Here is a 69303-nt window from a genome sequence, read left to right on the forward strand (position 1 = left end):
TGGCGTCGGCGACACTCTCCGTCAGAGCGCGGCTGGAGTCCCAGCTGAGGACCTGGTGCTCTGTGACCTCATCCACCTCCCATTTACTGAGCCCACAGGAGGTCAGAGTATACAGGCAGCCCATCTCGCCCACCCACAGAACACTGTGGAGCTACAGAGGGAGGAGAGGGTCTGTGAGCTGATATCACCATATTACCAATTAATGACTATAATTTGGGGATTCATAGGACTCCACTAGAAGAAACGTGCATTGTTGTTGGTGAGCGGGGCACGCATGCCAAACAGGCTGGAGACGCGGCGTCCGATGCCGGAAAGCACCCCCTGGCCCTGCTGTAGCGCCCTCTGCAGCAGCTTCCCGGAGGGGTCTGCCCCGAGGCGCATCATCTGGCCCTTGTAGGATGACACGATGAAACTACCCCCCTGAGGGAAGAGAGGGATGGTGGGATGAGAGGAAGTGGGATGAAATCAACAGCACATAATGTTTAATCAGATAAATATGTTCAAAATGTATGTGTGCTACCGTTTTACACACAATTTGTTGGCAATTCTCAATCCACTAATAATGAGAACCTGCTCTATACATCTTTATCTGTGATTGAGGAGCAGTATTCAAAACAAGAACAACGCATCCACAACATAACAACTTACCCTAACAGCCACAACAAAGTTGCAGAGGTTTTCGCCCATGTCGACCACAGTCTCAGTGTAATTCCCCTCGTGGGCCAAACTGGGCCAGAACCGGGCTGTTCCCTCTGGAGCCACCGCCATGACAGAGATAGACTGAGCATTCAAGAAAAAGTCCCACAACAGTAAACAACCACGACTGATGGTGAGTCGATTGGAATTTCAGTTCCATGCCTTGTCAGAGACAACAACAAGTAGACTAAAGCAGAAAGACACTGACACTCAGGCTAGCTGCTCAACAGCTACTGTAACAGCAAAGTCATTAGGCAGACAGGTGGGAAATTTTTTGCATTTTCGGAGGTTGAATAGGTTAGTTTCCTGATAGTCATTGATTACCTGAACACTGGCAGTCTCCAGAGGGCTGGGAGATGATATGGAGACGAGATCAGCATAGTAGGCAAACTCACTAGTGGGCAGCTGGAGGCCCTTACATACTGACAACTAGGAGAGACAACAGAGAAGGTTCACTCATTGGCAATGCATGTTTTTCTTTTAATTATAGGACACACTGTATCAATGTGTTGCATATCTCATAATTATCGACCAGGGTTGTGTATCCAGTGTTGAAACGGAGTGACACAAAGAGGTAGGGTTCTACCTGGACTTGCCCAATAAGGAGCGCTCATTTTGTGTTCCATTTCAAAGCGTTTCGCTACGGTGTGACCTAATGGACTGTACCTTTGCAACAGCAGTCTGGCAGATCTTCCAGATGATCAGTCTCTCTCCACACACCATCCAGGCCCAGCCACTCTCATCCACCTTCACAGAGATCTGGTCATCGGCTGAGGGACACAAAACACAGAAACCGTGGGAGAGAACATCAGCCAGACTGCATTGATCCGGATGACCTGTACAATGCATTCTGCAGTATGTATAACTCGCAGAAAGATAATGACAGGAAAGAGTCAATGACCCACCATCAGCCATTGTCAAAGCCTCCATGACTTTGACAGGTAGAGAAGAGCCAAACGTCTGGACATCGAAGTGGAGTGCGTCTGAAGTTGAGTAGCTCTGGACACGCGTGGGAGTTGATCTGGAAATGAGAGGGCGAGCAGTTTTTTAAAAAACACTCCACGAGTGACTGTGCCTCAAGAGACATTGTTGACAATGATGGCGCATGGACACTCACCTCGCTGCTAACGACGTCCTACGTGGGGAAAAGAGAAGCCCTGTAGGTGTACCGGCGAGACTCTTTCTACCGGTGACCCTTAAGGACTGCCTTCGGCCTGAACTAGGGGTAGAACGAGGGCTAAACATCGTAGCTGTGCCCCAAAATGCTCAATATTCATTCAACTCCAGACAGCTCTTCTTATTTTGCGCGCACAATATGAAACTTCCGGCGCATGAAATATACGTCATGAAATACAAACTCAGATTCGCAGTACATAGTTGGTCCACTAGATCGTGCCATTGAAAACATTTGTTTGAACACTAATACATTTTTTACGAATAGCATTGTCATTTATTAATAATCCCTTCAATTAAAATGACACTATTACTGATTGTAAATTGATTGCCTTTTGCAAGGAGCTAGTTGTTGTGTTTTGGTTGGCAGTAAACAGAACACGATATAGATTTCCTGCCATCACATTCAGGCAAGATGAGTCGATCAATCGATGACTCCAAGATGAGAGCGAGCTGCTATTTGATGGAAGGGGTGGACATACATGATGATGGGGTTGCTACGAAAGGCAGCGGGATATTTGTGATAAGAACAAATCACATTGCTTAAATATAATTTCCTTAATAGCTGTAACTGACAAGGAAGAATATCAGCACGATATGCAGTGAGTGGCCATGATGTTGTTGTTGAGATGTTTTTCGCTAAACCCGCTTAAAGTTCGAAGGGCCTAGTTTAGCTAACTTTAGCTGCTGGCTAACGTTATTTTGCTAATGACAGGACTGCAATAAATACTCTTTGCTTAAGCTGTTTGGTGCGTACTTTTACCAGTGCATTTGTTGCTCACTTGTACGGACATTCTCCCAAGTTTCCATGGCGACCCTTGCTAACACTGGCTAGCAGTTTTGTTGAATGGTTGCGTTGGCAAGTGTTAGCTCGTCATATAGCCCATTTTTCTCTTCTCCAACAGCACTGAAGTGAATTACTCGTGGGTCAATGTAATCCCAGGAAGCTATAAATATAGCTATCTAGTTTCTAGCAGTGTTTGTAATGAGTTAACTAAAATGTTAATGCAATGCAGTAGGTTACATCAGCTAAACAACGTCTTAATGCACAGATAAAGCCTTTTACTTTTGTCCAGGCTGCTATACTGTTTTGTATTTTCCCAGGTTATGAAGCGGGTACGCACGGAGCAGATCCAGTACACTGTAGCTCAGTACCTGAAGCGGAGGCAGTATGTGGATACTGAAAGTTCCCTGAAGGGGGCTAAACTGTCCCAGTCCGCAGAGGAGATGGCTGCCAACCTCACAGGTGAGGCTTTGAATTGGCAGCTGGCCGGTATCAAATGCAAAGATCAGTGACCAAATCAAGTGAAACTAGTATCACAGATTGAATGGGTGAATGATGCCAACTATTTTTGCTCAAGCATCATCTTTCAGTTTAGGATGAGTATTAACAGGTTATTATTCGTATACCTAATCTTATTAATTGTCTCTCTTTCTTTGAGTAGTGCAGGCAGAGTCGGGGTGTGCAAACATTGTCTCTGCTGCCCCTTGTCAAGCTGACCCTCAACAGTACGAGACCCAATTTTCCAGACTATGCAATTTTCTCTCAGGTACTTCACAATTGTGTAGAGACTGATGATATGTATGCTGCTTTGCAACATTATACTAGCTTACCACTTAGTATGAAGCAATATATTGTAAATGCTATTCTAGTTACTGTGGGCATAAGATCGTGGCCTTACTCTTTGTTTATTTTCTCCTGTCCAGAAGCGGCGTTGCCATGGGGCCAGGAGGTGAGCTGCGTCCTGTACCCGCTCTTCGTTTATCTCCACCTGGACATGGTGCGCTGCAGCTTGAAGGGGGCGGTGGATGGCTTCTACAGCCGCTTCCACAGCCTCTTCCTGGGGGACACCGAGCAGCGCTCCACCGTGGAGCAGCTTCGCCACGTCCTCACCCAGCAGGATGTCAACGCCAACCCTAAGCTCCTGGCCTTCCTCGACCACAAGTACGTGGTGAACCTGACGGAGCCGGCCTACAGTTACTTGTTACGCTATCTGCAGAGTGAAGACAACAGTACCCTCTGTAGGGCCCTCAGCACCCACGTCCAGGTAGAGGTCACCTCCTCACCACGCACCGACTACCAGCTGTACGGGACGACGGGAGCAGGAGCCGCCGGGGCTGCCACCATGGCCCCCAACTCTACCTCCTCGTGGTCGGGAGTGGATGGCCCTGAGCGAGGGGAGGCGGCGGGGGTGGAAGTCCCCACAGGGATCCCGCAGAGCGAGGTGGCCCTGGAGGCACTGCAGGACTGCATTAAGAAAGTGCGTGAGGGGCCGCCATCACTCACCACCGTGTGCTTCTACGCCTTCCAGCACACGGAGCAGCTGCTGAACGCGGCAGAGGTGTCGGCCGACAGCAAGCTGCTGGCCGCCGGGTTCGACAGTTCGGCCGTCAAGCTATGGAGCCTTAGGGCCAGGAAACTGAAGGCCAGGCCACACCGGGCCGACGTGTCACACATCCGCTTAGCATGCGACGTGCTGGAAGAGGAGGTGAGAGGATTTTCTTTGGTTAGGAATTTTACAGAAATAGTCCGTTTTAAGATGTTGGTATCCCTGCTGACAATTATGGGAAATTTTCACATATCTAGGCAGTACAATGGTGTACAATGTCAATGCGCTTTTCCCCCCTGTATTCAGGCAGATGAAGAGGACGGCTCGGGCAGCGAGATCAAGACCCTGCGTGGCCACAGCGGTCCGGTGTTCCGCACGGCTTTCCTGACAGACAGCTCGGGCCTGCTGTCCTGCTCGGAGGACACGTCCATTCGCTACTGGGACCTAGGCAGCTTCACCAACACGGCCCTCTACCAGGGCCACGCCTACCCCGTCTGGGACGTGGACGTCAGCCCCTGCAGCCTCTACTTTTCCAGCGGCTCCCACGACCGCACTGCCCGCCTCTGGACCTTCTCCAGGACATACCCCCTGAGGCTCTACGCCGGCCACCTAGCAGACGTGGACTGTGTCAAGTTCCACCCCAACTCAAACTACCTAGCCACAGGCTCCACGGATAAAACTGTCCGCCTCTGGAGTACCCAGCAGGGGGCGTCAGTGCGCCTGTTCACAGGCCACCGCGGCCCTGTGTTGTCTGTAGCTTTCGCGCCCAATGGGAAGTACCTGGCGTCGGCGGGCGAGGACCAGCGGGTGAAGCTGTGGGACCTGGCCTCAGGCGCTCTGGTCAAGGACCTGAGGGGCCACACGGACAGTGTCACCAGCCTGTCGTTCAGCCCCGACAGCAGCCTGGTGGCCTCCTCTTCCATGGATAACTCAGTCAGGGTGTGGGACATCCGAAACTCCCATGGGACCACCCACGCGGATAGCTCGTCCAGCGAGCTGGTGGGGCTCTACACGGGAAACACCAGCAACGTGCTCAACGTCCAGTTCATGGCCTGTAACTTGCTCCTGGTGACGGGAACGGCGCAAGAAAAACATGGACAGTAGACATTTTGTTTTGTCTGGCCTGTCTGTTTAGTTTTGTTTTAAAATACTGTTGTGTCTGGAGGGTCTCATCTCAGACATGGTCACCATGGAGACATACATGTTATCTTCCCTAAGCCAATTACAGAGAGGTATAATTTCAGGTCAAAAGGTCACTTGCTAAAATTGCCCACTCAAGAGGTTGTTTTTGACAAGATCTCTGAGTAGAAAAGAGATATTAATCTGAACATACTAAAAAATGACTTGGTTTTATTTTGATGCTTATATCCACAATGCCAAAATGAGAAGTTACAGTTGAAGTCAGAAGTTTTACATACACCTTAGCCAAATACATTTAGACTCAGTTTTTCACCATTTCTGACATTTAAAAGTAAAAATTCCCTGTCTTAGGTCATTTAGGATCACCACTTTATTTGAAGAATGTGAAATGTCAGAATAATAGAGTGATTTATTTAAGCTTTTGTTTTTTTAATCACATTCCCAGTGGGTCAGAAGTTTACATACTCTCAATTAGTATTTGGTAGCATTGCCTTTAAATTGTTTAACTTGGGTCAAACATTTCAGGTAGCCTTCCACAAGCTTCCCACAATAAATTGGGTGAATTTTGTCCCATTCCACATGACAGAGCTGGTGCAACTGAGTCAGGTTTCTAGGCCTCCTTGCTCGCACATGCTTTTTCAGTTCTGCCCACACACAACTTTTCTATAGGATTGAGGTCAGGGCTTTGTGATAGCCACTCCAATACCTTGACTTCGTTGCCCTTAAGCCATTTTGCCACAATTTTGGAAGTTTTCTTGGGGTCATTGTCCATTTGGAAGACCCATTTGCGACCAAGCTTTAAGTTCCTGACTGATGTCTTGAGATGTTGCTTCAATATCTATTTTGTGAAGTGCACCAGTCCCTCCTGCAGCAAAGCACCCCCACAACATGATGCTGCCACCCCCGTGCTTCAAGGTTGGGATGGTGTTCTTTGGCTTGCAAGCCTCCCCCTTTTTCCTCCAAACATAATGATGGTCATTATGGCCAAACAGTTCTATTTTTTAAATTTTTCATCAGACCAGAGGACATTTCTCCAAAAAGTATGATCTTTGTCCCCATGTGCAGTTGCAAACCGTAGACTGTCTTTTTTATGGCAGTTTTGGAGCAGTGGCTTCTTCCTTGCTGAGCAGCCTTTCAGGTTATGTTGATATAGGACTCGTTTTTACTGTGGATATAGATACTTTTGTACCCGTTTCCTCCAGCGTCTTCACAAGGTCCTTTGCTGCTGTTCTGGGATTGATTTGCACTTTTCGCACGTTCATCTCTAGGAGACAGAACGCGTCTCCTTCCTGAGCGGTATGACAGCTGCGCGGTCCCATGGTGTTTATACTTGCGTACTATTGTTTGTACAGATGAACGTGGCATCTTCAGGCATTTGGAAATTGCTCCCAAGGATGAACCAGACTTGTGGAGGTCTACAATGTTTTTCTGAGGTCTTGGCTGATTTATTTTGATTTTCCCATGATATCAAGCAAAGAGGCACTGAGTGTGAAGGTAGTCCTTGAAATAATCCACAGGTACCTCCAATTGACGTCAATTAGCCTATTAGAAGCTTCTAAAGCCATGACATTTTCTGAAATTTTCCAAGCTGTTTAAAGGCACAGTCAACTTAGTGTACGTAAACTTCTGACCCCCTGGAATAATGATACAGTGTGATAAGTGAAATCGTCTGTCTGTAAACAATTGTTGGAAAATTACTTATGTCATGCACAAAGTAGATGTCCTAACCGACTTGTCAAAATTATAGTTTGTCAACAAGACATTTGTGGAGTGGTTGAAAAACGAGTTTTAATGACTCCAACCTAAAGTGTATGTAAACTTCAGACTTCAACTGTACATGTAAAAGGGTAGATTCATTGGAAATAACTTTTTGATTTATGGCATTTTCACCAAGAACTACCTGATGAGTTCTACTAGTGAGACCTCATAACTTTTCAGGTTTCCCAAATATTTCCAATAAATTCACATCTAAGTAGAGTTTCCAGGTAGAACGTTAGCTTGGCATGGTTCCGGATGAGGATTGCATTTTGGGTCTAGTGCCTTTTTTATTCGGTCACGCACAAAATTCACATTGATCTGAAAAAAATGGGTCTCTGGCTATTCGATTACTTGAGTTGTTTAAAAATCAGCATCTCCCCAGGATTTGTCCTCATACAGTTGTTAAACGTCATCACCACTAACTGAGAATGTTGGCATGCTATGAAATGCTGAACTGCGACCAATATGAGAGTAGTCACAGGGAAAGAATGACAACTGTACTTTGTTTCTTTACCATTCTGTCAGTGGCATTATTTGTAATATGCTAAGAAGTGTAAATATATTTTTGTAATCTCTTGACTGGCTGTACCTGGTTTTTATTTTTCAAGAGAGATGGCACCCTGTTGCATGTTTGCGGGTGAAGATGAATTGATAAAGTTAAGAGAAAGATCAGGACTTTGGAGTGTTTTATATGGCTTCATATCTATAATGGTAAAGATAAAACAAATGGATACTCGTTAGTTGACAGACATTTTCTGTTCATATCAGCCTTCTATTTGTAATTGAGAGTTTTTATTTTTAAATGGCTTTATTTTTAAATAACTATTTCTCCACAAAATGATCCTGATCTTTAAGATCTTGAACTTGTGCTGTTCCACTTCAAATATGCATAACATGTTAGCAGTGATGACAAATCTGTCACTACCTAAAAACCTGACATTCTTGAACACATTCTATAGTGAACTCCTATATCAGAGAGTGAGGAGTAACAGTCAGTTGGGCAGGGAAAGTGGGTGAGGTAAGGTGTGTTGCCGTGGGAATGAACAAACCAGTTTGTCAGGAGGGTGTGTACCTATCTACCCACCTGCTTGACAGGCTTGTCACTCCGTCCAAACCACATACACATCAAAGAAACAGGATTTGCAAAACACCCAACACCGCTCTCTCTCCCAGTCTCTGTCACTGCTCACAAACAAGGGACATCTCTCCCCCACACACACACACTGTCCTTCTCCATCTCTCCCAAGTTTCCCCTTTAGTCTGAGCCCTCAAGATGCCCGCCAAGTCCATCAGCACCCAAGCGGATGGGAAGACGTTTGAGCAGCTGAGGCAGGAGTGTCTACAGAAGAAGAAATTGTTTGAGGACCCAGACTTCCCTGCTTGCGACTCATCCCTCTACTACAGCCAGAGCGTGCCCATCAACTTTGAATGGAAGAGACCTGGGGTATGTAAGCTACAGTACAAAGCGTCTACTCTGAGGGAGCTAATGTGACTGAAAGAATACAGTAATTACAGTGTAATTAGAACATTTGCAGTTGATCGTTGAGAGTGAATGGCCTGGATGGGGTCTCTGTTTAGGTAGATTGTGCTAATTTGTTCTGAAGGCAAGACACTTTGCAATGTTAAAGTATAGAATCCTTATATTTACCTTATTCACATTATAGGGGCGGCAGGTAGTCTAGTGGTTAGAGCGTTGGACTAGTAACCGAAAGGTTGCAAGATCGAATCCCCGAGCTGACAAGGTAACAATCTGTCGTTCTGCCCCTGAACAAGGCAGTTATAACCCACTGTTCCTAGGCTGTCATTAAATAAGAATTTGTTCTTAACTGACTTGCCTAGTTAAATAAAGGTAAAAAATATATATATATATCAAACACTCAAGACCAAGCCAGTTCTGTCTGTTGAGGACAAGCTTTTATCCAACCATCCCTTTAAAACCAGTTCTGCAAGAAAGGAATGTATTAGCCGATACTTTTATCTGGCTAATATCTAATTCCCTTTCTGCAGTGTTTGTCTTGAAACTTTAAAATGTCCTATGTACACATTTGAAGCTGGAGATACTGTACGTGCCTGTCTCACGTGTAGGGCACAGTCTTCTGGAATGTAGCCTTGAAGCCTGCGCTGAATGGTTTCTCTCTGACGTTGCTGGGAGTGGTGGTTGACAGGTTATGTGCTCAGAGAAGTTAGCTAATCTTAAGAGCTTACGCTAATCAGTTTTTACTCATTATATGTCCACAGAAACATTTACACTGTGCATTTCAATACATACCGCTGACCACACAACGCCATTGAGATTAAGTGCCTTGCCAAGGTTGATACTGCAATGTGTAACTATTAAGATCTGTGATCAACTATTAAAACTAGCATACCTCAAACCTCTTAACCATCTCTCCCTGTAACATTAGTGACTAAAATGGGAAATATCCAACTAAGATCCTTTTTTGTGATCCTTAAGCATTTCTCTCTTGGTTGATCCTTGTGAATGAATAGCTGTACCGTCTCTCTGTGTTTCCGCGTCCCAGTGACTGGGGACTGATTTAAGACGCCAGGAATGTGAACACACCTTCCCGAAACGGCAGAGTCACTCCAAACCCCATCTCCTTTTAAAACCTGTTTCTCCACTGTCAATAAGCCACTTATACCTGCTCCTATTCTTTTACAGGAACTTTGTGAGAATCCCGAATTCATAGTTGGTGGGGCTGATAGGACAGACATATGTCAAGGAGCACTAGGTTTGTATACATGGTACTTCTTATATGATACGAATCGTATATCATACATCGATATCCAAACACTAGAAATAACAATGAGATATTTGTCTGGGGACCACAAGAAAGCAGATTGTGGGCCTGATGTGGCCCCCGGGCCTTGAGTTGAAGACTTAGACTCTATAGCATTACATACGACAGCTAAGGTGGGAGGTTATGTCCATGGCTTTCAGTGTGTAGGTCCTGACTCATCACATGTTTTTCACCCAGGGGACTGCTGGCTCCTGGCGGCCATTGCCTCTCTGACCCTCCATAAGGAGACCCTGACCAGAGTGGTGCCCAACGACCAGGGCTTTGACCGCAGCTACGCCGGCATCTTCCACTTCCAGGTAGACTCGCCCACTACACAGCTATCAACTGCCCCTTCACATGTATTGACAGAACATTGCATTTTATCTATATGACAATATTACATTATTCACAGAAAGTTTCAGTCTTACATGTTACATCGTACTTACTCTATTGACATCAGTGTTTACACAATTCTTTAGTTGATCCGTAAGTATAGTCTGACATGTCTCTCCCCTCAGTTCTGGCAGCACAACAGATGGCTGGACGTGGTGGTGGATGACCGACTGCCTGCTGTGAGGAACCGCCTGGTGCTGGTCCACTCTGCCTCCAACAACGAGTTTTGGAGCGCACTGCTGGAGAAGGCCTATGCCAAGTATGCGTAACTTGTAAACTTTGAAAAGTACAGGTATAACATTTATGCAAACTAAAATAGGTGTTTTGTACAACTATTGTCAAGTTTGCTTGATAGTGTGTAGTTCATGTATAACATGAGCATTGGATGATTGCAACCAATTTTTCACCAAATGCATGCAGTACACTAGCTGCAAAGCTTGGGTTAATTTTCAAATGCCTGCTATTTGATGCCCGTTGTATCCCCAGTTAACCCATTCCATTCCTTGTCTTGTCAGGTTGAACGGGAGCTATGAGTCCCTGAAGGGAGGCTCTACCCTAGAGGCCATGGAGGACTTCACCGGCGGCGTTGGGGAGACGTACGAGACCAAAAGTGCTCCAACCGACCTCTTCAACATCATGAAGAAGGCCTATGACAGAGGCTCAATGATGGGCTGCTCTATAGACGTAAGGGCCTCCTAAACCAGTTTCACTGGAAGACCATTATACATGGGGTCCTTAGACACCAGGTCCTGTATTTCCAAAGCGTCTCAGAATAGGAGTGCCGGTCAGATATAGGATCAGTTTTCGTCTTTTAGATCACAACGAATAAGATAATATAGACAGGATGGACCTGATCCTAGATCTGCACTCCTACTACTACGAGACACTTTGTGAATACGGGTCCAGGTCTGAGAGACAGTCCTGGTCTTTGGTGACGGATACAGATTGTGATTTTTCCTCTCTCCAGATCACCAGCTCTGCTGAGTCAGAGGCACAGACAGCTTCAGGACTGGTGAAGGGACACGCCTACTCCATCACAGGCCTTGAGGAGGTTAACTACAGAGGGAAAAAGGTCAAGCTGATCCGGATCAGGAACCCTTGGGGACAGGTGGAATGGAACGGTGCCTGGAGTGACGAGTGAGTGCAGTTCATTTCCATCAGGCGTTGCTGAGATGAGTAGGAACAAAAACTAGCATACACTACGCATTATGGGAACATGGTTATTCTGTTATCTGTTTTCTCTCTTACAGGTCTAGGGAGTGGAATGTAATCGACAGTTCTGAGAAAAAACGCATTCTTCAGAACTCCATGGATGATGGTGAATTCTGGTTAGTAACAACAGCAATTTTAATAGTTTTAGTTTTACATCTGGCACTGCATCCCGCATGTTCAACAGCAATAGGTTTTCCAGTGGCCCTGAACAGTTACCGGACAAGGTCTGGGTCCAATCCTGTATACAGTGAAGCCTTTTCTGAATCAAAATGGTTGCTTGTTTCAGGATGGAGTTTGAGGACTTCAAGGCCAACTACGACAAGATAGAGATCTGCAACCTGACGCCGGACTCTCTGACGGACGACACCAAGCGGAAGTGGGAGGTGAACATGTTCGAAGGCAACTGGATCCGGGGCTCCACCGCAGGCGGCTGCAGAAACTTCATAGGTGAGAGGACAAGGTTGCAGACAGAAATGTAATGAATAGACTTGACTTGATTCCCTATTATACATGATTAACCTATATATTCTACACAGTACATTTCTATCTGAAAGTCTGAGCCTCGTAATGTGACAGTCAGCTTGGTTCATACAAAGTTTGATGACCCAGATAAAAGGAATGCCAATTGTATCTTTGATGAATCCACTGTGCCAGAAGTGGCCAACCCTGATTCTGGAATGCCAGATAGTGTATATAGGCTTTTTGTTCCAGCCCAGCAGTAATACAACCATTTAAACCTGTTTTCCCCCAGATACATTTTGGACCAACCCTCAGTTCAAGCTGACCCTGCTGCATGCTGACGATAATAATGATAAGTGCAGCGTGGTCATCGCTCTGATGCAGAAGAACCGCCGTGCGCTGAGGAAAGAGGGACTGGACCTGCAAACCATCGGCTTTGCTCTTTACGAGGTTAGAGACACTACATGCAAGAGACCATATGCACAAACAATAGGAATACATTGGTTTTCAATTTCCTAGTACATGCTACCTATAGTAACAGTTATTTTGTTAATCACAAAGTTACTCATTCGTTATTTGAAGGGTCTTTTAAAAACATGTCCCTCCCTCTCTCTTCTCCCTCAGGCCCCTGCAGATGAGGACCACCTGGGGAAAGACTTCTTCCGCTACAATGGGTCCAAGGCTCGCAGTAAGACCTACATCAACGTGAGGGAGATCTCCGAGCGCTTCACCTTGCCCCCAGGGAACTACCTGCTGGTGCCCACCACCTTCCAGCCCCACGACGAGGCCGACTTCATCATACGCATCTTCTCGGAGAAGGCAGCCGGAACCATGTATGATATTTACGGTTGGGAGTATTGCCTGTGAATCAGTATTAGTTTCCAGCAGATAGTTGGTTAAGGGAAAGGTTGAATGAAAGCACTTGATGGCTGTAGCCGATCTACGCTAAGATGTATTTGAGTTTTTAATATGGCATGTAGCCTAAATTGTCGTTCAATGTAAGATGTGCTGGACAAGTTAATGTTTGTGACTTGAGAAAGCTAATCACGGGATGTTGTCATCAACAGGGAGATGGGTAACACAGTAGATGCTGATTTGCCAGATGTAAGTACTCTGCTGTTGAATATCACAAACCTGCAACGCTGAGACGCTCTGTACTTCCTGTTGATGATGTATTGTGATGTATCTCTCAGCCTCCAATGCCCAGTCTACCAGAGGAGGAGACGGATGAGGAGAAGGGACTGAGGAGAATGTTTGAAAAGATTGCTGGTTCGGTAAGAAAATGAAAATCTTCTAAGAAATGAGGAGAGCTGTCTCTGCTGAACTGGCAATGTCACTGATTCCGATACTATAAGCATGTCGAAAGGAATACAGTAATGTTGCATCCCCTGGCCATAAGACTGTTAAATGGCTAACAACTACAGCTCTCCCTCTTATAATATCCCACTCCCACAGACGATCCACACACTCTACCCACTCTGACACACACACCTTCACTGTCACTCTTTCTCACACACACACTCGCATATACAGCCTCACCCACACACTCAACACTCATTATTGATGCCACACACTTACACACCCTCACACCTACCTATTATTGATTTGATTTATTACTACCATTTACGCTGCGCTTAATTGATTATTGATTACCATTAGTATCTATCTATTTCTGCTACTGGTCACTGTTACTCCTGTTTACATGTATATATTATCATCAGTACTGTATATTACCATACGTATTTATATATTCCTGCTACCAGTCACTTTTCAGCCCTGTTTACATGTATATCCTACAACCAGTCACTTTTTATGTATAAACCCACCTCAACCACTCCAGTACCCCTACACATTGAATAAGGTACTGGCACTGACCTGAAAGAGCTCTCAATGTACAACATTTCACTGTACTGTTTTGCACCTGTTGTGTCCTGTGGCGAATGAACTTTGAAACGTGTGCGCCACTCATTGGTCATAGCCAGAATATCATATTTTGTCTATTGTGTCTTCTCCTTAGGACCAGGCCATCTCTGCCAGGGAGCTTCAGCAGGTGTTGAATGGAGTACTTAGCAGGAGTAAGCAGCCCTCTTAAAAGTTCCATCCATTGTGTGTTATTACAACTCAGACGTTAGCATAAAGAGCAATTCAACGAATGCGACTTGAATACACATCCACACGCACATTGTTTGACTCTTGACTCTTTAAAGCTAAATTACTTGCACACTCTGGGTCTGTGAGGTTATACTTTCATGAATTACAGATCCTATAATATTGTCATGACTATTTCAGGAATGTGATATGATGTTCCTCTCTCTTCCTTCAGGGAGAGAGATCAAGTTTGACGGTCTGAGTCTCAACACCTGCCACAGCATCATCAACCTGATGGATGTATCCTTCACCTCTCCTAAACGCCTATAATGAGGCTTTGGAAAAATGCATTACTGGATTCATGCTTTTACAATGTACACTATATATACAAAAGTATGTGGACACTCCTTCAAATTAGGGGATTTAGCTATTTCAGCCACACTGTTGCGGACAGGTGCATAAAATAAAGCACACAGTCATGCAATCTCAATAGACAAACATTGGAAGTAGAATGGCTTTACTGAAGAGCTCAGTGACTCAACAAGTCAGTTCGTCAAATCTCTGCCCTGCTAGAGTTGCCTTGGTCAACTGTAAGTGCTGTTATTGTGAAGTGGAAACGTCTAGGAGCAACAACGGCTCAGCCGGGAAGTGGTAGGCCACACAAGCTCACAGAATGGGACCCGCCGAGTGCTGAAGCGTGTAAAAAATTGTCTGTCCTCTGTTGCAACACTCACTACCGAGTTCCAAACTGCCTCTGGAAGCAACGTCAGCACAAAAACTGTTCGTCTGGAGTTTCATGAAATTAATTTCCATGGCCGAGCAGCTGAACACAAGCCAAAGATCACCATGCGCAATGCCAAGCTTCAGCTGAAGTGATGTAAGCTCACCACCATTGGACTCTGGAGCAGTGGAAACGTGTTTTCTAGAGTAATGAATCACGCTTCACCATCTGGCAGTCTGATGGATGAATCTGGGTTTGGCAGGTGCCAGGAGAACTCTACCACATGTAATGCATAGTGCCAACTGTAAAGTTTGGTGGAAGAGGAATAATGGTCTGGGGCTGTTTTTCATGGTTCGGGCTAGGCCTCTTAGTTCCAGTGAAGGCAAATCTTAACACTACAACCTACAATGACATTTTAGACATTCTGTGTTTCCAACATTGTGGCAACAGTTTGGGGAAGGACCTTTCCTGTTTCAGCATGACAAGGCCCCTGTGCACAAAGCGAGGTCCATACAGAAATGTTTTGTCAATCGTGTGGAAGAACTTGACTGGTCTGCACAGAACCCTGACTTCAACCCCATCGAACACCTTTGGGATGAATTGGAACGCCGACTGCGAGCCAGGACTAATCGGCCAACATCAGTGCCCGACCTCATTAATGCTCTTGTAGATGAATGGAAGCAAGTTCCTGCAGTAATGTTCCAACATCTAGTGGAAAGCCTTCCCAGAAGAGTGGAGGCTGTTAGAGCAGCAAATTGGGGACCAACTCAATATTAATACCCATGATTTTGGAATGAGATGTTTGACGAGCATGTGTCCACATACTTTTGGTCATGTACGTTATTTGCCTTGACAGATCAATCCAGGTTGACAATTCAGGGCAGCTTGAGTTTCAGGAGTTCAAGGTCTTCTGGGAAAAGATGAAGAAATGGATTGTAAGTACAGCATGACAACATGTTGCTGTCAGTTACAGTATATGACGTCAATTTAATATTGAACATGTGTGTGGAGTTGAGGTGATAACGATGTCTATGGTGTTGGTTGCAGATGCTCTTCATTTCTTATGACACGGACCGGTCAGGGAAGATGTCCTCCTATGAGCTCCGCATAGCTCTGAAAGCAGCAGGTGAGAGATTACAGCGTGGTACATGGGGTTAGCACAGAATGCCTGCATAGAAGGTCATATCTCAATGGTAGAATGCTAGTGTTGAATCCCGTCTTTTGATCTTGAAGGTCTCTTTCTCTGTGAGTACTCCCACACTTTCTCAAGAAGACATTTCAGGGGGGGCAGAAAGACAAAAGTGTGACTTTAGGTGTGAATCAGAGCCTAACTAGTAACATTCTGTCTCCACCATCCAAGGCATGCATCTGAACACTAAGCTCCTCCAGCTACTTGGCTTGAGGTTCGCTGACGAGAACTACGACATCGACTTTGATGACTACCTCACCTGCATCGTCCGCCTGGAAAATATGTTCAGTGAGTACCAAGGGACTGTACCACCTTATGGGATATATCTGCTCAAATAACTTGCATTTTCATGGAACAAGGAAACACTCAGATGTTTAGTGTTTTGGAGTTGTTGGACATACCCAATGTTATATTGGTTGTTGACAAAAATATATATATTTGTCCTCCCCCAGGGGTTTTCCAAGCATTGGACCAAAGCAAGACAGGTCAGGTCAACATGAACATACTGCAGGTATAATAAACATTGTATAATATGAACATTACATTTTGTATAATATGTTTCCACTGTAAAATTCCATCTGGTGTGATGTGCCCACCAAGACATGATTTGCTTTTGATTATGAAATAACTTTTGTCTTTTCAGTTCCTCCTTCTTTCCATGAACGTCTGAAGAGGATCCAGTGGAAGAACAAAGTAAAATAACGGGCTTGGGGTGCAATATGTGTTGCTTTGCAAATACACTAATATCGAGTCGTTCCCGTTGGGAACGCGGTTAGCGGATACACTAGTTATAATTCATGCATAAAACATTTGCTATATAGTTATAGCTATGTTTTAACGTTGTATGCCTTTGTCTCTCTTGAATTCACTCAATAGAGACATTTTGTTTTAAAACTAAACCAACATACTTGTGCCACAGTTTGGAATTTATGCCTCTTGTATTTGACAATCAGGGGGATTTGTGTTCAATTCTGTTTACAGAGATGCTCCAATAATAAATAGTGCACTGATCAAGTTTTTAAAGTTTCATCATGTTGACACACCGTTTCAGTTGATTTCTCAGTTTGGGATTAAACCAAATAAAAATTATATTATGAAAATGTAATATCTGCTGTCTGTGTCTGAGATTTAGATTTGTCCATAAATATTCAAATGTAGAATACATTCTCAGCATGCTAAGAAGAAATTAAACAAATTGCCCTACTTAAATAAGCAAATATTTATGGTGGATCTCCAATGAGTCGATATTTATTTTGGGCTCTGATAACACACGCTGCAAGATTCTTCACTTGGTGTTGAGGATTGTCGATACCACGCTGTCTCAAGAAAACAATTGTGTTATTTAATGTAGCTGCAAGGAGCAGTGTCTCAAAGCAGCCTGAAATATTTTCAGTCAGACATTCACGCTTGCCAGAGTTGAAATACCTAGCCAACATTTAGAATGTAATAACATTGCTTGTGAACTTCAGAGCTGTAGCGATTTGACAATGTGGCTTTGATTAATTAAAGGCAAGTGCAAAAGTATACTAGCGGTAGTAATCGCTCCTTCTCTATTGTCTACGCATTATGGATGATGCAAAATAAAGTAATCTCACTGGCTTCTTCTCTGGCGAGCTCTCATTGGCTATTGCTCACCTCACATTCCAAAAGCTTTGTAGATTTCGTGCCAATAAAATAAAACAGACTGTATCACAAACGGCCGTGATTGGGAGCCCCATAGGGCGGCGCACAATTGGCCCAGCGACTTCCGGGTTCGGCCGGTGTAGGCCGTCATTGTAAATAGTCATTTGTTCTTATCTGATTTACTTTCTTAAATAAAGGTCACACAAAATATCGGGAAGTCTTGAGCTGGATGATGCTGTGATCGATTCCTGTTGTTCATTATCGATTAGTTTGGTCGTCTGGGTTATACCAACTGAAGGGGAATGGGGATACCTCGTCAATGTACAACTGAATGCATTCCACTGAAATGTGTCTTCCGCATTTAACCCAACCCCTCTGAATCAGAGAGGTTCGGCGGGTTGCCTTAATCAACATCCACGTCATCGGCGCCCGGGGAACAGTTGTTTAACTGCCTTGCTCAGGTGTTGCTTTATTATTCAGGAGTGTCAAGACCTTACCCTCAGAACCTACTTGTTAACTAAATTAAGTACGTTTCCTTTAAAATTATTCATAAATATTATCCTGACAACCACTATATGAAGAAGTTTAAGAAAAACATAAACTCAAATTGTACCTTTTGCAATGACCACCCAGAAACGTGTTGCATCTTTTTTGGCATTGTATTCATGCAAGACATAAGTAGATTTATAATTTAACGCATTTATGGAGATTTTGCACTATTGTGTAGAAATGTACTGCTTGGATTCTTTACCTAAGATAGAAATAAGTTGAAACAATTTTATGTAATTAATTTGATTATTCGTTGTGCCAAATTTCATATTCACAAATGTAAATTACAAACAAAACACATTTTCTAACCTTACAAAAAGAAATTGAACTATATTTTAAGACAATTAAATATTCTAACAAAAAAACTGTTAGAAGTATAAGTATGTCTGTCCCTTAAGGTCCTTGTGTAATGTGATATTGTACCCCCTAGCCCCATTTTCCTTTGTATATTATTCATATATATACTTGTGTTCCTCCATGTACTTTCTGCATTGATGTGTTAATTAAAAAAATAACTGCCTTGTTCAGGGGCAGAACGACAGATTTGTACCTTGTCAGCTGTGGATTCGATCCAGCAACCTTTCGGTTACTGGCCCAACGCTCCTACCCGCCAGGCTACTTACATTCCAGTTAATTGGTTTTCAATTAACAATTATTTCATAGAGAATACATACTTTGAAAACATAATATATTAATACAAATACAATAATGTATAGCCATCTGATATAATGTATGAAGTGAACAAAGTACACCCCTTTTGTCCTGTGAAATGGTTTGTTCCAAAAATGGTAGAAGCAGCGTGTGAGGAAGGAGTCCGCGTGGATAAACAACATTGACATTTATTTTTTTAATCCCCGTAAATGACACTATTTTAGCGCGAGATAACTGTCAGAAACTTTTTTGTAAAAATACTTTAAAAGTGTGTTCACAGCGATCCAATTGAACTATGGTAAGCACACTTTCAGCTGCCAACGTTGTTTTAGCTTTGCATTCATTCTTTGCATTCATACCCCCTGTGGATGTCGACAGACAGGCAGCTAACTTACTAACGTTACATAAATAATGTCAACTGTTGTGCTTGTCAATGTCTACTAAACCAAACATGTTAGCTAGCTAATATGTTGTTTCAAGTGTGGGTGAGTTTGATCGTTTTAGCAATAGCCAACAAACTAGATTGTGTGTTGGTTGTTAGCAAGTTAAACTAAGTTAGCTAACTAGCTAGTGCATGAACATCAATTTACATTTCAGAACAGTTCTTCCTTTCTTACTGCCTAACCCTCATGTACAAAGGGCTTGTGATGAACAGTGACCACTCAACACAGGTCACTGACATATTGCTGCATCTGAGCCTGATGCAGTTGACCCAAAGACTATGTAACAAATTGCATTATCTACATGTCTTTCTTTTCTAGCCTAATAAAAGGAAGAAGGCATTCATTGACAAGAAGAAAGCGGTGACCTTTCACCTGGTCCACAGAAGTCAGAGGGACCCCCTCGCTGCTGACGAGAAAGCACCGCAGCATGTCCTCCTACCGGCACAAAAGGTAAGAACGTGTTATTACAGTGGTTCCCAACCGGTTACTGAGTATGGTTAATAATGAGATTACTGTGGATAGTCAGATTAATATAATAGTTTGATTAAAACGTATATGCATGTTTTGCAAGAAGAACAATTCCCCTAATAATCCTGTTTACATGGACACATCTGGACACATCTGAAAAGGTTACCTGTTGATGCTCTGATAAATGCCTGAAATCCCCAATCAAAATAAACTTTCTACCACACATGAACATGTTATTTTTGGGAAGCATATTTGATTCTGAGTTCGGACATGTAAAGTTTGTATGTGGAAAAACGACTTCTAAAACGCATACGTTTAGTTGTACCGAACTCATTTCACTCGTGCTGGTGCTAACACATGCGCAGATCAGAGACACCGCTGGACCGCCGATGAAGTTGTTTACATGTCCTATTAATTCGAAAGATTGCTCAGAAAAGCAAATGTTTTAATCGGCGATTTAATGTGACCGTACGCCGATTTAAGATTGACACAGTAGGGTGTTTACATGAGTATTGCATAAGAAAACGTACTCACTGTACCGTCAACTGAATTTTGCTCTGCCTGGAGTACTGCTGAAGTACCCACTCGTGTGCATGAGTCTTGAGAGTCCGTGCTGCTCCATCTGCATTGCTTGCTGTTTTGGGATTTTAGGCTGGGTTTCTGTATAAGCACTTTGTGACATCTGCTGATGTAGAAAGGGCTTTATAAGAACATTTGATTGAGATTTGTGTCAAGTACCCCCTGTGGATAGACCAAGTACCCCCAGGGGTTCTAGTACCTACTGTGTTAGTACATTTACCAAACTTTACTCAGGTATTTAGTTTTGCAATGGAAGAAATGGTCACAGTTTTCATCAAAAGACATCCATTGGTTACAATATTTAGGCTATTTGTCCTAGTAGAAGAGTTGCACTTCAAGTCAAAAACATATTTGTTGTAGATATTCACTGGCCAAGGACAACCAAGATATTTGGTGCATTAAAATCCTGCTTTATGTGCACAATTGTATTTCTTTGTCTCATGGTCCGTAACCACTTACTCTACTGTCTGTGTTCAGGTGGAGGTGGAGAAGCGGCGAGAGGAGCAGAGGGAGTTTGGGGTGTTTTTTGACGACGACTACAACTACCTGCAGCACCTGAGAGAAACGGCTCGGCCCGTAGAGTGGGCTTCATCCGGCAAATCACAGAGAGGCAAACGTACCCATGACCTCCAGGATGGGGATGATGACGACGACGACGACGATGAGGAGGAGGAAAAGGCTACTCCTGTAAGTTTAGCAGGAGGTCCAGTGGTTGTTGCTGAGTGGAACGGTTGTGTGAATGTTTGGGCTATATATTGGACCAAACCGCCGATGGTGCAAATACAAGTTGAAATGATCTTGTCCTTTGCTAACAATGTAGCTAGCTGGAGTAGTTTTTAAGAGGCTTGCATTTGTGAGATCAAATTTCCCCACTTTCCCCAATACTTAGTGTATTTTAGGTTGTGGTAGGAGTGACTGTAGGATGGGGTATGGGGCCAACATTAGCTATCATGACTACATTTCTCTTAATAACCACTACACATTTTATAGCAACAGCGAGTACGGTAGCCAGTATTTTTGAGGTAATTGTGATAAACGGAAGTATTAAACCTATTATGCTTTTGTAACTTCAGCAGACCGTCTCCTTCAACTTGCCCTCCTCTGTGTTTGCGTCAGAGTTTGAGGAGGAGGTGGGAATGTTGAACAAAGCTGCCCCCATCTCAGGTAAGAGGCCTCCGTCAGTAACAAAACCAAACGCCAGGTCATGATTCTAAATCGGTGAATTCTTCCAAGTTTTTAAAACTCCTTTTCTCTCCCCCTCGTGTTTTGTCTCAAAGGACCCAGGCTGGACATGGACCCAGACATCGTAGCTGCTCTCGACGAGGACTTTGACTTTGACGACCCAGACAACATGCTGGATGACGACTTCATTTTGAAGGCCAACGATGTCAAAGGAGCTGTTGGCGTGGGGTAAGAATGTATACTTTATATCCGTTTTATTTATTTTTAGTGAGCCTTAGTCCCATTCATTTGGGCTATACCAATCAAGTTACAATTGTTGAGAGAGAGAGGATTGCTTTTTGTGTTTTTAGTTTCTTACTAAGAGCTGGTTAACATCTGCTAATTGAAGTCCTGTCACAATAAAGCCGTGCTCTCCTAAGTCCCTTTGCGCTGTTGGAAACCTCCTCTCTCGCTCTCTCACTCACTCTCTCACTCACTCACTCACTCACTCATATTGCAGTGATGGTGATGAAGAGTGGGAGGATACAGACGAAGAGGAGAGCGACTCTGAGGGAGACTTTAACTCCGAGGGCGGTGTCTCTGGTGATGAGGACGGCGAGGGGCGCCCCCGGGAGTTCATGTTCATGGACGAGGAGACGAAAACTCGCTTCACAGAATACTCCATGACCTCGTCAGTCATGAGGAGGAACGAACAGCTCACACTGCTGGACGACCGCTTTGAGAAGGTCAGTGAGCCCCGGACATACTTTTGGGGTTTGGACCTGGGTTGCATTGTGTGACCTTTGGTAAAAGATAAACTGTGGTTGACTGGCTCATCGAACAGCATAAACACTCAGGGCTGTGGCGGTCACAAAATGTAGTCAGACGGTGATTGTCAAGCAAATAACTGTCGGTCTCTCGGTGATTGACTGTTAATTAACACTCCTGGCTTCCACATTTTAAGAAGTCTAATACACGTTGGGCTGTATGTTTTGATTTTTAATACATTGTACGGCTGCATGATGAGACTAATGATGATTTGAAATAAGTTGCTTGAAAATGCATGAGCTCTGCTTTGTTTTTTTCCGCAAGCTGTACACACTCCAATAGTCTCATTGACAATTCGACAAGCACTTGATAATGCCTCGAATTTCACGGCGGCATCCCCTTTGTGGCTGTAATACACCCTAAAAAAAATCCATACCTTTTGTGGGCCGGTGTGCTGCGTTGTGCCCTTCTCCCTGAGTGCACTGCGCAAGCTGAAGCACGGCTCTCCGTGGGTCTTGTTCGCAGGCTACAAGTTAAGGCAGATGCAACTGCGGGCGTCCTTATCCAATTCTGAGGTGCATATTGAAGATATTGGAAGAACTGGCCACATTTACTTTTTGTCAGCCAAGAAGAGGAGTAGGCCTAACGAACAGCAAAAGCACTAGCCTATGTCAATCAACTATCCCCCATAGTACAAAAGTCTACTTATTCTGTACGAGAAATAAGTATTCCAAACATAGTCTGGGACAGTTGTGGGATGCAATGGATCCCAAATTAATACAACCACAAGCATCAAAAAAATGTATTGTGCAATGTGGTGGAAGCAAAGGATCTGAACATTTAGCTTAAAATGTTGATAAACTATGCAGCTTTTTCTTCACATTATAAGCGCGAATGTTCCATTAGCGGGAAAACATTCTCAAAAGTGACCTAAAATGCGATTATGCATGTAATGTTTTCACGATAGAGGTGCATTTCTATGCTGAAAATGATCTTCCCCAAACGTGAAACTCTTGCGCTGCTTATGTATGCACGTTAGACTCTACACCCCTTGTAAAGTGGATATATGTGCTTAATTTTAAGAAGTTATTTGGCCACTTTAATTACGATACAAACCTTATTAAAACATATACGCCGATGGGCTAGGCTACATGAGGTGTGTGACTATGATTCGAACAAGTCGCAAAAGTTATTTTTTTTTCTTATGCTGGGCATCATTCACAAGTGATAGGCTAATATTGTCACCCATCAGACTATTCTTAATTTAATCTTGTCTTTGCATATACTATTTAATATATGTGTAACATTTTTACTTATTTAGATTTTACCATTATCATTCACCTGCATCGAAACACGGGCAGTGGGAAAAAATCCATGTCATCTATGCACTTAAATAGTGATGGAGGTTTTTCCCCACGGTTTATTTTCATGCCAGCCAGATAGTCTATACTCCTGTTGTAAAGAGAAAGTAATGTGCTTAATATTAGGAAAGTTGAGAAATAAATATAGTAGGCCGAGCCTATAGAAAGCTGATGGGATCCTCCTCTTTTTATTAGCGGCCATCACTCTGCTTTCTCCTGCAATAGCATAGCCTATAGAAATGTGCCGCAACATGAGCTCATTGGCTCTCATGAAGTGTTTGATTAGATTTTCCTTTACATTTGCGTTGATGCCAGAGTGATTAGAGGGACAATCGAGTGCTGAGTACCAGGCAGTTTGGTAAGCTACTGATCACCAGCAGCAGCATCAGCTTGGAGAAGCCTAATTACCGTGACTAAACGCTCATGTGAAATTTGACTGCCTTCATGACTCGTGACCACCGGTGTGGCGGTAATACGGTCACCGCAACAGCCCTACACTCAGGTGCTGATTTCAACTTATGATATTCCTTTAATTCGTACAATGATTTCAATGAATGTCATTGTATCGTTTTTAGAACTTGTTTCTTTCTGTCGCCCATAGTTTTTCGAGCAGTTTGATGAGGATGAGATTGGGGCCCTGGACAACGCTGAGCTGGAAGGGCATATCGAGCCAGACAGTGCTCGCCTGGAGGAGGTCATCAAAGACTACTTCAAACAGAAGGAGTTAGAGTGAGTGTGTGTGTGTGTAACTATTTTGCCATAGCAATACTCTTAGATAAAGACAGAGGTGGAAGTCCTCATTGGACACAATGGATTACCATAATCATTTCTTTGTGTGTATGTGTGTTTAACTATAGATAATGACAGTAACTGAATCAACTATGTTCTTTCAGCTACCGGAGGCCTGATGCCCTGGGTCCTAAAGAGCTGCCAGTGGTGAGGGAGGAGGAGGAGGATGAAGAGGAACAGGAGATGGAGACCATTGTCCTGACGGCACCGGCAGAGAAGTGGGACTGTGAAACCATTATCAGTAAGTTAGTCTCCTAAACATGTTGCTATTGTCTGTTCAGTAACTAACACTTTAAGATTACCATTGTAGTACATGCCTGATGACAATTCTGTTCTGATGACATACCTATTGGCTAGATCTTTATTACCATAATTACTACATTTTCCTTTTTTGTTAATGAATATTGAAATCCTTTCTTTACTATCCAAGGTACCTATTCAAATTTGTATAACCATCCAAAAATCATCAAAGATCCACCAAAGGTAAGACATGTTTTCCTCTGTTGGTTGTTTGAGCGAAGTAAGTAAGTTGCATGTCTAACGTTAAACATTTTGTGAGGCTTTTAGCTCGTCTTCCTACCCAACGTTAGCTACTAAGTTGTGAATTCAAGGCATCAGCTCCGGGCCATTGTTGCTGTTGATATGACCGTTTAGTGTATTTCTGTGTTCTCTTCTCAGGCAAAGCCCATCCGAGTGTCTACCAGGACAGGCATTCCTCTGGACGTCCTTCCCGGGAGGGGCCCGACAGCCAAGCAGGCGGAGCGCATGGAGCGTATCAACGACTCAGACCTGCCCCGAGTTGCCACACAGCCCCGACCTCGAGAGGAGAGCAAGGAGGAGCGGAAAGCCAGGAAACAGGCTATCAGAGAAGAGCGCAAGGTGGGTTACTATACTCAGGGCTAATAGCTCTGTCTTGTCCTCCCTACCGGGTGTTCATGTTGAGAATTAATTTATTGTTGGCTTGGCAACAAAATGGCTGAAAAAGCTCCTGGAACAATTGTCATAGGTTGGAATACTGTGCTCCATTTTTTTATATAGAGTTGAAGTCAGAAGTTTACATACACTTAGGTTGGAGTTATTAAACTCGTTTTTCAACCACTCCACAAATTTCTTGTTAACAAACTACAGATTGGCAAGTCGGTTAGGACATCTACTTTGTGCATGACACAAGTCATTTTTCCAACAATTGTTTACAGACAAGATTATTCCACTTATAATTCACTGTATCACAATTCCAGTGGGTCAGAAGTTCAAATCAAAAGAAATCAGCCAAGACCTCAGAAAAATAATTGTAGACGTTTGATCGAAGTTGAACAATTTAAAGGCAAGTATGTAAACTTCTGACCCACTGGGAATGTGATGAAATAAATAAAAGCTGAAATAAATCATTCTCAACTATTATTCTTACATTTCATATTCATAAAATGAAAGTGGTGATCCTAACTGACCTAAGACAGGGAATTTTTACTTGGATTAAATGTCAGGAATTGTGAAACTGAGTTTAAATGTATTTGGCTATGGTGTATGTAAACTTCCGACTTCAACTGTATATATATATATATATATATATTTATTTTTTCTCCAGAGCTGTATGTATACATATATAAAGAGACCACTGCAATTTTACCCAGTTTTTTTAAATATTTCTCTCATTTTACTATTTATAGGTATGTGTTTGGGTAAAATTAACATTTTTATTTTATTCTATAAACTACTGACATTTCTCCCAAATTCCAAATAAAGATATTGTCATTTAGAGGATTTATTTGCAGAAAATGACAACTGGTCAAAATATCAAAAAGATGCAGTTTTTTTTCAGAGTATATTATATCTCAGAAACGTCCACTCACTGTCAACTGCCTTTATTTTCAGCAAACTTTACATGTGTAAATATTTGTATGAACATAACAAGATTCAACAACTGAGATAAAGTGAACAACTTCCACAGACATGTGACAAACAGAAATTGAATAATGACTAACAGAAATTGAACAAAGGGGGGGTCAAAAGTAACAGTCTGGTGTGGTCACCAGCAGCATTAAGTACTGCAGTGCATCTCCTCCTCATGGAGTGCACCAGATTTGCCAGTTCTTGCTGTGAGGTGTTACCCCATTCTTCCACCTGCAATTCCTAGACATTTCTGGGGGGATTGGCCCTAGCCCTCCGATCCAACAGGTCCCAGAAGTGCTCAATGAGATTGAGATCCAGGCTCTTCGTTGGCCATGGCAGAACACTGACATTCCTGTCTTGTAGGAAATCACGCATAGAATGAGCAGTATGGCTGGTGGAATGTCAGGATGAGCCTGCAGGAAGGGTACCACGTGAGGGAGGAGGATGTCTTCCCTGTAACGCACAGCGTTAAGATTGCCTGCAATGACAACAAGCTCAGTCCGATGATGCTGTGACACACCGCCCCAGACCATGATGAACCCTCCACCTCCAAATCGATCCCGATCCAGAGTACAGACCTCGGTTTAACGCTCATTCCTTTGACGATGAACGCGAATCCGACCATCACCCCCGGGGGGAGACAAAACCGAGACTCGTCAGTGAAGAGCACTTTTTGCCAGTCCTGCCTGGTCCAGCGACGGTAGATTTGTGCCCATAGGCGACGTTGTTGCCGGTGTTGTCTGGTGAGGACCTGCCTTACAACCGGCCTACAAGCCCTCAGTCCAGTCTCTCTCAGCCTATTGTGGACAGTCTGAGCACTGATGGAGGGATTGTGCGTTCCTGGTGTAACTCGGGCAGTTGTTGTTGCCATTCTGTACCTATCCCGCAGGTGTGATGTTCGGATGTACTGATCCTGTGCAGGTGTTGTTACATGTGGTCTGCCACTGCGAGGAACATCAGCTGTCCGTCCTGTCTCCCTGTAGCGCTGTCTTAGGCGTCTCACAGTACGGACATTGCAATTTATTGCCCTGGCCACATCTGCAGTCCTCATGCCTCCTTGCAGCATGCCTAAGGCACGTTCACACAGATGAGCAGGGACCCTGGGCATCTTTCCTTTGGTGTTTTTTAGTCAGTAGAAAGGCCTCTTTAGTGTCCTAAGTTTTCATAACTGTGACCTTTATTGCCTACCGCCTGTAAGCTGTTAGTGTCTTAAAGACTGTTCCACAGGTGCATGTTCATTAATTGTTTATGGTTCATTGACACAAGCATGGGAAACAGTGTTTAAACCTTTTACAATGACGATCTGTGAAGTTATTTTGATTTTTTTTTTAACGAATTAACTTTGAAAGAAAGGGTCCTGAAAAAGAGATGTTTCTTTTTTTGCTGAAATGATATACATTGTATAACTACTTTTTTTTTTGTAAGCGTCATCTATGAATACGGTTCAAGTATTTTGGATATCTTGTAGAATGCTTTTTGTCCTTCACCATTGACAACATATTTCTTGAATGTTTCTACAGGAGCGAAGAACAGAAAAAAAGGCCAACAAAGAGGCGTTCAAACAGGAAAAGGTCTATCAAGAGAAACAAATGTTGAACCTGCGTTCCAACGTCCAGGGTCTAAAGCTGTCTTAGCTGCCCAGATGCAAGATGAATTGGGACTGACTTTGTGCTCATCCTCTTAACTGGATTGCTGATGGACAACAACCCTGCAACCACCATTTTGCAGAGGACCCCCAACACGAGGACTATGGGCTGTGTGGCATTTTTTTGTGAAGTGTTCAGAGATTAATGTAGCCTGGTCCCAGATCTGTTTGTGCTCTCCCCAACTCCTATGATCATTCTCACCATGACAGTAAGTCTGCAAGACTGCACAAACAGATCTGGGACCAGGCTAATTCAGACGTTTAAAAAAAAAAAAAAATATAGATCAACTGTTTTGAAGTTAGTATGTCAGTCATCAGAGTGCAGTTCACTAACCCTTCTTACCTTATACAATAAAGCTAAAGAATCTTCCTGGTGTTTTTTTGTTGAGAAAAATGAAATACTTAGTCTGTTTTATTTTACAGTTGTGTGTGTGACATTCATTTGGTTATTCAATTATATTTCAATGCCCAACCACCCAAAATATTTTTTACATCCTGAGTAAAGTTTACTGAAGATTAGTTCAGCACACAGATTTGAACTGGCGATAGACTTACAGAAATCTCCCAGGGACCATTAAAAACAGAAATACAACAGAAAATAACATTATACAGAGTGGCAATCATTATCTAACCAGGTTAATGGCAGTTGGCCTGAAGCTTTGGTAAACATTGAAAGAAATTGATGCAACTTCAGTGGATGGCCAATGTCGTGGGTGATATTTGCCTTGCATCTCACAGCCTACTCGGTTAGCTTGGATAAATAGTATTTGGTGTTTAATCCTACAGTGCTACATCTTTAATGCCGTTGATCCACAAGGTCATATTTTCATGGAAGAGTGGTTGACGTAAATAAAGCTGCTCGTAAATCCAGTATGACAGGTTGGCCAGTGTTGTCAGAGATCCCTATTGTTATCCTTAAATGGCTCAGGTGGAAAGAGTGGTACAGGTGTATAACTGCCTGCCATCTTGGAGGCTTTGAACACTTTGTCACTGACTGTTCTCTGAGTCAGCCTGAGTGGCACAGCGGTCTAAGGCACTACATCTCAGTGCTAGAGGTGTCAATACAGACCCTGGTTCAATTCTAGGCTGTATCACAACCGGATGTGATCGGGAGTCCCCTTGGGTGGTGCACAATTGGCCCAGCATTGTCCGGATTAGGGTTTGCCTTGTTAAAAAAAGTTTAAAATAAAATGTACAAAAATTCAAACATTTTTCTACTTATTTTTTTTTTACCTTTAACTATGCAAGTCAGTTAAGAACAAATTCTTATTTATATTGATGACCTATCAAAAGGCCTCCTGCAGGGAAGGGGGCTGGGATTAAAAATACAAAATAAAATAAAAATATGGGACAGAACTCATGACGAGAGACACCGCAACACTACATAAAGAGACCTAAGATGACAACATAACATGGCAGCAACACAACATGGTAGCCGCAAAACATTATTACACAGACAATAGCACAAAGGGCAAGAAGGTAGAGATAATACATCACGCGAAGCAGCCACACCTCAGTAAGCGTGTCCATGATTGAGTCTTTGAATGAAGAGCTGCACCAATGAGGACACGATTGAACATCAGTTAGGCATGATAGTGTATCAGTGTACCTAGGTAAACCAGTTCTGTGAAGTCAAATGTCATTGTTCTTAATCCATCCAGTGAAAGTTTTTTTTTTTTTTTTACAGAGGCCTGAGTTCAGAGGTGCTCAGGTGGGGCCATAGCCCACCACTACATCTCCTGCACTCATCTCCACCTCCACCTCTTGTAGAGGAATGTGTTGTCTGTCATAGCCAGAAGCTGTGGAATCCATGTCGTCTGATTCCTCGGAGTCATCTCCACACAGCAGCACAGAGCGTGGCTGTATCACCTGAAGCTCAGTCCGTAATTGGCTCCTGCTGTCCGATAAGCCCTCTCCCACCTGCCCAGAACTAAAGGGGTTAGCCGAAAATCCAACGCTAGTGGTCGGACTCTCAACCGGTTCCTCCTCCTCTTCTGAAGTTTCCAACAGGCTCTGGGATGTGGTGGTAACTGGTTCTATGCCACTAATGTGCGCTATGATCTCAAATTGCAGCTCCATTATATTCTTGTCGTGTGGGTTTGATAAGATTGAAGCCTGTGAAAGAATAATGCATAGCCAATTTGAGATTAGTCAGCTCGGGGTGTATGGTTACTCTTTTGGACCAGAAAAGAAACCGATAACATATACTGTTCTAGCAACAAGCAAAAGCATCGGATAGGATGAACTTGTTCCAGAGAAGAAAGTAGTACTGCTTTATACATAAAATACACTACATTTGACTCATTCTACATAATACATACATTACCCACCATACACATTATGCGCTTACCAAAGTCTTTGGAAAATTGGACAAGTTTCTTTTCCGCATGCTTCTCTTGCAGAGCCTTATTGTCACAAAGACTACAAAGGCCACAATGCCAATGATGATCAATGGCAAAAAATATTCCAGTGAAATTGTTTCTGCAGACAGACAAACATATCAGTCACGGAATCGCTTAACTAGCATACTATGTCACTGTAAGTTAACTTTCCATGGCCGCTATTCATTTTGACTATAATAATTACATCAAAACTGCAATAATTCATACAAACAAAATGTCAGAGTTAAATACTTGGACCAGACATAACAAATGAAGTGGCATGTCAATAAAGGTAGTGTACGTACTCTCTTCATTGACACAGATGGGCCCTTTACTGTTGAACATAACTCGGTGGCCCATTGCATTCCCCTCCAGACGAACACAGTACTTCTCCTTGTTCCCCAGGACTGTGAAGTAATGATGGCAGACTTTGTCTTCTATCTGGCACTCAAACGTGTGATTAGTCTGCAGACAGAAGAAAGAATATGCAATTAGTAAAAAAAAATCTAAATGTCAACATCATCGTTACGTATCCATAGATGTCAACGTTGGGTCATCGTTACTAATGCACTGAGCATAGTAATTCAATGGATATAACCCATGTGTACCCTCTGCATGTACACTGTAGATTCTAACCAATTAAGGGCAATTTTCATCATGCTTACATTTTCATAGGTTACTTGGGATAGGAAGCGTTTGTCATCTTCACCCATGCGAGACTCTTTCAGTTCTGTGTACAGGTGGTAAGGGTTGTCGAAGCTCACTGTGACCTTCATATCCTTCATTGACACATTTACAGCAGGGAAATCCAACTTGCCTGAGATAAAATGAAAAGGGTATTAGAGTAGAGTTAGAGAAAAAGCCTGCAGTAATGAATATACTGACCTGGAGGAGGACTCCCTCAACATACTGACCTGGAGGAGGACTACCTCAACATACTGACCTGGAGGAGGACTACCTCAACATACTGACCTGGAGGAGGACTACCTCAACATACTGACCTGGATGAGGACTCCCCCAATATACTGACCTGGATGAGGACTCCCTCAATATACTGACCTGGAGGAGGACTCCCTCAATATACTGACCTGGAGGAGGACTCCCTCAATATACTGACCTGGAGGAGGACTCCCTCAATATACTGACCTGGAGGAGGACTCCCTCAATATACTGACCTGGAGGAGGACTCCCTCAATATACTGACCCGGAGGAGGACTACCTCAATATGCTGACCCGGAGGAGGACTACCTCAATACACTGACCTGGAGGAGGACTCCCTCAATATACTGACCTCCCTCAATATACTGACCTGGAGGAGGACTCCTCAATATACTGACCCGGAGGAGGACTACCTCAATATGCTGACCCGGAGGAGGACTACCTCAATACACTGACCTGGAGGAGGACTCCTCAATATACTGACCTGGAGGAGGACTACCTCAATATACTGACCTGGAGGAGGACTACCTCAATATACTGACCTGGACGAGGACTACCTCAATACACTGACCCGGAGGAGGACTACCTCAATACACTGACCCGGAGGAGGACTCCCTCAATATACTGACCTGGAGGAGGACTCCCTCAATATACTGACCTGGACGAGGACTACCTCAATATACTGACCTGGAGGAGGACTACCTCAATATACTGACCCGGAGGAGGACTACCTCAATACACTGACCCGGAGGAGGACTCCCTCAATGGGGTGGCAGGGTAGCCTAGTGGTTAGAGAGTTGGACTAGTAACCGAAAGGTTCCAAGTTCAAATCCCTGAGCTGACAAGGTACAAATCTGTCGTTCTGCCCCTGAACAGGCAGTTAACCCACTGTTCCTAGGCTGTCATTGAAAATAAGAATTCGTTCTTAACTGACTTGCCTAGTAAAATAAAATAAAAAAAATGGTCATATATACAGTACCAGTCAAAAGTTTAGACACACCTACTCATTAAAGGGTTTTGTATTTATTTATTACTATTTTCTACATTGTAGAATAATAGTGAAGATATCAGAACTATGAAATAACATATATGGAATCATGTAGTAACCAAAAAAGTGTTCAACAAAACAAAATATTTTTATATGAGATTCTTCAAAGTAGCCACCCTTTGCCTTGATGACAGCTTTGCACACTCTTGAAGGAGCATGTGTGTCCAAGCTTTTGACTGGCACTGTACCTCTCTGTCGCTTGGATGGATGTCATTTTTATGTCACACAACGAAATCATGTTTCTATACAATGAGGAAAAATATTGATATGCTTTCAATGCCCACTTTGAAAACCCACTTTTGAAAACATTGTACTTACAGTGGATGTCAGCTGTAAGGTATCTATTAAATGTGAATATCGAGGACTTCTGAGATGCTGATTCCTCCATTTCATCAATGGCCGTTATCTTCACAAAGTAGCGATCCAGTTCTTTAGCATTCCACATCAAGGGGGAGAGGTCATAATGATGCTGTTTAGTGGAATTCTCCCACGAACTATTACAAAAAACAGGGAGCATTAGATACATTTAACAGAAAGACGGCACTCAACCAACAAACAGAGTTAGAAACTGTTAATAGATCATGTATAATAGTTGAATAAGCAGATAGATCTGTTAGGAGGTATCTGATGCCCATAACATACGCATGCTATTCTTTTCAATCAAATTATATACACTGAACAAAAACATAAACGCAACATGCAACAATTTCAAAGATTTTATTGTGTTACAGTTCATATAAGGAAATCACTGGAATTTACTGAGTTACAGTTCATATAATACATTCTTTAGGCCCTAATCTATAGATTTCACATGAATGGGAATACAGATATGGTCTCAGATACTTAAAAAAAAAGTAGGGGCATGGATCAGAAAACCAGTCATTATCTGGTGTGACCACCATTTGTCTCATGCAGTTCGACACATCTCCTTTGTATAGAGTTGATCAGGCTGTTGATTGTGGCCTGTGGAATGTTGTCCCACTCCTCTTCAATGGCTGTGTAAAGTTGTTGGCAAGAACTGGAACATGCTGTCATACACATTGATACAGAACACCCAAAAAATGCTCTATGGGTGACATGTCTGGTGAGTTTGCAGACATTTTCAGCTTCCAGGAATTGTGTACAGATCCTTGTGACATGGGGCCTTTGCATTATCATGCTGAAACATGAGGTGATGGTGGGAGATCAATGGCACAACAATGGGCCTCAGGATCTTGTAACAGTATCTATCGATAAAATGCAATTGTGTTTGTTGTCCGTAGCTTATGACTGCCCATACCCTAACCCCACCGTCACCATTGGGCACTCTGTTCACAATGTTGACATCAGCAAAGCCCTTGCCCACTCGACGCAATACATGCTGTCTGCCATCTGCCTAGTACAGTTGAAACCGGGATTCATCCGTGAAGAGCACACTTCTCTAGTGTGCCAATGGCCATCGACTGGGAGCATTTGCCCACTGAAGTCAGTTACGACGCCGAACTGCAGTCAGGTCAAGACCCTGGTGAGGACGATGAGCATGCAGATGATCTTCCTTGAGACGTTTTCTGACAATTTGTGCAGAAATTCTTCCGCTGTGCAAACCCACTGTTTCATCAGCTTTCTAGGTGGCTGGTCTCAGACGATCCCGCAGGTGAAGAATGGTCTGCGGTTGTGAGGCCGGTTGGAAGTACTGCCAAATTCTCTAAAATTATGTCGGAGGCGGCTTATGGTAGAGAAATTAGCATTCAATTCCCTGGCAACAGCTCTATTGGACATTCCTGCAGTCAGCATATTAATTGCACGCTCCTTCAGAACTTGAGACATCTGTGGCATTGTGTTGTGTGACAAAAGTGCACATTCTAGAGTGGTCTTTTATTGTCCCCAGCACACCTGTGTAATGATCATCCTGTTTAATCACCTTCTTGATATGCCACACCTGTCAGATGGATGAATTTTCTTGGCAAAGGAGATATGCTCACTAACTGTGACGTTAACAAATTTGTGCACAACATTTTAGAGAAATAAGCTTTCTTTAGTGCGTATGGAAAATTTCTGGGATATTTTATGTCAGCTCATGAAACATGGGACCAACACTTTACATGTTGGATTTATATTTGTTCAGTATAGTTAGACAAACTCATATTTCATCAACAATTAAAGCATGATATTACAAACATTAATAAACATTCAGGGCCGGTTTCCCAGACACAGACTAAGCCTAGTCCTGGACTAAAAATCTATTTGAATCTCCATTGTAACATGCTTCTTAGTTCATGACTAGGTTTAATCTGTGTCCGGGTGTTCCGGATACAGGTATCCTGTGTGTATCCTGTGTGTATTTCTTTTCTCTCCTTCTCCCCTCACAGGTGACAATCATCAGTTACCAATCAGTCATCAATCAGAAGACACCTGCTCCTTTTCCCTTACCCTATCACATTCCCTTTCCCTTGGTTTAAAAACCCTGTCAGTTGTTTTCTCTGGAGCTCAATCTCTCTGTCATGCCACCTCTCTGTAGAGCTCTTGTTTGGTTTAGCAACTACATGTCACTTTGTCTGTTACCCTGTGAATATTGTTTTTGTTAAGGTGTTTGACTGTTTGTTTGATGGTGGGAAAAGGGGGTACCAAGACAAGTCGCCCATGGGCATACACTACCCATAGAAACACTTTGTCTAAGAGCACTAGGTAGAACTGGGTGGACCACCCACTGTATTTTTGGTTAGTTAGCTAGCTGTTCTTAAAGCAGGTAGTCTAGCTTAGGGGTGTTTTTGGATACTTATTTCTTTCCTTGGGTCCAGCTCAGCCTCTTTTCCTGCCCCCCTTTACCGTGTATTTACCAAATAAACCATGAGTGTTTGACGGTAGATTCAAGTTGTCTGTGGTTATTTGGTCTCACTGTTACTTTTTCACTGTTATTTGCATGAGTTATGTTATGGGTCTCGTTGCCACCCCCAGACTGTAGAGACAAAGGGATTCGTAACACCGGTATACTGTCCCTCATTGTTCTTTCATAGTGTATATCAGAGGAGGTTATTGGGAGGAGCTATAGGAGGACGGGCTCATCGTAATGGCTAGAACGGAGTCAAACATGTTCTTTATGTGTGTTTGGTACCATTCCATTTATTCCAAGCCATTACAAACCACCTACCTTCATATAGTTCCTCCTACCATGGTGTATATGTCATATGTAAGCCATTATGAAGGGTCATCCAAAACCGAGTCAGCAGTAGCCTGTAGTAGCTACTACTCATTAGAATACCAGCAAAGCTCACCTGTGATCACCAGTTATTTTCAATTTGAAGAGAGGTCGACGAAGCAGTTCACTGTGGTTCCAATCAACAGTTGTCTGTAAGTTGTTACAGCTCACTGTCACATTTTCTGGAGGCGGAACTGTCCAGGAAAACAAGACATTCCATTTAGTTAGTAAGCTTATGGAGGCAAGGTGAAGAACCCGTCATGCAGGTAGTCTCGGTTCTTACATCTTGACATTTTTGCTCATGAGGGTTAGTACCAAGGAAACCTTCACCAGAGCATTTTAGCATAGGCATGACATCGGCTAAAACATCCCTTGTGAAAAAAGATTGCAGTCAGAGTGCACTCTGGTATAATAAAGCAGTAAGGCTTGGAGATGTGGCATATGGCCGATATACCACGTCTAAGGGCTGTTCTTATGCACAATGGAGTTCCTGGACACAGTCCTTAGCCGTGGTATATTGGCCATAAATCACAATCCCCCGAGGTGCCTTTTTGCTATTATAAACTGGTTACCAACATAATTAGAGCAGTAAAAATAATGTTTTGTAATATCTGTGGTATGCGGTCTGATATACCATGGCTGTCAGCCAATCAGCATTCAGGGCTCGAACCACCCTGTTTATAATTGCAGTTAGTGCAGTATAAATGCAGTATTCTGCAAATACTACTTCCAAAATAAGTTTTATTTACTGCAATAATTTCTCAGTGTATCTGCAGATACAGTGCAATTGTTCTGCAATTACTGGGTCAAATACCACAGTTAACTGCCGTTGCTGAACTTTTCCTGCAGTTTCAGAACTGCAATATTTTTTCTACGGGATGGTATCAATAACAAGATCAAACTAGCTGAAACGAGCTACCTACGATTCCCCACATGGCGGCAGCTTGTAAAAAAATCAATTAAATAAAAACATTTTTATTTTAGCTTGTAATTGTTGCTAACTATCTGGCTATCCAGAATCACAACAACACACGGATTTCTGCCCCAATCAATCGCATCACGAAAATGAAGCGCGCCCCGGAGCCGTGCTTTGATATGATTGTATGTTTTCAATAAACATATGAAGGATGTATATAGTTTGTCAACAATCTAAGCCAACCCTGTTTTGCCCCGTAGTTGTGCAAGCGTCGGTTTTGTTGCTAAACAACCACCACTCTGTAAACAAATCAAATGAAATAATTTGTTAATCAAAGTGTTTTTGAGCAACACTAACATCCTCATGTCAGCACCCTGGGCAATTCCTGTTAGACAACTATATGATCAACCAAACGACACGTCACAACTCTCATCTCAACCAGAGATCTCCATTGACTTATAATGTATTAGACACTGCTTTTTCCCTTCTTGAAAATGGCAGGTAAATATTGGCAGCAATGAGGAAGCAAATAAGAGTGTTACTTTGTCCAGGTGAGTTGGGCTACATTGTTGCCCGTCTGTATTGCTTCAAAAGTCCTTCTCATAAACTATTAAACCCATTTTGCAACACTGCCTTGCCCACAATGAACTGCAGAAAGCATTGCCCTGCTCATGCTTATTATAGTAAAGCACTGATGTTTGTTTTATGAGCCTACTTGAAAAGAACAGAAAGGTCTGCAATCTAAGCAAGCACTCAAGGAGATAACCAGTCCCGGGATTTACCACACCAGTGTTAAACCACCTTTGGTACCACGGAATCTGATCTTAACATTTTATTATACTGTAGTTTGGGTAAGCTAATGTACCAAAGACCAAAGTACATTTATTTATGCCTAGCAGCTATGTCCTACGCAAATAGTTGCCTACCTAATGTATGTTAGAATGAAATACAAGACTAATTTGACAAAACTGTGGTTTATAGTTAGAATTGAGGAGCAGGTGAGGCATAATGAGGAGTTGTTTGTTTATTCTAAGAGCAGGTTCAAACACATGCAGACGATTCCGAATTACTGCCCATTTGTATTTTATAACATTATGTGGGGACGTTAGGCGGTTAGGATACTGACAAAAGATGATGTGAGCTGATTTAGTGCATAGTGTGCCGAATTACTACAAGTGGGAAAAACACCATGACTTAAAACGAGAACCTACAGACGAAATTGTTATTACAGTATTATTACATAGCTAAGCCTATTGCCGCAAATCATCCCTTCCCATTTGTAATCAGAATAATAATAACCCACATTGTTCTTCAATCAAAGCAATGTAGGTTTCAAAGTTTTCATTCAGGTTAACCAACTTACCCAGTGTGGAAACCGCCGTGACCAAAACCATTAGGAATATCAATGAACCACAAAAAGCCAACATCATGCCGTTTCAAATACAAATCCACGAAATTTAAGAAACCGAAATAACAATGAGATAGACTTATTCTTAGATTTAATAAAATTAAAAAAACAGCAATCTACCTTTGACTTAAATTATAAGACATAACCACAGAGCTAAATGTGTGTGTGTGTATGTGTTATCAGAATAGTATCGGTCGGTCGTTGTCGTAAGACGCAGTTTCTTTGGCAGTAAATTACACGGGGCGTCTTTCTTTACAGTTTCTTCGAAAAGACACACCCCCGTTTCATCATTTCATTCCAAAAACTTCTGTGGAATATATGCTTACACTATGCGAAATCCTAGAAATTATTAGTCAGTTAACTAAACTAAACATATCCTAAAATGGACTATATGTCCAGTCGAGTACCGGAAACATGCGGGGAAAAACGCAGAGTTCACACCTTGTCCTCAACCCAATCTCTCTCCAGTTGCAGGACATCAAAGGACAGATAAAAACATGTCAGTAGCCTACCTTGATCAATGCCACCTCCTACTGCTGATTTGTGTTAATTCTTTGTTGTTAGGTCAAGTTTAACACAAGGAATTCACAATCAATGGTGTTCATTGCACCCTTGTGAAAGTGATATCAAATGCCCACCGTAAGAAAACTTTTGAGAATGTTAGGATTGTTGTACAGGCAACAGTGAGGACAGATGATATTGTGGCACACGGTCCTATAAGAACTACATGTACTTTTTTTAGGCCTTTGTCTATCAAAAGAAAAGGATATACAGCTGGATTTCTGGTTGAGATGGAAGATAAATGCAAGGATTTACAGCTAACAGTGATGCTCATGCATGTATTTCCTCCCTCAGTATAAAAGGGACTTGACCTGGTCCATCAGTGAGATTGTATTTCTATTGCTGAACCCTGCTCTCCTGGGGGATATTTATTGTTTTAAGTCCCCGTATTTATTACGTAATGCTGAGTTTTACTAGAACTGCGGTAAACTGGCCAAAATCACAGCCTGTGTTGATGTTGGGCCTTTTGAGGTGTAACCCCTTTTTTAGGTCCTTGTGGTGACTGTTTTAACATATAGTTCCTAGTTGGCACACTTTGCAAAGGAACAAGCATGATATGCAACATAGGTTGAATTTAAATTTACAGCAATAATTAGTGATCCTTTATATGGCATCTTTGTTTTTCTGTCATCTCAAATGCTTTTATATAACCAGCCAAATGTTTCATCCAATGTTTCATCCAATACATTGATCGTTTTTTGGTGATGTGGACACCAAGGAACTTGAAGCTCTCAACCTGCTCCACTACAGCCCCGCCGATGAGAATGGGGGGTGTGCTCAGTCCTCCTTTTCTGTAGACCACAATCATCTCCTTTGTCTTGATCACGTTGAGGGAGAAGTTGTTGTCCTGGCACCAGACTGCCAAGTCTCTGATCTCCTCCCTATAAGCTCTCATCATTATCAGTGATCAGGCCTACCACTGTTGTGTCGACGGCAAACTTAATGATATTGTTGGAGTCGTGCTTGGTCATGGGTGAACAGGGAGTACCCGGAGGAGACTGAGCACGTACCCCTGAGGGGCCCCTGTGTTGAGGATCAGTGTGGCAGATGTGTTACCTACCTTTACCACCTGAGGGCTGCCTGTCAGGAAGTCCAGGATCCAGTTTCAGAGGAAGGTGTTTAGTCCCAGGGTGCTTAGAGATGAGCTTTGAGGGCATTATGGTGTTGAACGCTGAGCTGTAGTCAATGAATAACATTCTCACGTAGGTGTTCCTTTTGTCCAGGTGGGAAAGGGCAGTGTGGAGGGCAATAGAGATTGCATCATCTGTGGATCTGTTGGGGCAGTATGCAAATTAGAGTGGGTCTAGTGTTTCTGGGATAACGGTGTTGATGTGAGCCATGACCAGCCTTATAAAGCCCTTCATGGCTACAGAGGTGAGGGCTATGGGCCAGTAGTCATTTAGACAGGTTACCTTGGTGTTCTTTGGCAAAGGGACTATGGTGGTATGTGATTTGCAAATCTGGGTGGAAGATCTGGCTCGTCTGGATCCGGGACCCAAAGTGCCATGATATGCAAAATAGGTTGAATTTAAATTCAAATCAAATCGTATTTGTCACATACACATGGTTAGCAGATGTTAATGCGAGTGTAGCGAAATGCTTGTGCTTCTAGTTCCGACAATGCAGTAATAACCAACAAGTAATCTAACTAACAATTCCAAAACTACTGTCTTATACACAGTGTAAGGGGATAAAGAATATGTACATAAAGATATATGAATGAGTGATGGTACAGAGCAGCATAGGTAAGATACAGTAGATGATATCGAGTACAGTATATACATATGAGATGAGTATGTAAACAAAGTGGCATAGTTAAAGTGGCTAGTGATACATGTATTACAGGATGCAGTCGATGATATAGAGTACAGTATCTACGTATGCATATGAGATGAATAATGTAGGGTAAGTAACATTATATAAGGTAGCATTGTTTAAAGTGGCTAGTGATATGTTTACATCATTTCCCATCAATTATTCCATTATTATAGTGGCTGGAGTTGAGTCAGTGTCATTGTCAGTGTGTTGGCAGCAGCCACTCAATGTTAGTGGTGGCTGTTTAACAGTCTGATGGCCTTGAGATAGAAGCTGTTTTTCAGTCTCTCGGTCCCAGCTTTGATGCACCTGTACTGACCTCGCCTTCTGGATGATAGCGGGGTGAACAGGCAGTGGCTCGGGTGGTTGATGTCCTTGATGATCTTTATGGCCATCCTGTAACATCGGGTGGTGTAGGTGTCCTGGAGGGCAGGTAGTTTGCCCCCGGTGATGCGTTGTGCAGACCTCACTACCCTCTGGAGAGCCTTACGGTTGAGGGCGGAGCAGTTGCCGTACCAGGCGGTGATACAGCCCGCCAGGATGCTCTCGATTGTGCATCTGTAGAAGTTTGTGAGTGTTTTTGGTGACAAGCCGAATTTCTTCAGCCTCCTGAGGTTGAAGAGGCGCTGCTGCGCCTTCTTCACGATGCTGTCTGTGTGAGTGGACCAATTCAGTTTGTCTGTGATGTGTATGCCGAGGAACTTAAAACTTGCTACCCTCTCCACTACTGTTCCATCGATGTGGATAGGGGGGTGTTCCCTCTGCTGTTTCCTGAAGTCCACAATCATCTCCTTAGTTTTGTTGACGTTGAGTGTGAGGTTATTTTCCTGACACCACACTCCGAGGGCCCTCACCTCCTCCCTGTAGGCCGTCTCGTCGTTGTTGGTAATCAAGCCTACCACTGTTGTGTCGTCCGCAAACTTGATGATTGAGTTGGAGGCGTGCGTGGCCACACAGTCGTGGGTGAACAGGGAGTACAGGAGAGGGCTCAGAACGCAATACTCAGTGATCCTTTATATGGCATCTTGTTGATAACAATTGTATCATTTATTTCAGTTAAATCTGTGGTAGGATTTTACACTTGGGTGTCAAGGTACTGTGGGTGTTTTTATGGCAAAGCTATGACAAAGCATGTTTAGTACTGCACCATCAACACTGTGGCAGCTGCAGTCTTTTACAGAAGCGGACAGATAAAAAGAGGCGAGTTAAAAAATAACAACATTCTCTTCTGTATATGGAGTCTTGGGAATTGTCCTCGATAACACTTGGGTCTGTGTGTAGAGTGTATCCAAATCCACACTGTTTAAATGTGCTTTCCATAAGTGTGTTGGCACACGTGTACCTGATTGAGTGTTATGACGCTGTGGCAAAGAAGGGGGTCGAGTGATAAGTGGCAGATATGTGAGAGCAGAACTAATAAACGGGCTCTGCCCGATCACTAAAATGGCCACCCCTGTCAGAACTACAGATCACAAAATGGCCGACCGCCAAAACTACAAGTCCCAGAAGCAAGGGGAACCCTCAGAAGGTGGAGCCGACTCACAGATAAAGGGTCAAGAAAAACCAGGAAGAGGAAGAGAGAGTGCTGGAAGGAGCTATGAACAATAGAGAAAGAGACTATAGAGCTTTGGCTGGATTTACCGTGTATGAGCTGGATTGTTTTGGACTTACCTGTTGGCGTTTGGACCTGGACCTCCCGAGAACCCGATTCGTGTACCGAACCCTGCTATCCTTGACCTCGCCTACGGCCTGGGTGGACCAGAACGGAGAAACAAACACACAGGTACTGTCCTGTTCGAAAGAACTCTCATTCTTGGGTGATTTGGTGACAGTTTACCACTTAGTTTTTGACAAACGCTCCTAACCTTGAAGAGGTTTGCCACACGTGGTGGAGAATGCGGGTATGGACTAACATACCACTGGTTAGGTAGAAGAAAAAAATAAATAAAGGTTCAGTTAGCACTCCAAAGGGGAGTCAGGTTTTTTTTTGTTTTGGCTTTGTTTGGTTAACACAGTTTCTCAGGAAAATGAGTATGGAGGGAGCCATACAGGCCCTGTTACAAGCGGCGGCCGCCCAACAAGAGGCAACTAGAGCTCAACAAATAGCTCATCAGGATGCAATGCGAATGTATCAGGACACGTTACAGGTCCAGCACCGCACCAACCAGCTGCTCAGAGAAGAGCAAGAGAGAAACACCCGGGAGTTAAGAGAAGGCCTAAAGGGGCTAGCGGACCAAATTGGGGCTCAAGTACCAGCTGCAAATACCCAGAGGCGGGCCAATCATTTTCTTCAAAAAATGACAGCACAGGATGATGTGGAAGCATATCTTACCACTTTCGAAAGGACGGCAGAGAGGGAGAAGTGGCCGAAAGAAGAATGGGCAGGGCTTCTGGCATCATACCTGGCAGGGGACGCTCAAAAAGCGTATTTCGACCCGGAGTTGAAAGATGCACAGGATTACGATAAACTAAAGGGAGAGATCCTGACTAGACTGGGAGTGACCGATACCGTGAGGGCACATCGCTTCCACCAGTGGTCCTACCGACCGGGACAACCCCCACGAACACAGATGTTCGACTTGATTCACCTGGCACGGAAATGGTTGCGACCAGAGACCCGGTCATCCGCCGAGATCGTCGAGACCATCGTACTCAACCAGTTCCAGCGAGGTCTACCCCAAGAAGTGAGACGATGGGTTGGCCAGAACGAGGTACTTTCCGCCGACCATCTTGTGGGCCTGGTTGAACGGTATTGTACGGCAGGAACAGCTGAGCAAGCACAGGAGGAAAGATTCCCGTTCCCCAGGCCTGGGCGAACCAGCGGACGGGGTAAGGCTGTCCCAACATATGGAGGGGGAAGAGAGCAGCGTGGGGCCATAAGGAAAGAATCAGAATCATGCCGAGACACTAAGGGAAAAAAAAAAACGGAAACCGGGACTGGGTGTCGAGGGGTCTCCCCGAACCCCTATTATCTGTTACAATTGTAATCAACCAGGACATATTGCAGCCTACTGCCCTATTAAAGAAGAGCCAATGCAATGTAACCTTGGTGAAAATGAAGATGATATACGGTATGCATGTCCTGTTGTAACCACTGTACTTGAAAGATCAAGAAACAAACATATGTGCAGGGTGAAGGTTGAAGGGAAAGAGGTTGAAGCACTGCTGGATTCCGGCAGTATGCTAACCCTGGTCGTTGCAGGCCTAGTGCCGACTCATAAACTGGATACAAGACAGGATATCAGTGTTACATGCATTCATGGGGATACCCGTCTGTACCCCACGGTCTTAGTGAGCATACAAACAGAGGACGGTCTGCTGGATTATGAGGTCGGCGTGGTCCCAAAGATGCCATATGATGTAATATTGGGTAGAGATTTTCCTAACTTTGCAAAGTTAGGCCACAAGAATGGCATAGTTGAGAAGCCAACAACCCCGACCAAGCAGGAAGAAGCATGGGGCCTTCAACCAAAGCCAAGAAAAGAGGTCTCCCAGGGGACAACATCACAGGTGCTTGTAGGGGAGGAGGAGGATGAAGTGGCAAACCTCGCTGATAACGAACAGCCCGGTACTAGTGGGGCTGGGGTCGATCTGAATCCAGAGGACGACGATCTAGAACCAGCAGACCTGGCAGGGTCCTTGACTAATTTTGGGACGGCCCAAAACCAGGATCCAACCCTGCAGCAAGCCAGAGCAGATGTTCAGGTCGTAGATGGTACTCCCATAAATGGTGGGATGATGCCTAATAGTTTTCCCCACTTCATCATGAAAAAGGGTTTGGTGTACAGAGTCTCGAAAATAGGGGTTGATGTGGTGGAACAGTTGTTGGTTCCCACTCGGTACCGGAGGACAGTACTGGATCTAGCTCATGGGCACTTTCTGGGGGGACACCTTGGTATCGATAAAACCCGAGACCGGATTGTAAGAAGGTTTTACTGGCCAGGAATTCAAGCTGAAGTGGCTCGGCATTGTGGAGAGTGCCCGGAGTGCCAGTTAACAGCTCCACGACCAGCTTTTAGAAGCCCGTTAGTGCCACTCCCCATAATCGAAACGCCATTTGAGAGGATAGCGATGGATTTAGTGGGCCCACTACCCAAATCCGCCAGAGGGCACCAATACATTCTGGTCATTCTAGATTATGCCACTCGCTACCCAGAAGCCATTCCCCTTCGGACGATGACTTCCAAAAATATCGCAAAGGAATTAGTGCTCTTGTTCACCAGGGTAGGGGTTCCAAAGGAGATCCTTACCGACCAGGGGACCCCCTTTATGTCCCGCCTTATGGCGGACCTTTGTAAACTGTGGCAGGTGAAACAGTTGAGGACATCGGTTTACCATCCTCAGACGGACGGGCTGGTTGAGAGATTCAACCGAACCCTGAAGTCAATGCTCAGGAAGGTAATCGAAAAGGATGGGAAAAACTGGGATTGCATGTTGCCGTATCTGATGTTTGCCATTAGAGAGGTTCCTCAAGCCTCGCTGGGGTTTTCTCCCTTTGAGCTGGTATATGGGAGGCATCCCGGGAATCTTAGACACTCGCCCGGGAAACCTGGGAGCACCAATCCACCCCGTATACTAGTGTCATAGAGCACGTCACGGCAATGCAAGACAGGATAGCGACAGTCATGCCCATCGTCAGAGAGCACATGAGACAAACACAAGAACACCAGCGGCACACTTATAACCGGCAGGCTACCCTGAGGGAATTTCAACTGGGAGATAAGGTGTTAGTGCTGATCCCCACGGTAGAGTGTAAACTACTAGCCACGTGGAAAGGACCATATGAAGTACTGGAAAGAATAGGAGAAGTCAATTATCGGATCCGACAGCCAGGTCGACGGCCCCAGGAACAGATTTATCACATAAACCTGTTAAAAGCATGGAGAGAGAGAGAAACACTAATGGTCACATACCCCACACACATTCAGGAGACAGCCAAAGTAAATATTTCACCCACTCTGTCCCTAGCGCAAGTACAGGAAGTAAAGACCCTGATCCAGAAAAACAGAGATGTGTTTTCAGAGGTACCTGGCCGAACTGAGGTTACGGCTCATGATATCGTTTCCCTACCAGGGAGAAAAGTGAGTATGAGGCCATATCGGGTACCCGAGGCTCGACGGGCCGCGATTAGAGCAGAGTGAGAAAATGTTGACAGCTGGGGTGGTTGAAAAGTCACATAGTGAGTGGTCTAGCCCAATTGTGATGGTCTCCAAGCCCGATGGGTCTTTGCGGTTCTGTAACGACTTTCGGAAGGTAAATGAAATCTCGAAGTTTGATGCCTACCCTATGCCCCGAGTAGATGAACTACTGGAGAAAATTGGTCATGCTCGGTACATTACGACCCTTGATCTGACAAAAGGGTACTGGCAAATTCCTCTGACCCCCAGGGCCAAAGAAAAGACAGCCTTTGCAACACCTGACGGTTTGTTTCAATACACCGTCATGCCATTCGGCTTACACGGGGCCCCAGCCACCTTTCAACGGCTCATGGACAAAGTCCTAAAACCGCATAAAGCATACGCCGCAGCTTATTTAGATGACGTGGGGATCTACAGCCCAGATTGGGAATCCCACTTACCCCGGGTACAGGCAGTGTTAGATGCCCTTAGAAAGGCAGGGCTCACGGCAAACCCTGCCAAGTGTTATGTGGGGTTAGAGGAAACAGAGTATCTGGGATACACTGTAGGAAGAGGGTTAATCAAACCCCAACATAAGAAGGTGAAGGCAATTAGAGAATGGCCGAAACCAGTAAATAAGAAGCAGGTCCGAGCCTTCCTAGGGCTGACCGGTTACTACCGGAAGTTCATCCCAAGTTATGCCACAGTGGCCGCCCCACTTACCGGCATGACTAGAGCCAGAGGGCCAAACATGGTCAAATGGGATGAAAGGGCCACCAAAGCATTTAGGACATTACAGGAGGCTCTCTGCTGTAACCCAGTGCTAGTGGTACCAGACTTTGAGAAAGAGTTTGTGGTTCAGACGGATGCCTCAGAGGTCGGCTTGGGAGCAGTGCTATCCCAAGAGGTAGAAGGGGTAGAACACCCCATCCTGTTTTTAAGCAGGAAGCTGGAACCACGGGAAACCAACTACTCAGTCGTTGAGAAAGAGGCGCTGGCAGTAAAGTGGGCTCTAGAAAGCCTGAAGTACTACCTGCTGGGGCGCCACTTCACCCTCATCAGTGACCATGCCCCACTCACCTGGATGCATAGGGCTAAAGAGAAGAACGCTCGGGTGATGCGGTGGTTTTTGAGTCTCCAACCGTTTCATTTTGACTTGAAACACAGAGCAGGGAAGGAAATGGGAAACGTGGATGGGTTATCCCGCATGCATGCATATTTTGCTGCGGTAGCCCGACCTAGGGGGTCGGATCCAGGGGGAGAGATATGTGGCAAAGAAGGGGGTCGAGTGATAAGTGGCAGATATGTGAGAGCAGAACTAATAAACGGGCTCTGCCCGATCACTAAAATGGCCACCCCTGTCAGAACTACAGATCACAAAATGGCCGACCGCCAAAACTACAAGTCCCAGAAGCAAGGGGAACCCTCAGAAGGTGGAGCCGACTCACAGATAAAGGGTCAAGAAAAACCAGGAAGAGGAAGAGAGAGTGCTGGAAGGAGCTATGAACAATAGAGAAAGAGACTATAGAGTTTGGGCTGGATTTACCGTGTATGAGCTGGATTGTTTTGGACTTACCTGTTGGCGTTTGGACCTGGACCTACTGAGAACCCGATTTGTGTACCGAACCCTGCTATCCTTGACCTCGCCTACGGCCTGGGTGGACCAGAACGGAGAAACAAACACACAGGTACTGTCCTGTTTGAAAGAACTCTCATTCTTGGGTGATTTGGTGACAGTTTACCAAACTCTCCTAACCTTGAAGAGGTTTGCCACAACGCCTATGATGATGATTTACAGTTCATAGTATGTTACGAAATGACTGGGCTTTCACATGCCCTGTGGGATTTTCCCACAACAGCCAGCCATGATGGAAATGCTAGTTTATTATCACATATAAATCCATACAAGTCTGCTTCTTTAATCGCCTGTCCTTCCACTCCTTTCCACCTACCCTGTCGTTCAGTGAGTCACGCTCACATTAATGAGTAACCTTGCCTGAGACGTGAAGCTGTCATTAATGCCTAGACGTGAAGCTCATCGGACTAACACAGTGTTGTTTTGCCCATGAGACCCAGGTTCGGACCCAGTCGGCCACACCAAGTCCATGGCGTGAAAGATATTCTATCACGTTGGCCTATAATCCAGCTGTAGTGTTAACTAGGATGCCAGGATCACCTTAGAATGGGTTCATATGGATGAACTATGCCTCCATCTATACTCAATTTTCTCTTTATTGCAGGGGAACCACTACACCAGGCAGACTTTAATGGCACCCTATTCCCTATATAGTGCATTACATTTGACCAAGGCCCTAGTTGTGCACTAGACCGACTGATCGGCCCACTCTGGACGCCACGTGAGCTGTAATTACAGTCCCCTGCATGCCTCCCAAATCCCCCCTGGCTCGAACAAATCCCAATCTCCCACCTGTTTGACATCTACAGACCAATTGGAGACAGATGTTGGGCCTGACAGCTGGACCCACTGCAGTAAGCGGACATCATACACGGCTCAATCTGGACACGGGGAGAGTGGATGGAGATGGATGCAGAGAATAACTGAATAGCTGAGCAGTGGGTGGCCATCTTTAATTAAGAGAAAGGGATATAATTGTCTCAGTTTCTGCTGCACAGCTTTAGAGTATCTAGAGTATGAAGATAAATCCATAGAGAGCAGGACCGCAAAATAAGAGTTTTCAGGCACACTGAAATCCCCTGTTCAAATCATTCCCAATATAATCCAAACTGTAATTTTCAGTCGCTGGGTTAAATAAGGGGGCAGAAAAGCTGAGGAAGATTGCTCTGTTTGTAAGAGCCCGTCTTTTCCATGAAGAGGACACTCAGCCTCAGACATAGGCAGACAGCAGTGTGCTGTTTCCTTTTTCCTTCATCTTGTTAAACAAAGCATAAATTACAATGGTGTTAATACTTGGTTTATCTGTCGTCTCAAATGCTTATATATATATATAACTAGTTGATGCGTTTCACTGGCAAATAGTGACATGGCTCTGTTTGACAAGCCATTTTACACACCGAGCAGTAGAGACGGCAACAGGTTGACAACGTTTGGAGGTACACGCTTACACGAAAGAGTTATGATTATTGCCGAAACTTGAATTGAATGTTATCACATTGTGTTCTCTGATGACACAGTAAAAAAAAAAAATTGTATTTTATTTTTTTAAATCACACACATTGAGGCCACACAGACAATACACAGGGGCCAACATTTCGATATGTGTCATCCAATACATTTCTGGATGAAGCTAGTTGATGGTTGACAGCTGATGGTGTCCAACCTAAATAACAAGTCAAATTTGAACACCATTAATACCCTTTATGAGGGATTCATTCCTGTAAACCTTGTGTTTCCTCGTCCTAAATCCTGACCTTTACTCTCTGTCCCACTGTTCTAGTGCATCACTTCGCAACTGGACATGTCCTGTTTGGCTGCTGTCTTGTGGGATATTTGGCACTCCGTCACAACCTCAATCTCTTATCTGTCAGCATGACCTCTTTAGCTCTGTCTGTCCTACGCCCGAAACCAAAGAGCAAACAGACTGTTTGAGTCATGATTTTAGGTTCCTGTCAAGGGTGCGTGTGCATCAAATCAAAATCAAATTTGATTTGTCACATGGGTCGAATACAACAGGTGAGTAGACCTTACAGTGTAATGCTTACTTACAAGCCGTTAATCAACAATGCAGTTACGAAAAATAAAATAAATTAGAAATAAAAAAGAATTAAGGAGCAACAATAAAATAACAAGGGGTTCCGGTACAGAGTCAATGTGCAGAGGCACCGGTTAAAATAAAATAAATTAGAAATAAAAAAGAATTAAGGAGCAACAATAAAATAACAAGGGGTTCCGGTACAGAGTCAATGTGCAGAGGCACCGGTTAGATATTACCAGCATGACCTCTTTAGCTCTGTCTGTCCTACGCCCGAAACCAAAGAGCAAACAGACTGTTTGAGTCATGATTTTAGGTTCCTGTCAAGGGTGCGTGTGCATCAAATCAAAATCAAATTTGATTTGTCACATGGGTCGAATACAACAGGTGAGTAGACCTTACAGTGTAATGCTTACTTACAAGCCGTTAATCAACAATGCAGTTACGAAAAATAAAATAAATTAGAAATAAAAAAGAATTAAGGAGCAACAATAAAATAACAAGGGGTTCCGGTACAGAGTCAATGTGCAGAGGCACCGGTTAAAATAAAATAGGGTCGAGGTCATTGAGGTAATATGTACATGTAGGTAGAGGTAAAGTGACTATGCATGGATAATAAACAGAGAGTAGCAGCAGCGTAAAAATGGGGGGTGGGGTGGGGACAATGCAAATAGTCCGAGTAGCCATTTTATTAACTGTTCACGAGTCTTATGGCTTTGGGGGTGGAAGCTGTTAAGAAGCCTTTTTGACCTAGACTTGGCACTCCGGTACCGCTTGCCGTGCGGTACCAGAGAGAACAGTCTATGACTAGGGTGGCTGGAGTCCTTGGCAATTTTTTGGGCCTTCCTCTGACACCGCCTGTTATAGAGGTCCTGGATGGCAGGAAGCTTGTGTTACAGGGTTGGTTATGTTTCCACTTTAATTTAAAGAAATGTCTATTTAATGTTCAAGCATTCTTATTGGTTGGTTCAATTCCGATGACAATAAGGCGTGTTGTGATTGGCCCCGCTTGCAGATAGGGGGAGATCGCGAACGTCATGTCTCCCCAGTATGAAAATGTGGGTAGGGGTAGGTCACGTTCTGAATACTGTTTTATATTTTACAATGTGTATAAGTTTGCTGCACATTGCTGATTTATACATGTGTGGGTATATGGTATCTGTTAGGGATTGAGGGGCTTTCTGGGATGTGCTTTGGTAAATGTCTGCTGTATATAAGCGTGTTAGCTAGCATGCTGGGCACATAAGCCCACTGCTAACACAGTTGTTTTCATGCTACAGATTTGACCATCGATAGCCATCAACATCATTAAGCCCTGCACATCTAATGTACTGTTTCCTATTTAACAACAGATAATAAATAATGCTCAACTGGGACCACTGGCTGGGGTGATTTATTAGGACAAAACACAACGCATGGAGAGTACGATCAACATCTGTTACACCTGTCCCCAGTGATGCTAATGGGGGGGGTCACCTTGGGGTCATGATAGGGTCTGCACCAAATGTTTGATGTATTATAATAATTGATTATGTTTATGTTATATTAATAGAAGGGGAAGGGCTATAAGACCCCTCCCTCATTACATCTTTAGGGTCCTGGACTACAGATTAGCAATATATATATATATATATATATATATGTACATTATAAAGTTTAATATTGTTCCACAGTTATTTTCTAGTCTTTGCTTCTTATAAGAAATGGTCTGAGAGATGTGTGTTATTGCAGTCAAAACAGGGTATCTGTAAGAAAGCGCCTCAAGGCTAAAAGAGATTCATAGACACAGAACCCTGCAGGGGAGTGAAAGATAAGAGACTAGTCAGACATACCACTATAAAGCAACTTGGGGAGTGGAAAATTACTGCTGAGCCCTTAGAAAACACTGGATCTATTGTCTCTCCTGCAAGTTTGTATAACTGTATTTGCATGGACGTGGTCTCATGAATAGGTGTTGACGTAGGCATTTACATCACTAGGGGTTGACTGTAAGCCTATTAAAGCAACTTGTACCCTTTCCTATTTTACAGAACTTACTCGGAAACATGCGTGCTATGTTCCTGTTGTCAACTTCTGTCTGCAATTGCGTTAATAAAGGTTTTTGATTGATTTACTTAAAGATATTGTCTCATTGCTGATTTCATCAATAAGCAAATGATTGACAAGGAACAAGCAACCTCCCCCAACAATGTACTGGGCTCTCATCGTTATCAGTTATCAGGCTTACCACTGTTGTGTCGACGGCAAACTTAATGATAGGTTTGGAGTCATGCTTGGCCATGCAGTCATGGGTGAACAGGGAGTACCGGAGGAGACTGAGCACGCACCCCTGAGGGGCCCCTGTGTTGAAGATCAGTGTGGCAGATGTGTTGTTACCTACCTTTACCACCTGAGGGCTGCCCGTCAGGAAGTCCAGGATCCAGTTTCAGAGGAAGGTGTTTAGTCCCAGGGTACTTAGAGATGAGCTTTGAGGGTACTATGGTGTTGAACGCTGAGCTGTAGTCAATGAATAGCATTCTCACGTAGGTGTTCCTTTTGTCCAGGTGGGAAAGGGCAGTGTGGAGTGCAATAGAGATTGCATCATCTGTGGATCTGTTGGGGCAGTATGCAAATTAGAGTGGGTCTAGTGTTTCTGGGATAATGGTGTTGATGTGAGCCATGACCAGCTTTTCAAAGCCCTTCATGGCTACAGACTTGAGGGCTATGGGTCGGTAGTCATTTAGACAGGTTACCTTGGTGTTGTTTGGCACAGGGACTATGGTGGTATGTGATTTGCAAATCTGAGTGGAAGATCTGGCTCGTCTGGACCCGGGACACAAAGTGCCATTTGATGTTGCCTTTAAAGAAAAGATGCGATTTGGGCCGTCCATAATATTAGACTTTCTGGATTGTGCCTGATTAGGTATAAATCTCAATCCATTTTATGATCTCTTGTCTCCATCTCTGTCCCGTTAATTTAACAATGCTATTAAAAGACGACCTGCTTGATGATCTTTATGCTGTCATTTAATCCAAGGAGCAGGTAAACAATGTCGTTGATGTTTAATCTTAAATATTGTCTCGTTTGTCTAATGCAATACTGAAATCAAGGTTGGATTAGGGTGAAGAGCACTCACTGCCATCAATAACAACAAGCATCCCACCATACCAGACCATGGTTCACTCATCTCAAAGGCTTGTGCCATGTCATTATTTTAAGATCATCCCATGTCTCTTTAGATCTGTTTAATATATGAGCTCCTCCACTCATCTCTCTATCTAGCAAATGTTTGTCACCCTCTAGCAGGCTATTCCTGAAAGTACATGTAAAATCTGCATGACACACACACACACACTGTCACGCCTGCTCCCGCTCTCCCTCCCTGGCGCCCAGGGCGCCAGGCTACCCGTCATCATACACGACTGTTACCAACATTACGCACAGCTGTGCTCATTGGACTCACCTGGACTCCTTCACTTTGTTGATTACCCCCGGAATATCTGTCTGTTCCTTGGTTATGTTCCCAGTGTCTGCATTATTCCGTATTGTGTTTGCTATGTGTTCCTGTCCAGGCGCTGTTCCTGTTCCGTTTCGTGTCCGTCAGCTAATAAAACTTCACTCCCTGTACCTGCTTCTCATCTTCTGTGTCGCTCCCTTTACACGCACGCACGCACACGCGGCAGATAGCACTAGCTACCACTAATCCCCCCAAGAGGAGATTGCCCTTGGACTTTTAGCTCCACCGTCATTGGGCTGTTCCCTGGCCTGGATCCGGTTGTGCCCTGCATGTGCAGCCATGTGAGCAGCTGCTTGACACCTCCCACCACACCCCTGCCCCTCCCCTCGCCCCCCCTCACTGCACTGCTTTCTCTGTCTAACTCTGTTCGGGCACCAAGGGACACACAGCTGGATCGCTATCGACCGAATCTCTCTCTAGTCGGACGTGTTTGTCTTGAGTTCTGCCTACCACGACAGCATGAGAACGCTACTGGACAGCAGCTGGATAAAGTTTGGGCCAGCCGGCAGAGGGTCCATTGATTGGGTGACTGGGTCACCTTCTCCCCAAATGGTGGAGAGACAGTTACAGGTAAGGGAACATCAGCTTGTTGTTACTGAGTGAGTCTGATTCAGTAGTAGTCGTTACATATAGACTGCTGCGAGACCCAGAGATTTTTGGTAGATCCAGGAGGTAGGCAACCCGGGTCCTGGAGAGCTGCAGCAGATTTTGAGTTTACTTTTTTGCTTGGCACCTGGGAGTAGGTAGGTGGTGTAACAGTGTTAACTTCCGTCCCTCACCTCACCCCTACCCGGGCTCGAACCAGGGACCCTCTGCACACATCGACAACTGCCTCCCACGAAGCATCGTTACCCATCGCTCAACTACTTTAAGGTCTCAGAGCGAGTGACGTCACCCGATTGAAACGCTATTAGCGCACACCACCGCGAACCAGCTAGCCATTTCACACCAGTTACAGTGGCATACTGGTTTAACAATCTAAAGAGCAGACTGAAAATTATTCTGAAAAATAGCTTTTTAAGTGGATTGTTTTTATTTTATATGATCTTTTATTTTTCCTCACTGGAGGAGCGCTGTCCAAGGTACTTCAGCCTGCATCCACATACTGTGGGCTGTACAGACTTTTGCAGGCAACACACTCTTGCTGTTGTTAATTGAGTGCCTTGAAATAGTATTGGATGTCACGACTATGACGAGTGCTTGTGAGTGCAGTTCATGTCAGGGCAATGGCAGAGGAAAGCTTTTCGGGGCTTTCAGCTAAGTGGAGTGATGTTGATGGGTCTTTAGTCAGTCATCCAGATGAGGATCAGCGTTATCTGAGCACTGAAACCGATTGGTCTGGTGAATTTGGGACACTGTGTCAACAGGGGAATATAACACTCAGGCAATATCAAATGGCATAAGCCCTATTGAGCCTCTGTAGGATATCTTGATTTCACAACCATGCAGTTTCAGTTTTGAGAAGATGGAAGAGGATCATCACTCATCCGGTGGAACATTGACTTTTTGAGGCAAAACCCATTACTGATTTTTTGATTTCATATCTTCAACATCATCCTGCATGTATTTTAGAGGAATCTTTTTTTTCTGTCCTGTCAATGACGTGATTTATTAACCCTTTTTCCCTCCAAATCCACCAGGGCGACAACTGGAATGAGCTGAACCTCGACCAGGAAGGGAGGTCAGGGCTGCTCCTCTACGTGGTCCTCCCCGTCGCCTCCCTCCTCATGCTGGGCCTCCTGGTACTCCTGGCCTACTGGAGGTGCTCCCCTCCAAAGCTCAGCCTGGACCTCCAGGACCCCGAGAGCAGCGCAGAGTTCCTCTCCTCGCTCACCGGCCACGGCGAACGCCACACCAGCACCAGCTCTGACATGTCGGACAGCGTGTACGTCATGGTCTACCTGCCGCCGCCCTACGAGGAGACGCTGACCAAGATCACACGCGCCACCAGTCTGACCAGTCGGAAAGAGTCCATGAACATAGAGGACCTGGAGGCCCGGCTGTGTCCGGAGATCAAGTCCAGTGGACGCTACGTGTGACTGGGGAACACTGGGACTGTCTCTCAAATGGCCCCCTATTCCCAAAAGCCCACAAAGGGCTCTGATTAAAAGAAGTGCACTATGTAGGGAGTAGGGTATATGGTATCATTTCAGACTAGAACTAAGAGATTGCTTTTGAAAGGACTCCATATACCAAGCTCTTTAGAATAAGGGGAATTCAATAGACTATTTAAAAACATCAGACCTGACTTAGTCTTTTGTGGGTACCAGCTTTCTACACAGAGAAATGTGCAGTTGCATGAAAGCTGGAAATTGCATTGACTGGCTGTCCAGGATACAGTACATCTAGATTCTCTAGAGAGGACAGACACTGACTATGTACAAACCGTAGGTCACAGTAGGCAAATAAATCTCCTTCAATGATACAAAAAATAATATACAATTCATTTGCGTTGTTTTTATCTCCTAAATGAAACACGTGATCCCCCATTTTTACTTCCACACATTGTATGAGCCATACCATGCTTTCAACCCTCCTGTACCTGTGTTGATTTACAGTTTGTTCCCTATTTGCAGACTTAAGAATGTCAATGTGCAAAGTACAAGAATGTTACAGAAGTCTTGTATATAATACTGTATGTTATTTGAATTTGATTTGAATTGTATTTATATGTAAGAAGGTACAAAGACCTAGCCTGGGCACCATGTGTTTGACAGAAGGGACAAGGAGCAGAATGTTAGTTAGACGGGTACCCAGACTTACAAAGACCTAGTCCAGGTTAATAATTCCCTTCATTCCTTGGCATCACATCATAAATGTACTCCTAAAAACCTCAGACCTGATACGTTTTATAGACTACATAACATATATGCATTCTAATTATCAAGTAATATGTTTGCACAAAGTGTTATATTGTTTTTAAATAAAGAATAAGAAAAATATCTTAGCATGTTATGATTGAGAGACTTCCGTCATGATCACTGATGCACCGAGGTTGCAAAGTTGAAATCCCATGCTGCCCCACTGTGATACATCTTGGTCATATCATGTAGACTACTGAATGTAGAGGTGAGCTCCTCTCCTTTCCCAACACCTGTCTTACATTACAGCTATGGTCTTGCTGCGTTTCTGAGCAAGATTGTCAAGAAGTGTTAGAAATGTCCAGGGGTCCAACTAGGTTTTTTTTTCTTACGGCCAAACAATCCTCAGAAGCAGCTACAGCATTTCATATTCTACTCTTTGTACCATTTATTCTTGTAAATTATCAGTATCAGATAGACTATTGACAGAAGCGTTTTTATTTCAAGTATATTTATTCACCAAATGTTCATTGTTGTTAATTAACCAATTCATTTGAATAGTCTACGGTATAAATTATCCCAAAAGCCGAAAATTCAAAATATACATTTATTTTCAGCAAAGTAAATGTGTTTATCTAATCAACAACCAGAATTTAAAACACAGATTTTCAGGCTACACCATAAAACAATAAAATTGATGGTAATTGGTTACATTGAGCATCAGGCTCCTCTATATGGAATGTAAAATATATATATCAGAAATAAAGTCATAAAAGACATGTCTTTAGAAAACAAAGTCAGGCAAAATACTTCAAATAAAGTGTTTATTTTTCAAATAAAAGTTCAGAGAGAAAATTGTTTGGTGCCAAAACAGTCTCTGGTAAGCTATAAATACACATCCTGTATCCCAAAATGGAAAATAAGACAGTATTAGACAGGCAACATACAATGTCTTTTTGGGATCTGAGGTAGGCCTTGTTGTTATGTCTGTCTCTGTGTAAATGTGTGTGCGTCCATACACTTGGTTTGTGTGGATGTGATTTCTAGTATACGCGCCTGCAACAATCCTCCATCCACAATTCTTTCGCTGTACTTTTTCTTGCGGCCAAACAAACCCCAGAACCAGCCGCAACCCTTCTTCTCCTTCTTCTTTTTATTATATTCCTCATCCATCATTGCCATCCATCCCGTCTTCCAGAAGGGTTCGGGTTCCTGTGAACAAACAGAGTTGGTGAGTGGAAACTACAGGCACCTTAATTGGGGAGGACGGGCTCATAGTCATGGCTGGAATGGTGTTAATGGAATGGTATCGAACACATCAAACACACAGTTTCCATGTGTTTGATGCCATTCCAGTTACTCCATTCCAAACATAATTATTAGCCCTCCTCCCCTCCTGTAGTGGAAACAAACCTCGGGAAGCCATCACCATCAGCAACCTTTCAATGCTGAAGCTGCAGCTCAGTACGGGACAGACAACATTCAAATTGACTGATATTATCAATGAGACAATACAGAAAACAGTGTAGCTTACCTTCTCAAGTGGGGTGAGGAGTTCCTTCTTTCTGTCAGCGCTGGCTTTCTCAATGCAAAGCTCCAGCTTGGTCTTTTCTACGGGAAATGGAAATGTGACAAGATAGGACATTTGAACGCAAGGGAGGAGTTCAAATTTTTATTGTCCAACTGGTTAGCTGACTGTTACTGTAGCAGTTGACTCTACATCGGATGTTGTTGTGAAATTGTGAATGAAAGAACATTGTGGAATAAAAGTCATTTACAAGAGACCAGGCCTGATTCTGAATGTACCACACCAACAGTAGCATTGTTCTACCTGTATCAACAGGGGTTCTGGTCTCTCTCTTGACCGGGATGTTGATGCAGTATGGCCGGTCATCACCCTTCTTGGTGTCCTTGGCGAAGGTCAAGGTAGGCCTCAGGTGAGCTATGATCTCTCTGACCATGATATCACAGACCAGCAGAGGCTGTATTTCTGGGTATAGCTGGGCTTTAACCATTGGCCACTCATGGAAAGTCCTGAGGTAATTGCTCCTGATAGAGAGTGAGACGTCTTCTAAGAATTTGGCCATGATGTCCGGCTCATCGTTGAGCTTCCTCAGAGTGCGTAAGAACAGTCTTTGGTTTTGGTATTTCAATGCCTCTTTCTGAACCTGGATATGTATGTGCTCTACCATATCATTGCAAAGTGGGACAGCTTCCCATGAACCGTATTGCTGCTTGATTGTACATGAAACTGGGAAGACAGAGTCAAAGGCTTTCCTGACAAGAATAACAGGAACAATATCAAGGTTTGTCACCTTTGGTTTGTTCCTCTCAGTCTCCGTCTGAGTCTGTTCTTGCACAGGCTTTCCACAGTCCTTTGTGGTTGACTCGAAAACAACAGTCTGTGGGAATTCTTTCGCTGTTTTTCTCTTACGGCCAAACCCACCCCAGAACCAGCCGCAACCCCTCTTCTTCACCTTCTTCTTTTTATTATTTTCCTCCTCCATCATTGCCATCGATCCCGTCTTCCAGAAGGGTTCGGGTTCCTGTGAACAAACATAATTGGTGAGTGGAAACTACAGGCACCTTAATTGGGGAGGACGGGCTCATAGTAATGGCTGGAATGGTATCAATGGAATGGTATCGAACACATCAAACACACAGTTTCCATGTGTTTGATGCCATTCCAGTTACTCCATTCCAAACATAATTATTAGCCCTCCTCCCCTCCCGTAGTGGAAACAAACCTCGGGAAGCCATCACCATCAGCAACCTTTCAATGCTGAAGCTGCAGCTCAGTACGGGACAGACAACATTCAAATTGACTGATATTATCAATGAGACAATACAGAAAACAGTGTAGCTTACCTTCTCAAGTGGGGTGAGGAGTTCCTTCTTTCTGTCAGCGCTGGCTTTCTCAATGCAAAGCTCCAGCTTGGTCTTTTCTACGGGAAATGGAAATGTGACAAGATAGGACATTTGAACGCAATGGAGGAGTTCAAATTTTTATTGTCCAACTGGTTAGCTGACTGTTACTGTAGCAGTTGACTCTACATCGGATGTTGTTGTGAAATTGTGAATGAAAGAACATTGTGGAATAAAAGTAATTTACAAGAGACTAGGCCTGATTCTGAATGTACCACACCAACAGTAGCATTGTTCTACCTGTATCATCCAGGGTTCTGGTCTCTCTCTTGACCGGGATGTTGATGCAGTATGGCCGGTCATCACCCTTCTTGGTGTCCTTGGCGAAGGTCAAGGTAGGCCTCAGGTGAGCTATGATCTCTCTGACCATGATATCGCAGACCAGCAGAGACTGTACTTCTGGGTATAACTGGGCTTTAACCATTGGCCACTCATGAAAAGTCCTGAAGTACTTGCCCTTGATAGAGAGTGAGACGTCTTCTAAGAATTTGGCCATCTTGTCCGGCTCATCGTTGAGCTTCCTCAGAGTGCGTAAGAACAGTCTTTGGTTTTGGTATTTCAATGCCTCTTTCTGAACCTGGATATGTAGGTGCTCTACCATATCATTGCAAAGTGAGACGTCTTCCCATGAACCGTATTGCTGCTTGATTGTATATGAATCTGCGAAAACAGAGTCAAAGACTTTCCTGACAAGAATAACAGGAACAATATCAAGGTTTGTCATCTTTGGTTTGTTCCTCTCGGTCTCCGTCTGAGCCGGTTCTTGCACAGGCTTTCCACAGTCCTTTGTGGTTACCCCGAAAACATCAGTCTGTGGGAACTGCTTCAAAAAGGCAGCCTGACTAACGTTGAGAGCAAGAGGATTATCAGGCATTGTGTTGCTTGATGTTACAACCTCTTCATCGTCGTCCCCAACAAAGTATTTGGGGTCGATCCAGACTACATCTCTGTTGGAGGAACGAGGCAGAGAAACACGACGGATGTATTCCAACTTGATGTGGTCATTCAGGGGGAAAGCCTTCAGGAACAGTGCCAGTTTCCCAACCCGGGACCCGTAGTGATTGTAGATGGTCTTCCTAAGGTCCTCGGGTAGGGCTACTGCAAAGAGTTTGCTCTCCATAGCCTCTTCGCAGCTCCTAGCTATTGGACGCCGTGGGCCGAGGACTTGAAGCGGATAGGTGTCACTGATGCCCTTGTACACCATCAGGATCCCCTCACAGATAGCGCTGGGGATGGTGGAGATGATCACCGTGTCCTTCATGGCAACCAGTTTTTTTATCTTGATTGTCGTGCCAAACTGATGTATCATGGCACTCTGCATGTGCAACACTGTGTTTCTCATGTTGCAGAAGGGGGGGCACAGATTTTTATCCACAGATATACCTGGAATCTTCCTCAAGATGTTAAAAGCAACGGAGGCCATTTTAACGACCAGTAAGAGCAGAGCCTGTTGGTCAAGCTGTTTAGTACCGCGTCCGTTCATTGGATGAAGTTTTAGAATAAACTTCACTATGAAGTCACTGAATAGTTCTCCACTAATGATCAATCTAGCAGGTAGAGGACAGATGTTCACCATATCCTGACTAATACGTCTCTCCTCTTCATTGGCAGCATAAACAACGGGCACAGTCTTAGCAATGCATAGACCTACGAGATGAACAATGTACCTTGTCAAGATGTGTGACCCGATTCGCAGTGCTCTCGCCAGCACCGGTTTCGGGCCCAGCACTTGCTCAAGGTTGTTGATGACAGTCTTAGCCACCTCATAAGCATCAATGGACTGCTGACCGTTCGACAGCTCCTCCTCCTCAGTGACCTCGACCCAGGGAATAGACCACAGAAGAGCTTGGGTGTCGTTGATGATAGCAGGTGTCTCCAAATACACTCCCCCCTGAAAGGCTTGGGGATCTACTTGAAGAAGCACCTGGGTGATGACATGCTTGATGTTTGAACCAAGTACCACAATCTTCTTCGGCATGATCTTGTATGCAGTCTTCATCAAGGTCTCAGTGTCTGTGAGGGCCGTTTGGAGTATGGGACATGTGCTAAGGTAAAGGGCCTCAACCTTCTTTGCCTTCACATAGAAGAGAAATAAAGGCATTGAAATACTTTACTGCTTATCACGTCTTGTAGTGTATTTCTTATTACATGTACAGGTTTAGTACTACACTTAGAAAAAAAGGTGTTATCTAGAACATTAAAGGGTTCTTCTGGTGTCCCCATAGGAGAACCCTTTGAAGAACCTTTTGGTTCTTTTTTTGGGGAATTTTACCAATTTTTTCTCCCCAATTTGATGGTATCCAATTGTTTTAGTAGCTACTATCTTGTCTCATCGCTACATCTCCCGTACGGGCTCGGGAGAGACAAAGGTTGAAAGTCATGCGTCCTCCGATCCACAACCCAACCAAGCCACACTGCTTCTTAACACAGCGCGCATCCAACCCGGAAGCCCAGAGGAAACACCGTGCACCTGGCAACCTTGGTTAGCGCGCGCAGTGCCCGGCCCGCCACAGGAGTCGCTGGTGTGCGATGAGACAAGGATATCCCTACCGGCCAAGCCCTCCCTAACCCGGACGACGCTAGGTCAAATGTGCGTTGCCCCACAGACCTCCCGGTCGCGGCCGGTTACGACAGAGCCTGGGCGCAAACCCAGGGTCTCTGGTGGCACAGCTGGAGCTGCAGTACAGTGCCCTTAACCACTGCGCCACGCGGGAGGCCTGGTAGAACCCTTTCTACAGAGGATTGTATTTGGAACCGAAAAAGGTTCTACCTGGAACTAAAAAGGGTTATCTTATGGGGACAGCCAAAGAACCCGTTTGGATCGCTTTTTTTAACAGTGTAGTATACAACAAAAGTTCACAAATAAAGGATTCAGTCTTACCTTGTCTACCTGGCTGTCCAGGACCTTTATGACGTAAACTTCTGAGGATGAGGGAGGATAGGGGTTCAGGTTTGCCACGAGGACCTCGGCATTCTTCTCCTGTGCTTCTCCATCTGCCACCTTGTCCAGCAGGCTGTCCATGACCTCCCTGAACTCTTGTGGAATCTCCACCTGGGTCTGACTGGGGAACTCCACCTGGAGCATCTCATCTGACCTGATCTCAGGTTGGGCCTGTTTCTCTGAGAGAATATCTGCTGTGTCGCCACTCATCAGAGCTACAGAACCAAGAGGCTCATGGGAAGGAACCGATGGCTTGGCCTTGTCAGTCATGAGCTGCTGCCCCTCCATGGTTACCTTCAGATGGAAGAGAGGAAGAAGACATTAGTTCATACTGTTCCTTTGAACTAAAGGTGCAATAACAGGTAAATAAACAGTCTATGTGGGTGATTGCAATGGTGTAGTAGATAGCAATGGTGTACTATAGTTTAGGGAATGGAAAAGTATGAGTATACCTCTCCTGGAGACTGGTGACATTGGCTTGGTGTCAAGCTCAGCTCTCTATGAACTTCCTGCTCAATCTCATGAAGTCTCTGGCGATCCTTCACCTTCAGCATCTGTACACACAGTAGGAGTTTAAAATTAGCAGTGGAATCACACAGGACATTTTATGGCCATGACAATGTCATTTTGTTCAGGACATCAGATTTATCATGGATGTGGTGGATACAAAACCTATTAAATACTAAAGGAGAACATCAAAGTAGATGCTTAAACACATGAGAGCTATTGTATAATTAATGGCAAACTTACCAGATCATCAAGGTAACAATGGACCCAAGAAGACCCTTGGATGGATGTCGAGCCATCCATATTTGCTCCAAGTTATCCCCAGGAGACCAGTAAACTAGAAAATATTTATTTACAGAAAACTCAACTAAAAACTTCAAAACTGTACTAGAACTAAATCCAAAATAAGAACTAAACAAATCGAGCAATGCAACCAAGACGAGTGCTGTATTATAGCAGTCTGAATTAAGAATACATGTGTATAAATATAGAAGTATAGAATGCTCAAATTTAGAATCTTTGGCAAACAAAAGACATTGTGATGTCACAACTAAATGGTTCAAGTGAGCAAAAAAATAACTGCGGCAAGGACAGGACTAGAAATTATTCTGGAACAGAAAGGCCTTCATTCGGAACTACCTAGTTGTCACAGGCTATTTTGCATGATAGAACAGCACTGCAAACATGAAATATTATCAATAAAGAAAATCTTAACCATATGGCAAACTGTAATGTTGTATTACTCTATTGTTTACAAACAATTAATTTACAATGTAAGTACAGTACTGATTTCTTTACAATAAATGTTTTCTTTCACAAAATAACACTCCCGTGCAAATGAATGGCAGGTCAATAGTTTTATTCTGATAATACAAAATTATTTCCAACAACCACAGAATACAGTAACACACGCTCAATAAAACCTTTAATATGAATAGACAACATTAGATACAGTTCAAATATATCACTAGCTGGTAGGGAACTGGTAATAAAACCCGCTGTCTTTATAAATTATATTTGTTTTTACACAATATGTAAGGAACAATAAGGAAAATATTTGTCATGGATGACTGGCTAGTAGGAACCAGAGCTTTGTCAGTGTCCAGTCCTTATGTCAGTCCTATGTCAATGTTCAGTCCTTAAAGTCCTTCCCAATAGTTACTTAGATTTGAAAATATTAGCCGAACATAACACAATGTAAAGCTAGCAATAAGTCATGTTAAATCCTTTAAATCATTGAGAACATGTTATGGCCAAAGGCAGTACTAGAACAGTGGCTCGTCTCTATTTCACGACTGGGGTCTTCCGCTGGGGTCTGTTGAGAAAACAACACCCCCAGCAGGCAGTCAGTAGCATTGCAAGCAGAGGGCTCCTCTCCTCCCAGACACAACAGCCTGTGGTACCTAGCCTGCGGAACCCAGCATAGCACCCTGAAACAAAGACGAACACAAACACAGGCACACACACCGTGTGAGCTATATTAACGTGGTGCTTACTCTTAAGTATTCTTTAAACAAGTCAAAGATGAAAGAGTGTTCTAAAGCGATCTGAGTGTGAATTTGTACCAGTCGTAGAAGTCGTCCCTCACGGGGTCAGGATACGTTTGGATCCACTGACCGATTGTCCACATCTTGACCATATTGCCCATAGCAACAGTCTCCCCTTTTCCCTCGCCCCCCTCAGCAGGCTCCTCAGGGACGTCCTCGTAGCACAGGAAGTAGCTGCATGAGAAACAGTCACACAGGCAGTGAGAAATGCCATCTGATCCGACTGTTCTTAGGCCTGAATTTCAAAATGCACATTGTCATCGAACATTTCAGTTCAAAAGAGTCCCACATTTTTCTTGCCACTAATATTACAATTATTGTTTATTGGCATGTTGTGCCTTACTTTAACCCTTTCTCTACCTCCCCCTCCCTCTCTCACTCACTACTCTGTGTTGGTGGCTCTCGCTTTCCCTGCCACTGGCTTGTCCTCCTCTGGATGTCCCTCCATCTCGCCATCCGTTTCCTGCTGCAGGCTCTCTCTGGGTCTCTCCACATTCCAGCGCATGCGTTTGTACAGGCCAGTGTGGACCCCAGCCAGGTAAGGGGCTAGACGACAGTACCTGTATATGGACAGCCCCACACTGTCTATCTGACACTTGCCAATGTAGAAATGGGAGACACTGGAATGGAGAGAGGGGGAGAATGATAGATACATAAATGGCTGGATGAAGGATTGTGGAATGAATGTCAGACGAATGAGAATAAGGGTTGACAAGTCCAAGAATCTGTCTATATATTTGCGTCATACTCCACAATGTTCCATTTGCGGATCTAAATACAGGTATTCTAGTAGGTGTTAGTACATATCGTCGCTGTCTGATGAAAACCTTGCCACTCAAATTGTGTTGAAAGCCCCAACTCTTCTCAACATAATCTGAATGTTTCATGACTCTAGGACCAAGAAAATGTACTCAAAACAGCTTCTGAAATGTCAAAATTGTATGTTTATTAAAAATAGTCTAATATGAGAGTTCCCACTTTCCTGAAACGTGTCTGTTTTGGAGAATAGGTTCTTACCTGACAGCGGCGATATGCGTTTGTATGTGCATCTGTTTGTGGTGGCTCACAGCCTTCAGATGTTATGGTATAAGTACCAGAGGCTGGGGGGATGAGTGATGACCAGAAGAGGCTGGTTCGAGGACCTATAGGAGGACGGGCTCATTGTAATGGCAGGAAATGTCATGGCTGGAATGATATAAATGAAACGGTATCAAACACATCTACTCCATTCCAGACATTATAATGAGCCAGTCCTCCAATAGTTCCTCCAACCAGCCTCTTCTGGTAAGTACAGTACCTTGCCGGATCAGTCTCTTCCAGTGAGAGAAAGTCAAAGGAGGCATAGGTCAAGACCAGCTGCTCCAGCCTCTCACAGAGCTGCTGGGAGAAGTCTAAAAACTGGACAGATGGACAAAAACATAAATACAGACAGACAAATTACACACCACTCTCAGTTTACAGCATCTCTTGATCTTTCTCCATTAGTTCTCAAACCTCTCATACGCCTATATTCTTGGCCAGAGTTGATTCACATAGACATTTCAGTTGGTTTGAAGTGTAGAATACATTTAATATCAATAAAGAGTGCAAAGGGAAGGGATCACCGCCGCTACCTCACTTTCCAACCAAGGTGCCTGAATCGAGGATAGAGCGGACACGGTCACTCAATAAAGAGTGACAGTTTTGTCCTACCCAGATTCAGAGGAGTAGGGTCGAGTTGAGGCTCTTACTCGTGAGCGGATGTACATGGGTAGAGGCGTGCTCCGGGGCAGGGAGCTGCGAGCGGTCGACGCCAGGTAAGTGAAGTAGGGCTGACAGGTCCGCAGGAAAGTAGGCACCACGTGAGCAAAGTGTTCCTTCTGCAGGTTGTCATGCCTGCAGACCACACACACACACAGTGATGTCACAGGACAGGGCTTCATTTATTACTTTAACCCCTTTGAGAAATAATAAACAATAACTTGAAACACTACTAGATGTAATTGTATAGTTTAGCTACACTCTTCACTGACTCACCTAACCTCTACCGATCATTAGCTTAGACTACATTAACAACTTTCCTAACTGACTAACGTTACCTGTATAAAAGGTGTGCCTGATACTCATCCGCCTTATCCAGCAGGTACTGGAGTTGCCGCTCAATGGTTCGGAACCTCTGATGCTGCTTCCTGTTGATATCCTGGCATGACGACGTGAACTCCCAATCAGCATACCCTGTGCTGTACCTTTGGTCGCCACATGAGGGCGCCAAAGCACTACACTCTACATGCGCCACATTGTCTGAGAAATGTCAGATAATTATTTGTTGACTTGAGTTTGATTAGCAGAGTCAAATAAAATTATATTGGTCACATACACATGGTTAGCAGATGTTATTGCGAGTGTAGCACGTTTTTCGTGTACATAATTATTAAGATACCTATGCATTTTGACAGTAACTCACCTGTGTCTGGTGATGATCCAAGATAATTTTTCAGCTCCCCCTGTTCCATGCTTTCTTTGTAGCCTCAATACAGCTAGAAGGAATTGACATTTTAAAACTATAAAATGTAATAACAATTATCTAAGAAAACTATGTCAAGATGTTACTATTCCCTCTCCTAAAATATACTGGAATGCAGCCATAGGACAAGTGAACTGGAACAAAGTATGACTGTTGTCTGGCAAATATTGTGTATCTAATAAGGTGAAATAAGTATCATACAAACGCATTCATAGAATCTACCCTGTAAAGACCTTTATTATACACAGATTCAAAATAGTTATGACAACAAATGTGTATCTTGTGGTTGTGAGCCAGAAACTTAACCATTTATTTTGAGACTGTTCTTATATGTCAGAAGATTTGAGTGAGTTAGATTTTATTTTAAAAGAAACGACAATTAATATTAATTTGAGAGACTCTTATATAAATGTTTTATTTTGAACCAAATGATATGGACCCTGATTTAACTTTCATTGTTAATTTTTGTTTTGTTTCGTGGTAGATTATTTTATCCATAAAATGAAGTGGGCAGAGAACAAACCCCTTTTCACATTGTTTAAGATAGAATTGAAATATTATTTTGCAATTATCAGTAAGTGTAAAAACAAAAAGCAATGCGTACTATAAACCTTTTTGTACTTTGTATGGGTTGTTCATAAAAATAAAAATAACCAAATGTTCGCTTTCGGTTGACACCTCGAAATCCTTCATTAGTTAGCTAGCTTTAGCTTGTTAGCTAGCTAGCAACTGCAATATAAAACAGGGGTTTCTTGTGTGTTGTATTCATTGAACACTTTACACGTTATGAGGGTACTTAGCCAGTATTTTCATGAACTGAGGATAGTTAGCTATTAGCTAACGAAGTTACACCTACGCCACTTTCCGCACTCCTCTGAATCGTTGTAGAGCTCATGTGCGGCGCCTTAGAAGTTCCCGTCCCACCGTCAGTCCAGAACTTGACAAGTACGGTTCTCAATCGGTCTCCGTCTCCAGCCTCCTCTCTTTCTCTTGGATTCTATATCTGACGCTCGGCCCCGGTCTCAACTGAATTTGTCAGTTTGCAGGCTAGCCTAGCGCGACAACTACTACTGCAAGCTAGTACTACTACTAGACTAGAGCAAGCGGATTCCTCTGCTGGCCGAAACATGCACAAAACCTCTTGACAGTTATGTGGGTTTATTTATATTGATAATTGGAGATAGGCAACCTTTCTTCCTATGGAGACTAATAAATAAATGATTGCAAAATTACAAAAATCACCATATATCTTACACCGCTGTCATTGTCAAGCCAAATATCGTCGTTTGTTTGACAACACTGTTATGAAAAAAAATACGCTTTGATTTGTCAGTATTAGTATCCATACTAGCTACATGAATCTAGTTATTCTAATTCTATTATTCTCACTATATTATTCTAACTCTATTATTCTAATTCTATCAAAAGTTCAGAAGTGAGTGTGCGGAGTGCAGACTGATGATGACAACCGGCTCTAGACTTCGATTGATGGCTCTTTCAGTTCTTGCCACCAGAGGGAAACATTGATATATAAAACCCCACTGAATCAACGTGAATTGGGTTACATTACATTTGAAGCTTTTTAGAGATTTCGTATGTGATCAGAAAATGTATTCATCTCCCGGCGTGGTCACTGTGAGCTGTTGTAGTTGACGTAATCGTGTATAGTGCCATGACGTAATATATGAGACTATGACGTAAACGCAGTCAAGAAATTATTAAATTGATTGGCTCAGTTGAGTTGATAGTTTGCATAGGACAGTCATACTCATGTTCAAAGACATTACATTGCCTGGACAAGAAATGCTGTGTAACTGTAAGTATTATACTTAAAATGTTCAAACATTTTGTATGAACATATATTTGTTTATTAATTTTCTATCATTGTACAGGTCCAAACTGAAGGATGTCTTAAAATAAAATAAAGTCATAAACGGCTGAGGAGAGTTAAGTCTCATATATGATGAAAAAAAAGTTGATTTGTTTGTCTCTGTAATGGGGAAATATGTTTAGTAGTACAGCCATATCCCAGGGGTTTTAAAACCTCTCCTAGAGGACCCCCAGACATTCCACTGTATTCCACAGCTAGCACACCTGATTCATCTTGTCAACTAATCATCAAGCCGTTGAATAGGTTTTAATGAGGTTTGCTTGTTTAGGGCTACAACAAAATTGTGAAACATCCGGGGTTCTGCAAAGAGAGGGTTGAAAACCACTGGCCTATGCAAAAACAGACTGATATGCTTTATGGTTGGAAAAGTGGTCATAAAAATGGAGGACTCAAGTGTAATTTAGTTCATTTTGTACCAATACCCCAGGCTGGGACAGTCCAAGCTAGTGTTGGAGAGCAGGTGTTCCAGACAGACAACCATGATGGACCAAGGCTGCTAGCACTGGTGGGCTGCACCAAGAAGGGCCTCCTAAAGGTTAGAAATGGCTTTGGTTCTGTTGGAAAACGTTTTGAACAGTTCAGAGTGAAATACGTATCTGTTCAATTGGAAAATGTTTTGCGAATTTAGGCATGCTGAATTCACTCCAGGCAAACCTCTCAGAGCGGACTGGTTGGCTCTAAGCAACACCCACTTCAATTGTGATTGGGCTTTTAATGTGATCAAGCCCTGCCCACGTCCAATTTTGGTCAGTGAATGTTGCTAAACGTTCCGCCTTGCTGAACGCACCCCTGGTTGTATAAGGACGCTTTGTTTTGAAATCTTTACGTGATTGTAACTGAAAGACCAGTTGGTGCTAAACTAGTAATATGACATGTTCTCAACCACAAATCTGTTTAAAACGAGATAATGATGCATGGGTCAATTACTACTTAGAACCAATAGCATTGGAATTCTGACTCTAATTCTGATTCTAAGCTTAACCCATATGTGACATGTCATCTAGTTCTGTCATGTCTATGGTGAAAGAGGTGGTTTTAATGGTGATATGATTTTGCTACTGTTGTTGCTTCTCTCAGAACTTTGTGCCGAAGCCCCCTCGAGGCCCCAGGCTGAGCCAGCAGGCCAAGATGGCCAAGGCCGAAAAGAATGCCAGAGAGGCCATTGAGCCCAGAAAGGCTAGGGAGACAGCAAAAAAAACAAGCCGCCAAGTCGTTGGTGTGTTGACGCTGCCGCCACCTCTTCTATCTCCGACGACCAATTACAGTGATAGAATTAGAAAAGAACATACAATATGGTTGAAGGATCAAATAATGGTTTGACTCTCCTCTTTCTGTAGGTGTCCTGCCAGCTATCAAGAAGGGCACTAAAGTGACTAAGGTGGAGACAGCAGGTGGGTTTTTGGTGACACAGTGGTTATTCAATCGAGTCATTGCCGTGGTTACTAGCTTGTTCGGTGGTAATTCTGATTGTCTTCTGTTTCAGAGCCACCAGGCCCCTTGACACCTGAGGATGGGGTGAGAATGAACTCCTCTCCATCTGTTGATGACCCCATGACCCCAGAGAGTGATGTCACTTCTCTGGCGGACCCACCCTGTGAGATGACACCTGAGAATGTAGAGGGGGCATCCTCTCTAGAGGACTTCCTGAAGTCTCACCCATGAGTCCTGCTCTGAACCGTGTTATGTGCAGTAGAAAAAATATAATCTAGTTGCCAGTCCACTAACCAAGGATTATTGTTTGTTTTTTCTTTTCCAGCCAGAGAAAGCTCATCAGGAAGTTCCTCAAACAAAAGG

General features: G+C 43.7%; 7 protein-coding genes across 10 annotated transcripts in view; 4 read left to right on the plus strand and 3 right to left on the minus strand.

The window, feature by feature from the left end:
• LOC112245531 (nuclear pore complex protein Nup133) overlaps positions 1–2026 on the minus strand; it is a gene marked incomplete at its 3' end in the record, with an annotated part of 5831 nt that extends 3805 nt beyond the window's left edge. Inside the window, 7 exon segments of the mRNA XM_024413648.2 lie at positions 1–151; positions 250–420; positions 649–780; positions 1021–1125; positions 1363–1466; positions 1602–1717; positions 1814–2026. The exon segment at positions 1–151 is cut by the window's left edge and continues 5 nt beyond it. Coding sequence (XP_024269416.2) covers positions 1–151; positions 250–420; positions 649–780; positions 1021–1125; positions 1363–1466; positions 1602–1717; positions 1814–1941 — 907 coding nt within the window.
• Positions 2027–2123: 97 nt separating this feature from the next.
• LOC112245857 (TAF5-like RNA polymerase II p300/CBP-associated factor-associated factor 65 kDa subunit 5L) lies at positions 2124–5691 on the plus strand. The gene is made up of 5 exons (XM_024414029.2): positions 2124–2471; positions 2974–3115; positions 3315–3419; positions 3577–4358; positions 4506–5691. The coding sequence occupies exons 2-5, from the start codon at positions 2977–2979 to the stop codon at positions 5301–5303; spliced, it is 1824 nt and encodes a 607-aa protein (XP_024269797.1). The 5' UTR covers positions 2124–2471; positions 2974–2976; the 3' UTR covers positions 5304–5691.
• Positions 5692–8193: 2502 nt separating this feature from the next.
• LOC112245496 (calpain-9-like) lies at positions 8194–17044 on the plus strand. The gene is made up of 19 exons (XM_024413621.1): positions 8194–8541; positions 9760–9829; positions 10076–10194; positions 10396–10529; positions 10786–10954; positions 11238–11407; positions 11521–11598; positions 11769–11929; positions 12234–12391; positions 12566–12774; positions 13009–13045; positions 13135–13215; positions 13959–14016; positions 14265–14329; positions 15617–15685; positions 15798–15876; positions 16111–16227; positions 16392–16450; positions 16583–17044. Exons 1-19 carry the CDS (start codon positions 8371–8373, stop codon positions 16607–16609), a joined length of 2031 nt encoding a protein of 676 aa, XP_024269389.1. The 5' UTR covers positions 8194–8370; the 3' UTR covers positions 16610–17044.
• Positions 17045–18875: 1831 nt separating this feature from the next.
• On the plus strand, positions 18876–28235 carry LOC112245827 (protein LTV1 homolog). Of its 2 annotated transcripts, none has more exons than XM_024413993.2 (11): positions 18876–19060; positions 19524–19655; positions 20730–20939; positions 21329–21416; positions 21530–21662; positions 21934–22159; positions 24144–24271; positions 24436–24572; positions 24762–24814; positions 25010–25210; positions 27742–28235. In XM_024413993.2, exons 1-11 carry the CDS (start codon positions 19058–19060, stop codon positions 27853–27855), a joined length of 1425 nt encoding a protein of 474 aa, XP_024269761.1. In that variant the 5' UTR covers positions 18876–19057; the 3' UTR covers positions 27856–28235. The 2 variants fall into 2 exon arrangements, with proteins under 2 accessions (XP_024269761.1, XP_024269760.1); XM_024413992.2 differs by having other exon boundaries at positions 18877–19060; positions 21326–21416.
• Positions 28236–29529: 1294 nt separating this feature from the next.
• On the minus strand, positions 29530–38152 carry LOC112245826 (interferon gamma receptor 1-like). Its single transcript, XM_024413991.2, has 7 exons — positions 37689–38152; positions 35486–35603; positions 32553–32728; positions 30913–31064; positions 30553–30712; positions 30217–30347; positions 29530–29981 (listed from the first exon to the last, which is right to left on the minus strand). Exons 1-7 carry the CDS (start codon positions 37753–37755, stop codon positions 29574–29576), a joined length of 1212 nt encoding a protein of 403 aa, XP_024269759.2. The 5' UTR covers positions 37756–38152; the 3' UTR covers positions 29530–29573.
• Positions 38153–46693: 8541 nt separating this feature from the next.
• Positions 46694–55336, plus strand: LOC112245820 (small integral membrane protein 28-like). Of its 2 annotated transcripts, none has more exons than XM_042310821.1 (2): positions 46694–46914; positions 54035–55336. In XM_042310821.1, exons 1-2 carry the CDS (start codon positions 46729–46731, stop codon positions 54431–54433), a joined length of 585 nt encoding a protein of 194 aa, XP_042166755.1. In that variant the 5' UTR covers positions 46694–46728; the 3' UTR covers positions 54434–55336. The 2 variants fall into 2 exon arrangements, with proteins under 2 accessions (XP_042166755.1, XP_024269753.1); XM_024413985.2 differs by lacking the exon at positions 46694–46914 and adding an exon at positions 51732–52964.
• Positions 55337–62410: 7074 nt separating this feature from the next.
• Positions 62411–66764, minus strand: LOC112245855 (UPF0575 protein C19orf67 homolog). 2 transcript variants are annotated; one of them, XM_024414028.1, is made up of 8 exons: positions 66471–66764; positions 65559–65631; positions 65194–65395; positions 64846–64990; positions 64413–64513; positions 63499–63735; positions 63134–63289; positions 62411–62998 (listed from the first exon to the last, which is right to left on the minus strand). In XM_024414028.1, exons 2-8 carry the CDS (start codon positions 65605–65607, stop codon positions 62797–62799), a joined length of 1092 nt encoding a protein of 363 aa, XP_024269796.1. In that variant the 5' UTR covers positions 65608–65631; positions 66471–66764; the 3' UTR covers positions 62411–62796. The 2 variants fall into 2 exon arrangements, with proteins under 2 accessions (XP_024269796.1, XP_024269795.1); XM_024414027.2 differs by having other exon boundaries at positions 66475–66763.
• Positions 66765–69303: the final 2539 nt, after the last annotated feature.

This window comes from Oncorhynchus tshawytscha, linkage group LG32 (genome assembly GCF_018296145.1).
Source record: "Oncorhynchus tshawytscha isolate Ot180627B linkage group LG32, Otsh_v2.0, whole genome shotgun sequence".
Lineage (NCBI taxonomy): Eukaryota > Metazoa > Chordata > Actinopteri > Salmoniformes > Salmonidae > Oncorhynchus > Oncorhynchus tshawytscha.

Bases quoted from the DNA above. Each gene is read 5' to 3' on its own strand.
- LOC112245857 (XM_024414029.2), top strand. From the start codon at position 2,977: ATGAAGCGGGTACGCACGGAGCAGATCCAGTACACTGTAGCTCAGTAC. The intron at 3,420-3,576 runs GTACTTCACAAT...TCTCCTGTCCAG, and splicing joins ACTATGCAATTTTCTCTCAG to AAGCGGCGTTGCCATGGGGC. The intron at 4,359-4,505 runs GTGAGAGGATTT...CCCTGTATTCAG, and splicing joins GCGACGTGCTGGAAGAGGAG to GCAGATGAAGAGGACGGCTC.
- LOC112245496 (XM_024413621.1), top strand. From the start codon at position 8,371: ATGCCCGCCAAGTCCATCAGCACCCAAGCGGATGGGAAGACGTTTGAG. The intron at 15,877-16,110 runs GTGAGAGATTAC...CCACCATCCAAG, and splicing joins CATAGCTCTGAAAGCAGCAG to GCATGCATCTGAACACTAAG. The intron at 16,228-16,391 runs GTGAGTACCAAG...GTCCTCCCCCAG, and splicing joins CCGCCTGGAAAATATGTTCA to GGGTTTTCCAAGCATTGGAC.
- LOC112245826 (XM_024413991.2), bottom strand. From the start codon at position 37,755: ATGATGTTGGCTTTTTGTGGTTCATTGATATTCCTAATGGTTTTGGTC. The intron at 35,604-37,688 runs GTAAGTTGGTTA...TTTCCTGGACAG, and splicing joins CACGGCGGTTTCCACACTGG to TTCCGCCTCCAGAAAATGTG. The intron at 32,729-35,485 runs GTGAGCTTTGCT...TTTTTGTAATAG, and splicing joins AAAATAACTGGTGATCACAG to TTCGTGGGAGAATTCCACTA.
- LOC112245827 (XM_024413992.2), top strand. The intron at 21,663-21,933 runs GTAAGAATGTAT...CTCATATTGCAG, and splicing joins AAAGGAGCTGTTGGCGTGGG to TGATGGTGATGAAGAGTGGG. The intron at 22,160-24,143 runs GTCAGTGAGCCC...TGTCGCCCATAG, and splicing joins TGGACGACCGCTTTGAGAAG to TTTTTCGAGCAGTTTGATGA.
- LOC112245820 (XM_042310821.1), top strand. From the start codon at position 46,729: ATGAACAATAGAGAAAGAGACTATAGAGTTTGGGCTGGATTTACCGTG. The intron at 46,915-54,034 runs GTACTGTCCTGT...CAAATCCACCAG, and splicing joins ACGGAGAAACAAACACACAG to GGCGACAACTGGAATGAGCT.
- LOC112245855 (XM_024414028.1), bottom strand. From the start codon at position 65,607: ATGGAACAGGGGGAGCTGAAAAATTATCTTGGATCATCACCAGACACA. The intron at 65,396-65,558 runs GTGAGTTACTGT...GACATTTCTCAG, and splicing joins TGGATCATCACCAGACACAG to ACAATGTGGCGCATGTAGAG. The intron at 62,999-63,133 runs GTACAAATTCAC...TCTTTGTTTCAG, and splicing joins AGGGACGACTTCTACGACTG to GGTGCTATGCTGGGTTCCGC.